General features: G+C 35.3%; 3 protein-coding genes across 5 annotated transcripts; 1 reads left to right on the top strand and 2 right to left on the bottom strand.

Annotated features, from left to right (window-relative positions):
* Positions 1 to 6632: 6632 nt before the first annotated feature.
* LOC123532620 (ras-related protein O-RAL) lies at positions 6633 to 17057 on the bottom strand. Of its 2 annotated transcripts, none has more exons than XM_053518777.1 (3): positions 16924 to 17057; positions 8521 to 8662; positions 6633 to 6860 (listed from the first exon to the last, which is right to left on the bottom strand). In XM_053518777.1, the coding sequence occupies exons 2-3, from the start codon at positions 8626 to 8628 to the stop codon at positions 6648 to 6650; spliced, it is 321 nt and encodes a 106-aa protein (XP_053374752.1). In that variant the 5' UTR covers positions 8629 to 8662; positions 16924 to 17057; the 3' UTR covers positions 6633 to 6647. The 2 variants fall into 2 exon arrangements, with proteins under 2 accessions (XP_053374752.1, XP_053374751.1); XM_053518776.1 differs by lacking the exon at positions 16924 to 17057 and adding an exon at positions 16688 to 16832.
* A 7088-nt stretch (positions 17058 to 24145) lies between these two features.
* On the top strand, positions 24146 to 25886 carry LOC128546863 (uncharacterized). The gene is made up of 2 exons (XM_053518256.1): positions 24146 to 24649; positions 25676 to 25886. The coding sequence occupies exons 1-2, from the start codon at positions 24343 to 24345 to the stop codon at positions 25855 to 25857; spliced, it is 489 nt and encodes a 162-aa protein (XP_053374231.1). The 5' UTR covers positions 24146 to 24342; the 3' UTR covers positions 25858 to 25886.
* A 1935-nt stretch (positions 25887 to 27821) lies between these two features.
* Positions 27822 to 50032, bottom strand: LOC123532212 (uncharacterized). Of its 2 annotated transcripts, none has more exons than XM_053518775.1 (4): positions 49874 to 50032; positions 44673 to 44761; positions 39550 to 39727; positions 27822 to 30333 (listed from the first exon to the last, which is right to left on the bottom strand). In XM_053518775.1, coding segments are annotated over exons 1-4 (327 nt in total). In that variant the 5' UTR covers positions 49933 to 50032; the 3' UTR covers positions 27822 to 30332. The 2 variants fall into 2 exon arrangements, with proteins under 2 accessions (XP_053374750.1, XP_053374749.1); XM_053518774.1 differs by lacking the exon at positions 27822 to 30333 and adding an exon at positions 35666 to 35928.
* Positions 50033 to 58197: the final 8165 nt, after the last annotated feature.

Below are 58197 nucleotides of genomic sequence, written 5' to 3'. Positions count from 1 at the left end.
ATATTCTTTCAAGCAAGACAGCCAATTCTTGCTTTACTTGTGTTTGTTCTATTTGTACTTCTGACAACGATCTTGCTCCTTAATGCATTAATTGCCCTCATGTCAAATTCGTGCACGGATTTGATAGATAGATAGATAGATAGATATCTTTATTGCCTCCAAAGACTGAAGAGTACATATTATAATATATAACATTTCAATTTACAAAGCATAATTACAAAACAATAGGTACAATATAAGTTCAATGTACAAATCACAATTGCATATTAAGATGAATATTGAATAACACATATGTATATTATATCTACATATAGTAGTAACAGAAACCTGTGTACATATGTGTGGAATAATAATTGCTCAAACGATTCGTAAAATCTGCATTTGTTAAGTTTTAAAAAGCTCCCCTATTCTTCGAATAGTCAAGCTAAAAAAATAAATTTTTTTTACGGCGCTATTTTGTTATAGTAGCGTATGAATTTACGCATTCATTCATAAATTATAGCACGTGAATCATCTTACACCTAGGGGTGTAAGATGAGTTTTTCTAGCACCGGAAAATCCTTTCCGGCATGCAAGAAAAATCAGGACAAAATATGCTTCACTTTCAGCAGCGACAGCAGCAAAATTATCCAACACTCATTTAGCCTGTGACGTACTCAGGAAGCCTTCCCTTCATTTCAAAAAGCAGTCTGCACTTAATACAGTTTGACAGACCTTTTGACCATTTTGCTCAATACTTGTAAAAGATGAAAGTTACAATGAAGGGGTTTTAATGATGACTTTCTGTTTCATTTTATTGCCATTTTTCTGCAATTTTAAAAAGCATAACGTTAACAATTTCATTGCTTAGGAAGTGATATTCATTTAAAATTTCCACCAATTTTCAACGCATACACTTTTTTTATCCAAATATGGGAAGACAAGCTGGGGAGGCATGCTTATTTTTAAGCTTTACATTTTACTTAAGCTTAAATATAGATGGAAAACAACAATACTCTTACTGGGCGTTTTATAAATCTTTCACTAATTTAGCAAAAAAAAAATTTTTTTTCGCTGAAACAGCTTTTTCCACAAAATCCTCCTGAGCTAAAAAATGTTTTGTTATGTTTAGAGAAATTTCAGGAATAAAACAGTTTGTCAGATACTGGCACACAAAATAGTTTCTATGTGTAAGGCCCTCAAGTGTAATTGCAACAATACAACAAGAGGGACATGATGGCCCTATATCGCTCACCGGTTATCATTGCACTTGAGGACAAGAAGGTCTGCAGAAAAAATATCTAAGTCCAAAGGACCGGAACAACAAAGGGAAGAAATTTAACCAAAAAGAAAAAAAAAATCTTACAAGGTACAGATATATGTCAAAATATACCTAAAAATTGGAGGTACCATCCATGTTGCACCACAGAAAAGTGGTCTCAGTTTTTCCCTACGGCCAATAATAAAAAAGTTACTAAAAATAAGCTATTTATAGTAACGTAAAAGGGAAGTAATTCAAAAAAAATTATTGTAAGTGAACAAAAGAAGGATCTGCCAAATAAATCTATTGACATAAATGAAATTTCAGATCAGTATCTTCATTAGTTACGGAGATATACCCATTTTAATTTGAAATAAAGGGAGGTAATTTGACATAAAATCAGTCCATAGTTATCTACCCTGATTGGCTCAGTCCAACTAATAACAATAATGAAATTTCAAGTAAGTCCTATAAGTACTTACTGATATAAATCCATTTTGATTACAATCAGGGGAGGTAATCAGATATAAAATAACTCTGGAACTTACGATAGGATCTGATTTGTCATGGAATCCAAGATTTATTGTTGTTGAAGATATTTTGGAAGTTTGTATCAAATAAAACTATAAATGAAGTCTCTATATGGCTGCAAAGGCCAAAATAGCCAATTTTGGACCTTTAATGGGCCATAACTCTGGAACCCATGAAGGAATATGGCCAGTTCAAGAAAGGAACCAAGATCTTGTAGTGATACAAGTTGTGTGCAAGGTTGATTAAATTCAAATCATAAATGAAGCTGCTATTGTGCAGACAAGGTCAAAATAGCTAATTCTGGCCCTTTCAGGGGCCATCACTCTGGAACCCATCATGGCATCTCGCCAGTTCAAGAAAGGAACCAAGATCTTATGGTGATACAAGTTGTGTGCAATATTGGTAAAAATCAAATCATAAATAAAGCTGCTATTTTGCAGACAAGGTCAAAATAGCTAATTTTGGCCCTTTCAGGGGCCATCACTCTGGAACCCATAATGGGATCTGGCCAGTTCAAGAAAGGAACCGAGATCTTATGGTGATACAAGTTGTGTGCAAGTTTGGTTAAAATAAAATCATAAATGAAACCACTATCATGCAGACAAGAAATTGTTGATGCACGCACGCACAGACGAAGGGTGATCACAAAAGCTCACCTTGTCACTATGTGACAGGTGAGCTAAAAACTAAAATAGTGCGTTCAAATTCAGGTCTAGAATCATTCTGCCCAAAAACTTTTGAAATAAATCTTGATTGCAAGCATGTTTATCTAGATGGAAATGATCAGAAAAATTGTTTAATTTAAGTATTAACAAGCATCTGTCTACAGAGAGTATCTAATAAAGATAACTGCAGCAAATTACCTGCAAACAGAAGCACCTAGGTAGAAACCGGGTGTATGTAATTCCAGGACGTCAGACCGACAAAGTGCTGTTGGGCAAAAGGGCACTATAATGTATTGTGCAGTTCCTGGGAGTAACAAGGGCTCTGCCAAGCAGGGCAATATATGCTTGAAGAGTTATATCAGGGAAGAACAGAAGCAAAATTGGAAGAAAAAGCAAAATGAAAGCTTTTTTATGAAAGGTCTATCTTCCAACACTGTCTGACCCTTTACGGGGACAAAGACATGTTCATCAAGTAACAAAGATTAGTAGAAAATAATAGAAAATCGGACCAAAATAAAAGGGAAAAGAAAACTGGTTAGTGATTAAAAAGATAAAAACAAGAAGCTGCGTTCAATAAACGCTTGATGCCCCCGGTGGCATCCTTGTCGATACAAAGCAACCCAAGTCCAAAATGAGGTCAAGTTCAAGGTCAAGGTCAAACTGAGGTCAGGTTATGTCTGAAGATGAGGAATGGTCACAAGTTACATCTGCATTAGTATCAAGTCATTCTAGTAAGGGGTATTGATGCTAGACGAAATGGTCCCATTTGGTTAACCTCGTACAGACGAACGAACGAACCAACGGACGGACAGGACAATCACTATATGCCTCCCACATCAGTAGATGCCGGGGGCATAACAATGGTTAAGAGCAAGATTATGGTGGTGTGTTCAATGTTGCAAACAGCGACACTGAACTGCTCAAAGGTTGGAAGGAAGGGAATGTCAGGTGGAAGTTTATTCCATAGGACTATACTTCTACGGAAAAAGGAGTATAATTATGTAGTAGTCCATGGTTGCAGAGATTAACCTGTAAGACAGTGGATGAACATTGTGTGATTGCCTTGTTAGGGGAATGAGATAATCTTCCATGGGGATTGCAACTAGTTGATTTGAGATTTTATACCTAAGAGAGAGTTGGGAGTCAGTGTGCCGGAGATCTAGCCTGTGCCATTTTAGACAGTATAGCATGTCAGTGACACTGGATGTGCAGCAAAAGTTGGACATAGCCCAATGCGCTGCCAGTCTTTGGACCGCTTCTATTTGGGTTTGTGTGTATGGAAACCTGACTTCAGAGCTATATGCCATCTGTGGTGTGACAAGGTGTATGTGTGCTGGGTGGGTGGGGGTGGGGGGGAGAGAGAAACCAGGGTGTGTTTGTTGGTGGGGGGGGGGGACAGAATACTATTAAAAGGGAAAGAAACTGATGTTTTTCTAGCGGAGGGGGTGTGTAATGTAGATTGTTGCAGTCTGCATATTGTCTCATCACCTGTGACCTCCCTATATACCAAGTTAAGTCAATACTTTTAAGTTATGCTCCGGACAAGAAATATGATAGGCAGATTTGACCTTTGACCTACCACCTTGTTTCATGCACTCTGCACATCATTTCATCACCATCCCAAGTTTGAAGTCAATACCTTGAATGGTTAGCAAGTTATGCTCGGGACAATAAATATGGTGGATAGATTTGATCTAAGGAGTTCAAATTGTGACCTTGATCTTAAACATACAGATCAGGTTCATGTTCTCTGCACAATGTCTCATCACTATCTACTTACGTGCTAAGATTGAAGTCAATATCTTGAATGGTAAATAAGTTATGTTCCGGACATGAAATATGATGGACAGATATGACCTTTTGAGTTCAATTTGTGACCTTGACCTTTCACCTACAGACCAGGTTCATGTACCACCAACCTACATGCCATGTCATTGCCTTGCATGGTTATTTAGTTATGCTCCGGACACAAAATATGATGGACAGTTTTGACTTTTTAGCTCAATTTGTGACCTTGACCTTTCACCTACAGAGCTGGTTTAAGCGCTCTGCACATCGTCTCGTCACCATCTACCTATATGCCAAGTTTATAGTCAATTTCTTTAATGACTATAAAGTTATGCTCCGGACACAAATTATGATGGACAGACTGTAAGATGGACACACAGGCCTTCTCATAATACATACATTTTTCAGTGTTGGCATAAAAAGGGCATCTGTATGCTTAAATATGCATTTCAAGTTGTCATCACTGTCAGCCATGTTTTTATTCAATAAATCACAGAAATCAATCAATCAGTTGTTAGTCCCTCATTTGGTCAGTCACATAAGTTGACAGATATACAGATAAGAGACAGTGGGGGAGAAAAAGCCCTGCCTGCCAAGCAATCACACAGTATATATACTTAGCAATACAATGCATTATGTGTTTCTATAAAATTCTACTATGACCACTATCAACCAGACAGTTTCCTCCATCCTAGAAAATGAACATTCCTGATAAGCTAATGAGTTTTCTACCTGTGCAGATTAAATATGATAACTCATTCTTTGATTTTTATTTCAGATATCAGTCTGCAATGTACAACAATAACTCTTACTTGGCTGCTGTTATCTCCTCATGCATCATTTTAACATCATTTCAAGATAATATAGCCAAAATTCTTATTCAAATAAAATAACACAAGTAGCTGGTATAACTGCCATAAAATGTTAACTGAACACAAGTTAAATTCACCTACCACAATAACCATGACCAACTACATGTATGCATCTTACATCTTATAATTATATTCCATTTCTCAAAAATTTCTGAACAGGTGATTTTTTTTTTAGTATTTGCCTTTATAACTTAGGATTCTTGTATAATTTCAATTACAAAGTTACAATTCGAACTGTGTGGAAGTCATCTCGAGCAACATATAAAACCCATTTTTCTGGATCAAATCAAGAAATTACAGTGATATCTTTTCTGAATTTGCGAGAAAAAATAGAATTAATTAGAGCTATTTTCAAAATATTAAAAGAGAATAAAGTACCAGAACAGTAAATAAAGACAGGGAGTTTTGTATAAACCCTGTATTTAGTGTCCTTCATATATATGTAATAGGAATTAGGTATGTAATGGTTCTAGGGCCGTATTTTAGCCCATGTCATTATTCGAAACGATTTGCTATTAATGTAGACACAATAAAAGAAAACTAATTATTTCTTCTGAGCTCAACATTTCACCAAATTTGGTAAAACTATTAACTTTTTGGGGTGAAATTCAGTGGTTCAAATTAGAAAATTTCACCTGTTTTTCGAATTTGGAAGAGGCCGTTTATCAGCCTCTCTTATATAAGGTAAAAAAGTCCTGCATGTACATTTTGTGTATATCAACCTCTAGAGTGGTACCAAGACTTGACCTAGATTTCATAAAGGCAAATTAATAGCCTCTACAAGTTTTGAGCAAATCATCTAGAAATGTAGCCTCAAAAGTGTTAATGAGGTTTTCCTAAGACATGACACTGCTACTTAGTGTTTGATCCAACATAACCCAGGAACTGTTTAGCATCTGACATAGATATCAAAGACACAAACATTCTGAGGATGTTTCATGTACGTTAGACAAAATGTGGCCACTGGGATGTTAACATAGTTTTTCTATTATTGCTTACTCCAGGTAACCTAGTTTTAAACTTGACCTAGATTTAAAAGAGTTTAACATTCTGACTAGGTTTAATAAAGATCAGACTGAAAGTGTAGCAGCTACTGTGCTAACAAGGCTTTTGAAGTTTCTATGATTTGACCTAGAGTCCTAGTCTTTGTCCTGTATCAAGCTCATCCTAGATTTTATTGTGGCAGATATTATGACTACTAGTACAAATTTAAGTTTCATTAAGATTTGGCCAAAAAAAAAACCTTTATGTACAGTAAACTTGTTGATGACACACAATTACGAAGGACAGAAAGGTGATCACAATAACTAATCTTAGGCACTTTGTGCTCAATTGAGCTAAAATTGATAGTGTAACACCTTAAATATTTACGTTGATATTTCAAAATAGATTTATTTCTACAGTTTTATTCCTTACATAATCAAGAGGGGGTTGGGAGAGGGGATGGAAGTCTCACTGGTCATATCAAGCAGGGGCTATTTTATACACATGGTTATTTGTCCAACATTCTTACTGCACAATATAGTAGAAAACTTTTTGTATGTTATCAACCTACCTAAATTCGGCAGTAGCCTGAAAAGATTCCTGTTCTGTGATTGAGAACACACAAAGAAATCCTTCTCCACTCCTGAAGTAATTATCTCTGATTGCAGCATAGTCCTCCTGTCCTGCTGTGTCCAGAATGTCTATCTGTACCTCCTCGCCATCTAAAACAACCTTCTTTCTGTAGGAGTCTGCCTTCGTTGGTTCATAATCCTCAACAAACTGCAAGAGAACAGGTCCATAGACACCTCATGCAAAATGGGAGTAATAACCACTTAAACAAACTTAAGACTTATATTATTATTATTATTATACCAGATTTATATAGCGCCCTTTTCATGATCAATTTCACGTTCAAAGGCGCTTTACATAGTTCAAATGCAGCCACACAGGGCGCATAATTCATCCTCTACTAGTACAGACACAGAGCGATCTGACCAGAGGGACAGAGTGAGACAAAGCCCCCACAACAGAGAGATCAGAAATCAGATACAGGCTTGTCTGGCTAACTTAGCCTAGCTCGTTGCAAATAGACAGCCTGGTTCTTTAACATGCCCAGTGTATGGCACTGATACACGCAAGGATTGCCTGGGTTCCTGACCAGTACACCTCTAGTTGGGTGGGAAACACTGAAAAGCGTTTCTGAAAATTCCCGAGTAGTTGCCGGGGATCGAATCCCCCGACCTCAGGATTGGAAGGCCGGTGTGCAAACCACTGAGCTATCCGTCCACCCAATATCCATGCAAGGATGCTACAAACAAAGTTTATTGAAGATACATCTAGTGCTTTGTCTCCTACTGGAAATCTGTACAAATTCTATTACATTTTCTTATAGTTTTAGAAATAATCAACTTCGATAATCATACCTAACCTTGTGTCTAGAACCGGGGTCAACCCCTGCTATCGATGTTTATAGTCATCCAGTGAGACAACGATGACAAAAATTTCACACTAATGGCCCAAATCCTAAAATCATTACTAACTAGAAATGTGTCCATGGGACACAGATGCCCCCACTACATGACAAAGGACACGAATTTTTTCCTAGGTCAGGGGCCATAACTCCTACAATACTGAATGAATCCGGACGCGAAACCCCAGGTGCACAACCGAAAATGCTGACCAACATTCCTTTAAACTTTGGTGACTCTAGGTCAAATACTTTTGGAGCTACGCGCGACACAACATTAAAATGATCAATTTTTAACTAAGTCAGGGGCTATAACTCCTACATGACTGAGTGAATCTGGATGCGAAACCCCAGGTGCACAAATGCACATGCTGACCAACATTCCTGTAAACTTTGGTGACTCTAGGTCAAATACTTTAGGAGCTACACACAACACAACATTAAAATGATCAATTTTTAACTAAGACTCTAGGTCAAATACTTTTGGAGCTACGCGCGACACAACATTAAATGATCATTTTAATAAGTAGGGCTATAACTCCTACTACTATGAATCCGGAGCAAACCAGTGCACAACTACACATGCTGACCACATTCTGTAAAGTTTGTGACTCTAGGTCAAATACTTTGAGCTAGGCGTGACACAACATTAAAATGACCAATTTTTACAAAGTCAGGGGCCATAACTCCTACATGACTGAGTGAATCCGGACGCGAAACCCCAGGTGCACAACTACACATGCTGAACAAATTTCCTGTAAAGTTTTGTGAAATTACGTCAAATACTTTTGGAGCTACGTGCGACACAACATTTTCGGAAGGAGGGACGGACAAGGGCAAATCTATTATGCTCCCCCCCAAAAGTGGGGGCATAAAAAGAGAGAGTTCTTTTAAGAACTCAAAAGAAATACTAAAACATTTGTTTATTTAGTGAGAACCCCAGTATATAGAGTAAGCACACTGAAAACTTACCTCATCATACATGAACTGTAATGTGAGAGCTGACTTCCCAACACCTCCACTCCCAACCATAATAACTTTGTGGATCACAGCCGGTTGCTGAGCTTTTGCCTTCGACATGACTGATGTGTTCTGACTTTTTGGTCTTATACAACTGAAAACAGACAAGAAATTAATGTACTTCTTATTTTGTTTAAAACAGATACCTGGTTTTCCCAATAGATAATGTTAGTCACATCTGTGGATCTATAAATAGCACAAAAATAGAAAAAGGTTTTCCCCACTAGTTAATTATTTTTCTATTTTTGTAACAGCCTGAACACTTTTTTATTTTGTTATCTGAATATTTTTGGTTAAATAAATATTATATGCATTTCACAGCATAAACAGATAATAAAGACAGCGCTTTTTTCACTATTAAACAGAGGTCTATATTCCACTACTTCACAATTCAAAAACGTCCTTTTCACAGTCAAACTAGATGTGTGTCTTTAGCACACAGGTGCCCTCCCCCTCCCCCCACCCCTCTCACCCCCTCCTGTCACTGTACATGGTTTCATGACTAGGTGAAATATTTTTAAAACATATGTAACACAAACTTTTAACACTTTATGTGAGTTTTCAATAAGTGAAGGACCATAACTCTGGCCTCTATCTGAGTGAAATCCCAGAGAGAACACCAGAGACACAACACTAATCCTAGATAATGTTTTATGACTCTAGGTAAAGTACATTTTGATATATACAAGGGACACAAACTTTCATTTTTTGACTAAGTCAAGGGCCATAACTCTGGTCTTGCAAAGTGAAACAATAAAAAAATTCCAAAAAGTACTTTCTTTATGGTCATCTGCACATCTAGCTTGTTCACCTGCGAAAATTCGAGGCAAATCGGGACAATAGAGTGGGAGGAGTTGGACACATAAGATTTCGGGACGTACAGACGTTCCATCATTTCAGGTTTATGTTGTATTTCTTTTGTTAGCTTATGGGCTACAAGCCTCTTAACCCTTTGTTCAAGCAATGAGCTTATTGTTTTCTTTTGTTGTCTGTACCGTTAGACAGCTCCTAAACCCTGAATGTTCGCTCAGACTGACATACTGTTGCACAGACAGCAGCAACGCTATATGCCAGACATAAACGTGTGCAGAGCTCCAGATAAGCTGCATATTTGCGTATTTACGCAATTAAAGTTGCAGAAATCCAAACTGAATTCATACAGTGTGCGTACTGAAACGCAATTAGAATTCCTAATACCCAATTCATTAAAAATCACTTGCGTATCTCATTTTCCATTTTATAGAACGGGTACAAGACTTTAACGCTAGACAACAGACTGGTTATACATTATGGCAAAACAGGTATCTATATATCGGAAAAAGCACAGGACCATTCAGTCTGATCAGTGTTATTTGGATGTTTTGTAAACAAAAAAATTATGCCGATTAACCTCGTTTGTTGCAGCACAAACAAACAAAATAGCAGGATATTTTGTTGTTCAGCAAAGACAGTTTATCTGTTTGTGATAATAAAGTGCCACCGATACTGGCCGACATCTTACGGGAGAGCACATATTACGGTGAACACATCATTTGGGATATTCATCATATTATGGATTAATTGATCTCTGACTGCATTTAAAGTGCCAAAAATACAATGGAACGAAAGTTTCCCAGAAAACATTAAATGACTGGAGAAAAAATATCATTGGTTAACATTACAAATGATTAGACCTATTAGTTAAAATACACATGTTTACCTTCCTTACAGTCAATCATGAAGAAAAATAGTCAAACCTGTCATCCATACAATTTAGCCACAAAAAAAAAAATACTCAATTGTTTGTGTGAGATTGGTGAAATACCCAATGGGGAACATTAGTTAGTTACTTCCCTGATTATGTCCAAGAAGTAGATTCCTCTGTTTTTATTGGTGACTTCTTTGTAATTTTCAAAAGCAATATCTATACTAAAGGACCTCCGACATTTTCTTATTCAGATTGCCTATCAAATTAAGTAAAAACTGACCTAGGGCTAGACTTCTGAAATAGCATAATAAAGATAGTTAAATACCCTTTCTTGATATATTCGAATGAATTTTACAAGTTTGTTAACAAAAAAGATGATTTTGTAGACATTTCGTATTTTCATTTCTATTGAAATATGAACATTAATCATTTTTATGTTTTAAACATCTTTCCCTCCAGTGACGCAACAAAATATTTCACATGCCTTTGTAAATGATTATCATGTACGTATGTTGCAAAAATGGTACTTGGTCACAGGGGGGAAAATGTTAAAAATTGAAAAAAAAAAATACAAATTAATTTTTCACAAGATATTTTGACTCTTATTGCATGTGTTTCCTAAATCTTAAATATCTACAGCCTTATTTGTTTTTGTCAATAGTTCAAGCATAGAAAAACACAATAGTAAATAAAAAGTGACATAGAACTTCCAGACTGAAAGCAGACTGATCCTGGTATGTACATCTTATGAATTTTTCAATCAGGTCTGCTGCCTCTTGACAGTCGAAGTCTGTCGATTGAGTGTCATGAGGAAACTGTTTTTTTCTTCTTTTTTTTTTGGATTTAACGTCGCACCGACACATGATAGGTCATATGGCGACTTTCCAGCTTTAATGGTGGAGAAAGACCCCAGGTGCCCCTCCGTGCATTATTTCATCACGGGCGGGCACCTGGGTAGAACCACCGACCTTCCGTAAGCCAGCTGGATGGCTTCCTCACATGAAGAATTCAACGCCCCGAGTGAGGCTCGAACCCACATCGATGAGGGGCAAGTGATTTGAAGTCAGCGACCTTAACCACTCGGCCACGGAGGCCCCATGGAAACTGAAAAACCAAACACACTAAAAATGCAATACTTAGGGACCTTGAAAAGAGCAAACAATGCATCTAGATTGTATCCAAATGTGTCATAAAATGCTAAAACCCAGGCACACCTGAACCCTCAGTGGCCTAGGCAGTCTCCTGGCCCTCCGCTATAACTGAAAAAGGCCAGCTACGCCAATGTATGTAAAACACTTTATGTATGCAATATATTAACCCTGCCTGTAATACCCGGTCAGTATTGTACATGTGTACTGCATGTGTCAATATACAGTATAGTACTAACAGTCAGGGGTGTAACTGTTTTAAGTTATGTAACCTATTTCAGTTACTTTTTCAAGCATTTTATAACCTGTATTAGTTATAAAATATTGTTAACTCGCGTAAGTTATTCAATAAAAGTCTTTTTGCTCTTCTCACAAAGTGACCTCTATAGTGAAATTAGTAGCTAACTGTGGTTAATCAAATTCTCGTTTAGTCTGATCATGACCTGATAAGCATAATGGGATGTTAAGAGTTTTATAGCTTTAAAACTCTTGCATAAAACTTTATCAGCCTTGCATAAATTTTTTTACTGCAGAGCTGGAAAGATAAAACGTCAAGGATTCAGGTAATAATAGCATTAGTCACATTCAAAATACGGAATTGGCACAGGAGGGCTTTATAATATTTTATGATAACTGAAACAAGTTATGAAAGTATAAGCAATAACTCAAATGGGTTATTAACTGCGATAACTTTAAACAGTTACACCCCTGACTGACTAATAAACTTTGATAATGTGGCAGTTGACCTCAATACAATGACACTGTTTATTTTCCAATACAGGTAAATCCAATACCTGCTTTATAATGGATCCATGACGGATTATCTTTGAACACCCCTGGACTTATTCGACTCCACTGCCACATTATCAAAGCTTATTAGTAATAGATGTATAGAAAACAAACAATAGGCTTTGATCAATGCATCAGTTATCATGAGCACTCGGGTGGAAAGAACTTATGTGTACACAGTTGTATTGCCAAAAGTTTTGTTCCACTTTTATTTTTTGCTTTTCAGTTATTTTTAAAAATGTTAATAAAACTGAAAATTTGCATAGTAAAGCTTTATTTTTTGTTCTAAAACACTTTATAATAGACATACCTTAAATGCATATGCTTATTTCACTAAAGATATACATTTTACATTTTTCAAAAAATATGACCCTCAGTCACAAACTGCTCAAATTTCAAGACAACGAATATGAAATAAAATTATTTTTTGTGACAGTTTGATAGGTATATACATGTAACTAATTTATGCGTAACTGAAGCCATTAAATAAAATTATCAGCTATTGAAGTCATGAAATGGCATTGAAATTTTGGCAAAATCCATAGCATAATGTCCGATGTCCTTTCATTGGATTGGAAAATGATTAAGGATAGTTTTCTTTTAGTGGCTCTCTGCTAAATAAAGGTTTGATTAATCATTTTTATTTAGAAACCTACACATAACAAGGGCTGTCGGAGGACAGCAACACTCGACTATTTAACAGCCTTGTCGAATGAATACAAAAGTCGAAAAAGGGGCATAATTTTGTAAAAATGGGAAAAAGGGTTATGGAACCTTCAAAGTCCTTATCAGCTCATAAAGTGAACAAGTGCGTGAAGTTTCAATCCTTTCCCATAAGTGGATAATGAAATACCAGCTTACATACAAAAACTTAACCAAAAACTTCTAAGTCGAAAAAGGGGCATAATTTTGAAAAATTTGCAAAGTTATGGGTCCTATACAGTGCATGTCAGATCATGACAGTGAACAAGTGTGTGAAGTTTCAATCCATTCTCATTAGTGTGTACTGAGATACCAGCTTACATACAAAACCTTAACCAAGAATTTCTAAGTCGAAAAGGGGGCATAATTTCATAAAAAAGCAAAATAAAGTTATGGAACCTGTGCAATGTAGGTCAGTTTATCACAGTGAATAAGTGTGTGAAGTTTCAATCCATTCCCACAAGTCGTTACTGAGATACCACCTTACATACAAAACCTTAACCAAGAATTTCTAAGTCGAAAAGGGGGCATAATTTTGTAAAAAAGCAAACTAGAGTTATGAAACCTGTGCAATGTAGGTCAGTTTATCACAGTGAATAAGTGTGTGAAGTTTCAATCCGTTCCTACAAGTGGTTACTGAGATACCAGCTTACATACAAAACCTTAACCAAGAATTTCTAAGTCGAAAAAGGGGCATAATTTTGTAAAAAAGCAAAACAGAGTTATGGAACCTATGCAACGTAGGTCAGTTTATCACAGTTAATAAGTGTGTGAAGTTTCAATCCATTCCAACAGTGGTTACTGAGATACCAGCTTACATATAAAACCTTAACCAAATTGGGATGCCGACGCAGACGCGGATGCCGACGCATGAGTGAGTCCAATAGCTCTACTATTCTATGAATAGTCGAGCTAAAAAGTATATTTATTTTGACCAACAGCAACATCTTGGATAAAGGTTATATATAACGAAAAAGTCAGAGGAATCCCATTAGTCTGTTACACTGATCTGTCTTATCGAATACAGAGTCAGTCACAAGCCGATTAAAAACCTACAGATTTCTGTACGAATACCATAATCCACCACGTGAATGCTAATCTAAAAATAGCCAGGCTTTCCCAAAGAGAAATGTGTAGCTTGGGATAAACCTTGGTATTGAATGCATATAGTACATGTACATTGTCTTATTAATCTTAAAAGGATTGTTCAATCACCTAACATAACAAGTTAACCTATAACTATGAAGGTTTAAACAATACACAAATGATAAGCGCTTCCAGTCAGCTATATTGTCCATGTTGTAGAATAGGTATAGAAATCTAGATCTACTGGTAACGTACTATAAATCATTCTCTTTCTACGAAGGTATCTAGTATTGATAATAGAATTGTAATTAGGTATAACTAATTGAAATCTTCTGCAAAACTTCATAAATTAATGACTTTCCATATCCACTGTATCTAGTACATGGGTCAAATTTCTAATGTATCTCAGTCATTTATTTTTTCTAACACATTCAACTTTTTGGGTTTAAGGATACTGAATGGTGTGTTACTTTCTTTATTTTTCTTTTTCTTTCTTTATTTATTTTTTTACAGAAATATCTAATGTTTTTGTAAATTCCATCTAACAGCCGACAAAAAAAATTCTAAAATAAAAGGAAGCTCTGCCTGCGTGACGTTTACATCGATATATACACTCAGCCAATCAGCGATAGCTATCTCTCACTAATTTTATACCTGGCGCGTCATAGTTCTTGGGTTGTAACAGTCGTTAATATGTAGTATTTAACCATGGAACAGTCTAAGGGACCAATGTAATATTTGGTTATCCTTGCGCTTTATCATACAACTTTTCAAGGGAAGTAACAAGCTAATGTTCCTCATTGGTTTTAGCAGATACCCAATTACTTTTGGAAAAGACTTGGTACTAATATTATTTTTACCCAATACAGACTCCCAATATTATCCAATTCAGACAAAAAGTGATGGGTAAATACCCAACTCCAACAAATGCTTATCTGGAGCTCTGGTGTGGGCCATAAAAACAGCTTCAAAACAAACAAAAAATTGCTCCACTGCATATGCCTGTATCTAAAACCAAAGAAAACTTCCATGCAGTATAATTCTGATATTAAGTATTTGCAATGAACAAAAAGTCCTCTCGTCTACACGCACTGGCGACAAGATACAACCTGAGAATGTGTGAAATTTTCTATTAAGTCGTCCAAGTTTTTTCCGATACAAATCAGTTATGCCATGACTGCACCAATTAATCAGGCCATCCTATTTAAACTGAAATAATCATGCGAGTGGATGTAAAGCCGTCATAATGTCAGTTTATCGGCTTTTTATTACTGATTCTGCATCTATCATGCATCAAAAATGAAACAGGAAGCCAGTTGATACTTGCTGGTGCACATGTGTTGCTATAACACATGATTTAAAACAGACTGTGCACCAGTTATTCACTTATAAATTATCAATATTCAGTAAACTGTACATCCTGCATTAGTGTTGTCTGCTAAAAATTTCGGATATATATGAAAATTACAGGCTAAATTAATGAATACATCACTTATCTTTTTATGTGGAATGAGAACAACTGATAAGTTAAAAATGTCCAAATGTTGGTAGTTTCCTTGGGGTATGAACCTAAACAGAGCACCAATCTATGACAGGACAATGTTTTTTATGCTTTGGGGGAATGGTAGCGGGAATGAAAAATTGGGCCATAACCACAAAAAAATGGGAAAAATTGCATTGTGATAAAAGCAATAAAAAATTATATTTTTCATAAGTAAGTTACAGTAAAAAGGAAAATGATTTATAAAAGCACATTGTCTCATGTTTTAAATGGTACAGTGTACATAATTATTAATTATCGTGTACATCTACACATCATCATCTAGAACAGGTTTTGTTGGTTGGGATATGTAAAAAGAAAAAAACATTTGGGGGAGGGGAATTGTTTTCAGAAATAGGGGAAAACAAATACTTTTTGGACAAGGGTATGGGACCAAAATTTGGCCCAAAAACGTCCCAAAAAAAAAAAAAAAACTGCAAGTGCAAGAGGTTAAATTTTTGTACTGTGTGAATAGTGTTAAAATTCTGCCTTGATGGCCTCTCTGGTTGATGTATAGGAGAGATCGTGTTTGTATACAAATTCTATTTTTAGAACTGATAAGACAGTGATCGGGTGGGCAGAAGCCGACCGTCCATGTTTTTTGTAAACAGTGATGTTTTTCTAACGGTCTAAACTTTCTTAAAACACAAATTACATAAATAATTTTTTGATCAATGGAAAGGTTATAAAACAAGCAATTTATTGATTACTTTTAATTGTTATTTCGAAATAAAATGGATTAATTATGAACGCTTAACTTACACTGTTTTTCTAAAGGTTGTGAAAATCACTACGCCGCCTTTAAAATTATATGTCATTTAAAACGGTTATTCATTGAAAAAAGATATTTGGATACAAAAATATGAAGATTGTTACTATTTCAAATCTTTTTGAATTTTGAAAATCCATAAATGAGCAAAAAAGTAATTAAAAATTAAAAATTCTGATTCAATACGCAAACAGTGTTAAAATCATTTGTTTTGCCAACCAACAGATAAACAGATGTTAACGCGTGACGTCACGGCGATCTCTCCTATTAGGGAGATGCTGTGGTTGCCAGATCCAAAGACCTGTAGCCAAAAGTAAGGTGTGGCAATATAAATTTCTACACTGCCACTGGTAAGCAATAATTTTGTCACATTCAAAAATATTACACTGAAATTTTACCTCTGCAAAAAGTCCATGAAGCTTGACTTTAAGACTATATTAAAGTCACTATAAATAATTTCTTCATTGAATATATCACTTTATTTTTTTTTTAAATAAAAAAGAAGATATAAACACTTCAAATTCAATTGTTAAAATTATTTGAAACTGTCACTGTCAGAATCTGTAGTAAGAATTTCTGAATAAACGCACTCTCGTGCCAGTTGGACGGTGATCTGCGCTATGACAAATAATACCTTTCAGTGAAAATCCAATATTTTGATCAGTCTATGCGTCAGAATGTGTTTTTGTCTAGAAATACCAGTTAATCATCATTTTCTCCAGAACCTGGAAGTAGGAAACTGTAGAATTGTGGGTAGTTAATTTTACCGACTTGTAGTAAACGAAAATTTAATTTTCAATAACTGTACCGATTGTCTCCCTTAAAGACACTGATTCTGGTATGCGAGGCGGCCTATGGTGATGATATGGTCTGCGTATTGACGGTAAGGGCCAATATATATACACGACTGGACCATTGATAGACTAGCTTCTCTTTATCAATAAGCTACTGTGCAGTACATAGATTGCATGTGATATTTCTCACCTTTATAGCAAACACATTAAATAAAAAGATCATAATAATTAAATAAAAAAAACCTTGTCATTTCTCTTTTTCAATTTTAAATAATTATTTTGTTTTCTATTAAATAAAGGTAAGAGTTTTCTAAAAGGGTGAGAATTGCTTTGCTGTAAGAGTTATAATAAATTGGTCAGGACATTACTCAACATGACTGAGCAATTACAATAATCAATAAAATGCAAAACATATAGTAAATAACCAATTATCTGTACATACCAATAAAATTTTTGACCGTCTGACATGGCCTACATGTCAAGTGTACAGGGGTTTTATGGACCTTTATCAGACTGGACCAGACAGAATCCTGTTTATTGGGGATTAAGATGTCTGGCATTTGGGGGGGGGGGGGGGGGGTGTCATTTATTTAGGAGATTGTCTTTGCCTTTAAACTCCAAAATGACTTACCGAATATAGATCTAGTCAAGAAAGGGTTACACGTTTGATTCTGGTACACGATTAGTTTTTTAAAATCATTTTTGTATTTCATGATGATATATTTGACAAAAATCAAAGAGTTACCTTGACCCAATACCATATACGACTATGATGTCTCCTCTTAATTATATAACGGCACAGTTCTCGCTGAAAGCTGCTTGATTCAGCAAGGTGATATGTTTTCAAAAATGTGATAACAAATAGAAAATAAAAATAACAAGAGGCCCAAATGGGCCTAAGTCGCTTACCTGAGGCAGACCTTGACCTAATTAGATCTTGCTTGTGACAATTTAAAGTATTAAATTTAAAAAACACCCCCCCCCCCCCCCCCCCCCAAAAAAAATGCATTATTGCAGTTTAGCTAGTTTTTTCTCTATTTTTAGCTCTAGCGGCTTCTATTTGTAAGATGACCATATAATGATGCCACAGAACCAAGCTTAATTACCGCCTCGATAGCCTAGTGGTAGATCGTCCGCTTCGAGTGCGGGAGGTCGTGGGTTCGATCCCCGGCCGCGTCATACCAAAGACGTAAAAAGTGGTACCAGTAGCTCCCTTGCTTGGCGCTCAGCGTTAAAGGGGTGTCGAGAGTGATTAATATAAGTGGTGGAACTTCATTCACAATCGACCCAAAAATCAATTTTCTATAAACTAATGAAGATCCATCATGCGGCAGTTCATGAGAAGAAGTCGTTTAAATTTCTATTTTTAGCTCTAAAAGGAGCCAATTGTTCCCATTTGAAATAACTTGGGAGAGGACTATATAATGATGCTACAGACCAAGTTTAATGAAGATCCATCAAGCGGTTCATGAGAAGATGTCGTTTAAAGGTATTTCTATTTTTAGCTTTAGCGGCCCCTAAATGGGGCCAATACATCCTTTGAACAAACTTGATAGAGGACCTCGCCAGGATGCTACAGGTGCGCTAAACACTGAATCGGGCGAAATTTATTGTAATCACACATCCGAACTTGTGTAAGATATCAATACGATACAAGATATCAGTCATACTTTTTGATGGCCTGTAGGTGTACTGGGGATAGACGAAGCAAACAAATTGCTGCACAGGGGATAGCTATTAAGTGGACTGAGGTTAGTAATGATGTATTTTGAACAATGTGACTGTGATGATGATTTTCCATTGCATATACGACGTTTTACCTCAAAGCAAAGTCGGAGGGATATATGGTATCGACGTTGTCCATACCGAGGGATGAGAGCGAAACTGTTCTAGGTGCTTCTTTATCGATATCTACTAAGAACACTTACGCTCATCTCGTCGGTCTTTTTCGTCCATGTCCTTCCACAGATTGGGCACAGATTGAGTTTATATCGCATACAAAGATACTTGGGGTTCTTATAGTCTAAGTTACTTCCTCCAGTTTCTAATTCCATGTAAACATAGACTGGTTTACATATTTTCCTTTAACACAAACGTAAGTATATTTATATTTCAAATTAATAGAAGTATGGCCAAACGATATTAAGTTCGCATAGAATTAGTTAACCTGGCACATTCAAATATAGTTCTGTCTGGCGCTCTTTTTATGCTTGATGATTAAAAAAAAAAACAGAACTATTTTTGGCGATTAAGCACATCCGTCTTTCCGTTCGTCTGAGCAAAAATCTAAGTTGCAAATATATCATATAAGAAATGTTAGCTTGTCAATGGAAGTTTAATTTATCGACAAACACAAAACGAGTTATGTGGTGTGTACCATATATGGTATTTCTTTGTAAAGCACATCGGCTTTGCATCTGTACATCATTGTTATTTTGAAAATAAAGTAATTTGGTAGGAAACTGAACAATAATCGAATAACTGGTACCGAAGATGACATAAAAGGTTGTTGCCTTTGTCCTATCCGCCTCCTCTGGTAAGTGGTTTAGAGTTGTCAAGTTTCCACTAGAATAAAAAAAATAACGGTTATCTTCTTGGGAGAAAAGATTTCAATCAGCTAATTTTCCAAAACAGTACGTACTTTATCTGCAATAAAATCATTTGTTTGAACTATTGTTAAATGTAATACGTCTTGCTACAACCCAAACGAAATTAACAGGGTTACAAACATAACTTGTACACCTTAACGGGAACCAGTGAGAGACGTACGTATGAGAAATATTTCAATAGACTAGAGTAAATGAAAAGGCTCGAAATAGACATACATTGTACACAAACAGTGTAACTATCAATCAGAACACTTTACTTTTGTCCCATTCTCACATACTATCCTCAGAACACATTTGTCAACTTGGAATCTATCCTCAGTACATAATACGGCTATCCCCAGTACAGTAGGGCAAACATTTCTAAGAGTATATCTTTAACAGTTTAAAGGTACATGGCTAGCCTTTTCAACAAAAATAGTTAGACTATACTGATTGTGAAATTGTACGATTCAGAAATTTTATTTATTCAAAATATCAAATATAAATAAAAATATTTGTCGAAATTCTGTTAGTTTCGAGGTGATCATCTCAGACTAGAAGTAATGTTTTTTCTTGCTCTGCTAACTCGTAGGCATTACACACAATACACCATAGTCCAACTGCACGTTAAAACACTGGTGTCATTTGTGGGCGTTAACACAGCAAGATCTTAAATCTGTTAAAGAAAAATGACGGGACATCTGTTTGTTTACTTATCACTTTCTGGACTATACCCGTCCGTTTCCCCACCATAGGAGTCACAATTCAGACAGATTGGTGGGGTCGCTTTCGAATACTTCAAAATTGTAAACCGCCATAATTTAAGCCAACACGCAGGTCAAAGTCACGACCAGGATATGCCATATATATGTAGGCCTAATGCAACGAAAATTCACTTTCCTTAAAGAGGAGTGAGCTTTCATTGCATTAGGGCTTAACGTTCACTGAAAAATCCAAAATATCAACGACCTACATCTACGTCAGGAGCGTAGCTAGTGCCCGAGAATATGTACGCAAATTATCTTAAGGGATCCGGGGGCATACTTCCCGGGATGTGTTTGTTTTCCAGAATCAAGAAGTATTTCAACAATACAACTGAGCAAATTTAAACAAACAAATATCCGTAAATTGTAGAAAATTTATTTCTAACACGTTGGTCACAGAAAAAATATCGCTATACATTGCAAACTCTTCCAAATGCTTAATTATAGATATAGAAGAATATAGTTAATTTCATCGGAATTTTTCTTTAATGACGGTACTTAGTTTTTAAGTTGATATTCAGAAATAAATTACTTTAATTACATGAAGATCTAGGCTACAATACTTAAGATATATAAGAATAAAATTTGCATTTTCGATTTTATGTTATACAATCACTCCAAGTGTCAAGCTATCCACAGGAATATAAAGGTCAGCTCAAAACCTCTTAAGTCCATGGCATATCAGACCCTCGTCAGGCCACAGCTGGAATATAACTCCGAAGTCTGGCCTCCACACTCACAAACCCAAATACATCAAACAGAAGAAGTCCAAAGACGGGCAGCACGTTGGACTATGTCGGACTTTGGTCGCACTTCCAGTGTCACTGACATGCTATATACAGCCTAAAGTGTTGCAGGTTAGATCTCCGGCGCATTGACTCCCGTATAAAATCTCAAATCAACTGCAATCCACATGGAAGATTACCTCATCCCCGTAACAAGGCAATCACGCCATTATCATCCGCTGTCTTACAGATTAATCTCTGCAACCACTGATTACTACAAATACTCCTTTTCCCCCAGGACTATAGTCCTATGGAATAATCGTCCACCAGACATTCCCTTTCTTTCAACCCTTGAGCATTTCAATTCCGCTGTTTGCAATATTGAACATACTCCACCATAACCTTGCTCTTCACCCCTGTTTTTATCTTTTAAATCATTATCACATTTTCCTTTCGCTTTTTTTTTGGCCCGATTTTCTATTATTTTCTATTAACAATATTTGTGGCTTAACGCGCACGAAAGTGTCTACATCACTGTAAAGGTTTAGACATGGATATAGATAGGTAGGTAGGTAGATAGATATTGCTTTCTGTAATTCTTTCAGCCGGAACTTACAGAATAAAAATTGACATGCATAAACAAAAATAGGTTTACTATACAATATACCTAAAGATGAATAGATTTTATGTGTCACCTCTGTGAAACCTTTAACAGGCTAATGTTACTAATAGAAAGAGCGCAAGTAGTTAGACGACAGGGCAGCATGCATTAAGCATCATTGAAGAAATGACTGTTTTAATTAAGATTCACTAAACCTAAAGGAAAATTTAATGTTCACCGGTATGGAGACAGTCAATCAAAGTACAGTGTTAAAAAGAGAAAGAACACGAAAACTGTATCCCACCCCTGTTTACATTGCATTTTAACACTTTTTCTACTTCCAACTTTTAGGACCACATGTACGCAGTTATGTATTTTGGGTACTTTTGATACAACATATAGCGCAGGCGTATCACGTGAGAACTGTAGAATAGAAAAATAATAACATGCTGCAGTGCTATGGCTATTAAAACAAAGTAAGTAGCTTTAATGAATAAAGCAGCCTGCCGCTCAGCAAATAGACCAAGACTGGTACATAACTTTGGAGGGTAAAGAACTTTGACTAATATATGAAATGAGCATGTTCGTATCTCTTGCATAGCCTGGCCTGATGAGCCCATTTTTGACAAAGCCGGGTCGGGCCAGATCATGCCAGAATTTCCGAAAAATTAGCTTGTATAAATATCCATATTTCATTCCACAAAAGAACTTTGTACTGAAATCTATAACTACTGTGAAATGCTTACACACAAGACATTTCAGGATAAAACTGCAACAATTTTGTTTGCATTTAAAAATTGCTATGTTAAGGGCTGTCAATGATTCAGGGCAATCATTATTTATATCAGCATTGATCTAATTTCGGTGAATCCGGTCACAACTGGCAAAAGGTGTAATTAAAGGATATAAGAGCTCGCACTGTTTCAAAATACCAATTTTATTTTTAAGACTTTTGTGTTTTTTCTTGACAATTATACAGATAAATGGCAATTATTTTTACATCTCTGTTGCCAGAGAACTCCTTTGACATCAAACATGGATTCAGTCAAAACTCTAATCAATCTGTATAAAACGGCAGAAATCAGCCACCAAAATATAAAATATCTTCACCATGAATCTGATTTACAGAGACCTTATCTTTAGGCTATGGGAGGCTATGGATATATTTCTGAATTATTTAATTCAGTGTGTTACTTGTGATAAATGGCATGGTACTTTTTTATGATTTTTTTATGTTTGGTATGAATACATATAAAAATGATGATACCTAAATAAATAAATAAATAATATTTTCCCTAGTTAAACACAACAATTAAAAACGACTTGTTATTTTGTTGATTATTTTAATGAGAGTAAAAGGAAGCATTTATGTAAACTAGGCTAATGCGCCACTTATTTGCGCAGAGCCGATGCAATTAAAGTCTAACACGTGACTTCGATAAATGGCTTCCTCTGTGAGTTGTGTTTATTATCAAAAATAGTCACATAAAATAATTGGACGCAGTTCTAAGAGTGATATTTAATTGAATTAATGGCAAAGGAATGCTAGCACCGTAGACATCCGACAGTCATGCTACGAACGGTAGGTCTGTTTCTTGATCAACCAGTCGTATTTGGGGGTTGGGGTGGGGGAGTGAGTGGAGAGGGAGGTGGTGGGTGTAGTTTTAGTTTGCTGTTGGTGGGGTGGAAATATGATTATAATTATCGTTTTTATGATGCTAGTATTTTCTGACAGGTTCATCTTCTTAATAGTAACACTTATAACATTGGAATTTGTTTATTTTCTTTGCGTTCGGATTACAGTTATATGAGGATTACTCAGTCACTACCCTGGGAAATCAGGCTTGAGATAAGATGTCGTGCGCTCGTGATTTGTCCATACACAACGTCTTACCGAAGTACACAATTCAATATCAAAAACATCATAAGAATTCTGTTTACATATACTTTGAGTTATAGCTTTTGACTAAATTTATCCATTTTATAGTTTCTTACATTGAAAAATATATTTAACATTTCTTACTGTGAAAATACCAGATGTATTTCACTCAAATATTTCGGTACGAACTTCCACTAAGAGAAACAAATATCCTCTATGTATTGGATCAATAATCACCTAAACCATCCAAAGTGCATCTGTGGCACTCCTACAAAAACACTGCTGTTTTAGAACCAAAATTAATAGTAGCTGCATTATCACCTATGATTCATGCAAAGTGTGATCTCAGAGCACCTCCTTTTCTAAACTGTATACATTTTGATTTTTTTTCTGTATTACTAACACCCGCCACTTCTTGTCGTATATATTGTTCTTTTCAATGTTTATAAAGACTGTTTTTCTTGTTACAGCAAAGAATGCAAATTAGCCAAGTTCTGATGCTTCTGTGTTTTTGCTGTAGAGTAAACATCATCTCTGGTTTGGACACTCGCCAGAATAAAACGTCAACTGCGGTTGTGGAAAGAACCTTTTTACCGGCGTCCGTACGTGCAACCATCACGTCGCCCCTTTGTGCACTATACACGGCGACCACTTTTGCAAACATCAAGTCGCACCTTCGTGCAAACATCACGTCTTCCCTTTATGCACAATACACGGCGGCCACGTTTGCAAACGTCAAGTCGCATCTTTCCTCAAACAACAAGTCACCCATTTGCGAGAACGTCAAGTCAACACCTGCAAGTGCGAAACTCTCAAAGCTCTCTGACAACTTTATTGACCTACTGCGATATGAAATCTTTTTGTGATATCAAATGGGATGTATTTGTACCATATTTGTTTTATTCTGGAAGTGTGATGCTACTAACCAACCAAATACCTTTGAACAACTTCAATTTTACAAGGTTAAACTATGAAATTACCAAGAAAGGAGAGGGTGCAATAATTGCAGGTAAATAACAACAATCAAACTACTATTAAGAAATGAAAAAAGTGACCTCTCATAACAAATCATATCGTACTCTTTGTAGAGAAAATTGTGACATTTCAAAGCGCATTGCATAGCTAGCAGGATGTATGGTTTAGTCCAAGTTTCAGAGGTGGACTGACAGCGTTACTATACTATGTTGACGTCAAGTCGACGTGATATTTAGAGCCATGTATGCGTTGAAAAATAGCGCTTTCAAATTTGATCAAGTATTCTACTTAAAATTACATGTTTAATACGAAATGTCATATAGCACAACTTTACACACACACCGAATTGGTTATTCAGTGTGCAGAATAATTCGCTATTAACTCCATAATGGAATTATTACGCAAGTCTATTACCATTTTCGGTCCTGGCGTGTATAAACAAAGGGGCGTGACGACTTACCCTTTGGTGCAATGCATGCGCAAAGAAACAGTTCTAGCAAATTTGATCTAAATTTTACAATAAAAGACATATAAGCATTGAAATAAATTATAGCAAAACCGTTCGTGTTTGCTAATTGTTTCTTAATTGAAGTACAATTTCCTTATCAGAATTTGCACAGTTACTGTAGAGTAACTGAACACGAGTGTATGTATCTGAAATGGCAAATAAATATTCAGTTTATTTATGGTAAAGGGTAAAGTTTTAGTCTTAATTCTGTTTCATTAGACGCTTATAATTTTACTAATTTTTTAATTATCCAAAGATACTGTTTGTCAATAATCCATTAGAAAAATGTATGCTTTGTAAAAATTATTTTTATCTATAATGCGACATAAAGTCCAATCTGCTTAACGCTTTATCATGAACTACCCGCCCTTGAAGTTTAATGTGTGTATGTGTGCGTAAATATTAATCAAATTTGAATACATATACAAAGGATGAACTTATTATTTGCAGAATATCATGATATATAATTAAAGTGGTCATTTTTCCCCTCATAACTTTGTGAAAAGGAGTTTTAACAATTAATTTCACATACATACATTTGTTTTGATAAAGGTTATGCTGTTATGCGGACTATGACGTTATTCGACAGGAGGTTCAGACTTGCAAGGGCAATGCATGACATCTTGAACAATGCAGGATTTATTGGAGATACTAGAAAGGGAAAAGCAAGAATAAACCATTTCGTTAAGAAAGGAAACTTTGAACTGACTTGGGAAAACTTCTCCTTGTTGTAGCCGAAGCACATACGCCGTACTAACAGAAAGGACAGGTAAGCCGTACTAACAGAAAAGGACAGGTAAGCCGTACTAACAGAAAAGGACAGGTAAGCCGTACTAACAGAAAAGGACAGGTAAAACCCTTTTAATAAAAGTTATTCACAGATCTAAATATTTATTTCAAATTAATTTCCGTTCATTTTATCCATATTCTTTTGTGAAATTCACCACAGTAATAGTCTGAAAATATAAGGGACACCGGCGCATTTTGGGACTTCAAGGTCTAGACATACAGTCTACGGACCAAAGTCTTGAGTCTGGCATGTTTTCATTTATGATAATTACATGCAATTACAAACTTCACTTTCATTAATGACAATTACTGTAATATAATCTGATTAAACCATTGTGCATCTAAGTCTTTATCTTCTGACCTTGGAGTTCAAGTCTTAGCTTATAAGCCCAACTGTAGCCATCAGATTATATTAAATTAGTACCAAATACTTCCAAAGTATCATGGGGTAGTCTTTATTAGAAGAAGGAACTATCGGCTGACACGCTCTCAAGTAATGGTGATATCTGAGCTGCACACTTGAATGAAGAAATCATATGTCATACTTATTTAGCAGGATAAAAAGACTGAATTGTAAATGTTAGTTCCATTTTTTTAAGAATTACGTTACATTTCAAGGAAAGGAACGACAGTCTCTTTAACTCGACATATGAAAATCCCCATTAATATTCCACAGTCGCTATAATATGTATTTCAATACTCAGAATGTAAAAGCTCTTAAAACGAAAGTTCCGATGGGAAAAGTGTGCGTTATTGATCTTGATGACACGAGAAATTGTATGGTACGAGATAATAACTCAGATATTCGTAGCTACGTGATAATAAATTCGCAGCTGTGAGCTAGTATCTTTTTACCACGATTTAGCTTCTCATTTATACTACTTTAGAGTATACCATGGTCACGTAATGAAAACAAATGGGGGCTTCGATTGTCTGTCTTATTTCATGAAATAAACAACATCAACAAAAAAAAACCCACACGTTTTTCCCCTATATAATTATTACCAATTGATTGCGACTACACCAGGATAGGCCAGGTGGCATTCGAAGTGACAGTTACAAATAACATTACACTTCTTTCTTACAAAATTAAGACACATGGTGTATTGAAAATTAAATTTTTATCTCATCTTGCAGAAAGCGACATGGAGAGGAACTATAGACATGGACAGTGGAGGACCCCTCATAAAGGTGACCGCACAAAATTCAATAAGACCAGCCTTTGTACTTCGAATGCAAGGAACTACAATAAAAATCAAATACGGTTAATCAAGGAAAGTGATAAAGGCCATTTCAAAAAATCCTTTTGGAAACTTTTCAAAACTGAGTCAGACTGGGAAAAACGTGTTTCATGACATCTATGGGTACTTTTCAATATTCTTTCTTCATGAAAATGATCTACCTAGTAAGAAATGTGTCTCAGAGAAACTCTTTGCCTTTGAAAAGTTAGAACATGAACATAAGCAAATGAGCCACCGAAACCAAAATCAATTGACGATATTGTTAAGATTTTGAAGTCAGTTGATGGTTTTGATCTTTTCGGAAAGCGGAACAAATTTTGTCAGACTTATCAAAGAACTACCGTCAGGATCTGGGGTCTAGCTGGTGGTATAGGGGCGTAGTGAACTGTCTTACAGCTACACGTGCAGGCAAACAAAAGCTTTATCGTGCAGTCATCTTTCATCACACTTGTTTGGTTGAAACAGTACTTTCTTCTTCTTGACAGTTTTGATATTACAAGTTACAGCATAAAGGATTTAGTACGAAACTCCGAGCTTAATACGAAACTCTCTTCTTATACACGTTTATTACACGTTTCCAGTTATCAAATATCATATATACCAATAAACATTGATATATATTCTGTAACTACACAGTGAAAAATATCACAATATATTTCGATGGTTGCGCTGGCCAAAAGGGTAAACTGGCTAAATCTTTAAACAGGAATGAATAAAAATGAAAATGCGTTTGTTTTACATATATTAGAACTTTATCATGTATTAAGCAAATTCTGGCCCATGTACATGCATCAATATAACATAATCACAGAAGAAATCACAGTGAAAATATACAAGATGTGTAAGCAAGGTGGCAATAAATATGTCAATAGATGTACAATTCGTAGCAAGTTTTCGACTCGCAAATATTTGGCACATTAAAATATAGGCTGGCGCTCTCTTCTTATACTTGATGACTAAAAAAAGCTATTCTTGGCGATTAAGCACATCCGTCTTTCTATGCGTCCTGATGCAAATATATCATGAAGAAATGTTAGTTTGTCGAGGGAAATGCGGTCCTTCAAGTTTAAATCTGATTTATCGACAAACACTAAACGTCTGACCCTTAGAAGTTGTTGTGTTTATTATGTATGGTATTTCTTTATAAATAACATCGGTTTTGCATGACATTTTGAAAATAAAGTAATATGATAGAAAATTGAACAATAATCAAATAACTGGTAACGAAGCTGACATAAAAAGTTGTTGCCTTTGTCCTATCCGCCTCTGGTAAGTGGTTTAGAGTTGTTTAGTTTCCACTGTCCACAAAATACCCATGAACTACCGGAAAACTATGCTTAAAGAAAGAACAATGTATCAGCCATTGGAATACGAGCAAACCTACAGACGCAGAAAACACCGCAGCAGGCAAATTCAGAATAAACGGTTATTTACTAGGGAGAAGATTTCAATCAGATAGTTTTCCAAAACAGTACGTACTTTATCTGCAATAAAATCATTTGTTTGAACTATTGTTAAATGTAATACGTTTTGCTACAACCCAAACGAAAACAATGGGGTTACAAACTTAACTTGTACACCTTAACGGGTACCAGTGAGAGACGTACGTATGAGAAATATTTCAAAATACTAGAGTGATGAAAAGGCTCGAAATAGACATACATCGTACATAAACAGTGTAACTATCAATCAGAACACTGGACTTTAGTCCTATTCTCACATGCTATTCTCAGAACACATTTTTCAACTTGGAAACTGTCCTCAGTACACAATACGGCTATCCCCGGTACAGATGGGCAAAACATTTGAAAGGGTATATCTTTAACAGTTTTAAAGTTACATAAGTTACATGGCCAGCTTTTTCAACAAAAATAGTTAGACTACTGATTGTGAAACCGTACGATTCAGAAGTTTTATTTATTCAAAATATCTCCTATCAATAAAAATATTTGTCGAAATTCTGTTAGTTTCGAGGTGATCATCTCAGACTAGAAGTAATGTTTTTCTTGCTCTGCTAACTCGTAGGCATTACACACAATACACCATAGTCCAACTGTACGTTAAAACAGTGTTGTCATTTATGGGTGTTAACACAGCAAGATCTTACATCTGGTAAAGAAAAATGACGGGACATCTGTTTGTTTACTTATCACTTTCTGGACTATACCTGGTGTCCGTTTCCCCACCATAGGAGTCACAATTCAGACAGATTGGTTGGGTCGCTTTCGAATACTTCAAAATTGCAAACCGCCATAATTTCATTTTGACTAAAAAATTGGGTTCTGGCGATATACTTTTATTGTTTAAGACGGATACTTACCTATTTGGTTAGTATTTTGTGAATAGAACATTCGGTTACTGTCTTCATAACTTTAAATTAATTAGATTTGTCGACGAGAAATGGAGCCTCGACTTCTATCTTCTATTCGCCAAAAAAATCTAAATTTATCAGACAGGAACCTAATATTCTTTATATACAACTATAGTTCTTCATATTCAGGCATTTCTAAGCTATTCTGAACATATGTGAGTACAGTCAAATTGTTCCTTATCAAGAACTTTTTGTACGAAAAAATCTTTTATACAAATTGAATGTTCTATTTTCAGTATATTTCATGTATTTCCATCACATCTTTGATAAGTTTCTTATGCTTTCATGGAAACAACATTTGTCCGACATTCAAACACGTCCCGCCGTGTGAGTAATCTAAATCATATTCCAAAAATGACTCGACGATGTATTTGTTCAATTAACTACATCTACTGCAAAAGCGCACACAAAACAGTTAAAATGACGCGCACACGAAAGGTCTTTGGCTGAAAATACAAATTAATTTTGTTGCAGTAACTTTAAATAATACATAATCTACATTTTTATCGAAGACAAAAAACGTTCAAGTGCTTTACAGCATGTACAGCTGCTGATCGTCGTGGTTTTCTGGTCGCCTAGCGTTGTCCGTTGCCGTCAGCAGCATTAAATTAATATTTTCTTGTAAGTCTTTATGTCAATTTTAACCTCATTCAATGTGAATATTTATCGGATGGTCCTCTTTCAACTTCATTTATTTAATTCTATTCCATTGTATTTCAGATAAAAAAGAAAACTTCTCCAACGACGTTTTTAAAATTATTTTATAAAAATGTTTCTTAGTTGACCCTTTACCAACTTTGTTTCAGTCTCTGAAACGAGAAAAAACATTGTCGTTAAAGTTAAAAAATATTGCGTAGTTCTACGTGACCGCTTATCTTATGTCAAAATAGTGTCACAGATATGTTCCTCGGGTGACGCTGTTCTCAAAAACTTGATGAGAATAACCGCCGCAGGGCGTGATGGTATTTTCTTGTAGTAAAGCAAAAAGAATAGAGTTTATTTATTAAAGTGTACGCCCCCTTTGAAAGAGTCAGACATTTTGACTTACTTTGAAAACATATACCTATTTCATGCCAGATACAAGACAGGAAGGTAATTGGTAATCGTTCTTTGTTAATTAGCTGGTGGTTCACTAACCAGCCACTGCGGAACAGACCGAAGTAGCGCTTAATTTGCTACAGTATCATCAAGTTAAACCTATTTGCATGTTTTACTTAATGTTAGAGCTTATCTCAGTGCGGATTTATATTATTTGCACTGTCTAACTAGTAGAAAGTGGGTAACTGTTTGATTGGCATATTCTAAATGCGTTGCGTTTAAACCCTCTTTCATTTATACTGGTTACTGACGTTCAAAGGGGATTTTTCTATTTCCTACTTGTTTTTTTTTCATTTTCGCTTCGTATTATATGTATTTAATCTTGTATTTTTGCAGGGTTTCTTCCCTTCACAGCCTCCTTTTTGCCACCTTCATTTTTATGCCTCCCCTGTTTTAACTTACCCGTCTCACCTCCCCATTTTTACCCCATCTCTATTCATATGAGTGAATGTACTTGTTGATGGTTATTTGAAGCAACCCATCCACTACAGTTTGTAATTGTGCTTGACCTGCCTTGCGATGTATGGCTCTGGCTGTGATAGTTGTGATCAATGCTTCCAGTCTGCTCTTACCTTTTAATATTCTATAGCTAGGGATAATCCTATAAACCCAACCATTTCTTGCTGGAGAGATCCGTGTCACAGATTTTTGATATGTTTCTTCAAATAAATTTAAGACACGTCAAAAAATATATTGAAAATCTGTGAAAAGGTTCGTAAAAAGAACCTTTGTTGTTGTTTTTTTTTTCAGAATTATATATTGGACCTTACAAAAATGTCTAGGCTCGTAAGCGCTATAATTTTATAATTATACGAGGGCGTAACAAACAGAAGGTCCACTGACAAGCATACAAAATTCTGACATGAGAGTTGCAAAAAAGTATAACATGAGATGATTTTCAGAATGGGTGTACGAGAATTTTCTGGCGAACATTTATATCTTATACGTATTTAAGCCATTGAGAGATGGGTTATTTTAAAAACTAGCTTAGACAAATTTTACCTCAGTCGTATGATAAGTGTCTGCATCGGAATATACAATGATGAAGACAAAACTGTTACACAGGCGCGTAATAGTTGGGGGAGGGATAGGTGTTCCACACCCCAAATGACTGTTAGGGAATCCGTTGTCATGCTCCCTTTGGATTTTTTTCGGGGAACGATATGATAAATGTGCAATATGGCGTAAATCTGGAGCATACGATATATCTTTACATAAGTAGCCTAAACTATACACTTTAAATGCAAAAGATTAAGATTTATAAAAGTATTTTGGAAAAAAAGACATATAACCGGTGGATTTTTCTGTTGCGCTTTTTTCCTTGTTTTTTTAACCTACAATCACCGGGTTGACTGGCCGACAGCATAATCATTTGACCAACGCGTCACTCTTACTTCTCGGACTGTGCATCCGCGCAGATTGGTCAGGATCCATGCTGTTCGCATTCAAAGCCTATTGCAATTAGAGAAACTGTTAGCGAAGATCATGGATCCTGACCTGATTGCGCGGATGCGAGGCTGGTCTGGATCCATGCTGGTCGCAAAGCCACTATGTTGGTTTTCTCATGGCACGGCTCAAATTAGTTATTATTTATACTAATTTGTTTTAGCTCGACTGTGATGAAAGCTTCAAGCTTTTTGGAACCACTCTCGAGTCCGCTTCCTGGAAAACCAGTACTGGTGTCATATGAGAAGTCATGGTCGGGACCCCATTGGGGCTCGAATCCACGGTCCCTGGATTGAGCGGCCGACACTTTAATCACTAGACTACCGCTCAACCAAATTCTAAACATATACGAAAGCTTAATAAGTTATGTGTATACTGTTGGTTAACCCTTACCATGCTGGACACGACTGATTCAGCCTTTGCGACCAGTGTATATCATGATTAGTCAGCACACCCATGCAGTCTGATCAAGATCTGCATTGTTCGCCATTCAGTCAATATATTTTTGGTAAGCACTCCTTTTAACAGTAAATGATATTGTTCGAATTGAAAGATGGACACGTTCATTATAGAAATTTAGCAGGGAAAGGGTTAAGGACAAAACTGTTTCTTTTATACTTTTAGAATGAGTGATTTATCAAGAAATTGTCATGAACGATGTCGTGATTGACCTCCTTAATGATACATATTTACTAGACAGCACAGACTGATTTATCAGTACACACTTAACATTTTAAAAATGTTGCCTCTAGCATTATATTGAAAGAATTCATTCTCATATTAAGAATACAGTATTCAAAGATTATGGGCATGAATTAAAGTAGTGTATTTTTAATTTGGTATAGCATTTTAGCGCGACGTTGATATTTTTGATAAATGGTTTCAAAGTTAGATGCAAAACCTTCTAGGATACACAATACAGATACATCAATACTTTTGAACCTATGCAATTATTGCTAAAGTATTTGCATTCCTCTTAATGGATAAATGAAATTATGTTAAAATTGTTCGTTGCGAAATTGAACAAAAGGAATGAAAACAATAAATAAGGGTCTGATAAAATACATATGCAGTGCAGAAATGAATTTCGATATCTAACACTTCATTCCAATTTTGTTATAATCACAGCAGTCCTTTCTTATTCTTCCTTGCAAAGCATGCTTTTTATATGACATTAATAAACTCCTAAAAATTCACAGAAGACAAAATTGCATCCATTTTGCAAGTTTATGTTCATTGCAAATGCCTTTTATTTTAATTCTGGGACATAATCGTGTGGTATTTTCTTATCTGCTGTATCTTTTAAGTAGTAAGTAAATAGACCAGTGTACAGTATTTTCTTGAGGTCACACTTGTTATCAGAAATATGTATAATGCAGAAGAAAATAGCAAGCATGTGTGTTTTAGGAAGAAAATAAAAGTGACGAAAACAGATACAGTTTCAAGTTATTTTGCCAATGCCATGCAATGAAGTGTGTATGATGTTTTATGATTCCTTCAAATAAAAAAGTGTTTGAAGCTATATTATTGGTTTTTATTATATACCTATTTAAATTCTGTCAAAAATACAGCTTGCATTTCACAAGGAAATACGAACAGGCTGAAAAAATCACGTATTGTACCTTCCAAAAATCCCGTATTGTACCTCCGTATTTTATGTTGCCGGACTACTTTCATTGAATATGCATGAGCTGACACAGTTATATAAATAGCGCACACAAAACATCACTCATTTCATTTTAACATCAACAGACATTTAAGATTTCGTTGGATTACAAATAAACAAACAAAAGGTGGAGGTATATAATAAAAGGGTTATTACAACAGTAGCTAGATCTGGGATTTTGTATTCGGCTCTCGTTGATTTTGCAAGGACGGATCACACTCGGCGCATGCGCGCCTCGTGAGATCCGATCTAGCAAAATCAACTCGAGCCGAATACAGCATCCCAGAGCGAGCTACTGTTATAATAACCCTATTTTATGTCTTAAAGCTTGACAATACAACTCTGTGCTCCTTATCATTAGATACTGATTTTCACTACGCTTTTTTTGAAAAATGACTAAATCTAATTTTAAAAGATGGCAAGTACTTTTGAAATAATTGCAAATGTACACAATTTTTGAAACATACCTCTTCTAATAAAATTAGTTTCTTAAGAAATTAAAATAAAATAATGAATGTTAACTGATAGTCTTTCTTAATGATTTTGTTTAACATGGATTGTTAAAGCTACAGGCCTCCAGATTTTTGTCAACTTTTTCGAAATTTAGAAAATGCTTTCACTACTTAGTAGAGTGGTGGAACCTATGCTCGCGGTATTTTGTAGATATATAATCTTTTTAAGAAGCAAGAAAAAATTATTATTTCGATTTGCCTATGCAAAAACATAAAGTTATCCTCCTTTTATCGAAACATATTGTTGATGTGCGTCATCACGTGACTTAGTCGTCTAGTGAGCTATCGACACGGCATACGTGAAAAGGTGAAAATTCGTCCTGAAGGGAACCTATGCTGGCGATATGTAATATCGATTAAAATAAGGACGAAAAAAAAATCAGCAGACTAAAAATGAACAAACAAGCATATGCGAATATAATATTTAGAACATTACTCATTTATTATGTGAAAAAACAAAATAAATGGGGATAAAATTTAGTATGTGCCTCTATGTGTATATTTCCCTTTCCGAAATGGAGTCACTATTAGAACAAAGCTTAAAAACTTATCATAATGTTGTTTAAAAACAGAATGTTCAAGTATTAAAGATTCAAACAACGACAGTGATTAACTCGCTAATGTTTTCTACGCTTCTTTTGTGTGTAGGAAATTTACTCCTCCCTATATCTCAGAAAGAACCATTTGGACTTTGTCAAAATACTAAGATCAACATCGATCTTTTCATGGTTCGAAAGGCACTCGTAGTGTAGCCAGGCGTCACATTCATCACATCTTGCTCTTAAATCTATCTTATATCTGAATGTAATGCATGATTTCTAAAAAACTATCTTTAGTTTAGTGATTTTGACATATATGTGTGAGATTTGTGCGACGGATACAGATTGCGTAAAATGTATCGGCTGCTGTATCCGTCACGTGAGCGGCACGCGCGGCTATCGCTACGTTTGTTGTAAAGGCATTTCACCACTGGTCGGTGTTGAACATAGCATGATGAAATATTTTTATTAGTACTTCTGCAGAGAACATATTTATCGAAATACCGCGAGCATAGGAATACCGCGAGCATAGGTTCCACCACTCTAATCACAATAAAAAGAAAATATGAAGTGATTCTATGCATTTTAGAAACTGTTTATCAAAATAAAAAAAGCTCTTTTAAGCAATAAAATTTGTAGAAATCTCTCAAACGTGTTAGTAACGCTAATGAAACTTGATGCAAATATAGATGGGATGTAGTTGTATTTTATATGCTACGCATCAAAATATCCACTAAAACAATACTGGTTTATCATTTTCTAATATTTTCTATCTGTTTAAATTACTTAAAGACAGTTAAAAATATCAATCAAGAAAGGGCGAGAAAACTCGGGCGATTAAGGGATGTGGCTTAACAAAATAACCGAAAGAATACTCCTGTAGAGTGCAATTTTATTCAAGGTTGGAAACTTTCTATTAGTAGAGTAGTTCGGTCACTTCAAATTTTACTTGAAACTTTTTCAGAGAAAGCTAACTCTAAAAATAAGAAAAATTGATAAAAATCTATATTTTCACTATATGTGTAGTTACTTCTTCATGTAAATCCTTGGTTCCTATGTTTTAAGGTAGATATATCCATCATTTTATTTAGTTGCATTTTATATGTCCACAGGATCGGATCTTCTTATAGATTTAATTGTATTCTGAAAAAGACAAAAAAAAAAAACAACAAAAAAACAATTGATATTACCTCAAGCTGATAACCTGACCCAACAAACTTGAGAATGTTGTAACAGACCAGGTTTGATTAGTATCCACCAAGAGGTTCATCTGATAAAAAAGGCAACCAGTCAGAGCACTTATTCATCCTCTACCACTGGAGATGCAGAACTATCTGACCCGAGAGACAGAGCAAAAAAAAAAGTCCCGAAAACAAGGAGGGAGAGACATCGTCTAGATAAAGGTATGTCCGGCTAACTAAGCCTAGCTCTTAGCGAACAGACAGTATGGTTCTTTTTAATTTGGCACGTGTGTGCAGTCATGTTAAAACATACAAATAAAATGAAGAAATACTTTTTACAAAGTTTTGATTTAGCGTGTAGTATCTATTTATAAATACACGACCTTAAAATGTTTCTTTTCATGTCTTCGCACTAAGATTCGGATAAAACCGGATATTTACTTTTCAATGGATGTTCCTAAGAAGAGAGCTTAATCAATTTCAAGAAGGGATTCGTTAGTCAGAAAGATGGACTCCCCATTAAAATTCCCAACAAGGGAAGCACTGAAGGGGTGTTGATGATGTTATGCTTCTCGTTATAGTGTTCTTAATGGTAATCATTCAAAACCTATTACGAGCGCTGCTAATAAATATGCTGCACATATACAAATATACAGATCCGTCAGCGATTTGTCTCATAATTTGTCGCATACCTCTACGACAATTCATTTATAATTACACGAATATGCATATAGATATCTTTCGCATGCTTATATGTTTCAAGATCTTTTATCAACAAAAAATTAGATATATTTATTCATCTGATTTCCTTCACCAAGAACTTAAGAATGAGTTCATACAGTTTAGGTTTTGCTAATTTACACATAGATATGAAATAAAATAAATCACATATACTCTAAATTGCCGCTAAGAATTAATTTGTTCATTATGGTGGCATATTTCTGTCATGAGATAGCATAGCTAGGTAGCCATCGCGATACTTAAAAAAATTATCTTGATAAAGCGAAGTTTTCTGGAAGGATTTTCTCAATAGTGGAAGGTTTCCTGGAAATATTATTGCGATAATTTACATCGTTTTTCTCGATACATTTTGTGTAAGTGCCTACAACTACCATTTATTAGCTAGGTAAGCTTTCTCATACTTTCAGAAATTATCTTGATATTTCGAACTTTTCTGAAAAGTTTATCACAATAGCCTAAAGTTTCCTGGAAATAAAAAAGCATATCGAGAACAAAATAATTTATTGCGATAATGTTTTCAGAAAAACGCACAACTTTGCTGGAAAGTTTAAAATATTATTGTGATAGTTACCGAGCATTTCGTGGCAGTTCCAAGCATTAACGTGAAAATTTGCGCTAAAACATTTTCAGGAAATAAATAAAAATATCTAGAAAATATTATTTATTGCTGAAATGTTTTCAGAAAAAATACACACATTTCCTGGAAAGTTTACAAATGATCCTGATAGTATCTAGCTATCTCGTGGCAGAAATATGCCACCATAGTCCATGATACGTTATTTTGATTCATGTATTTCACTTCACTGTCTATTTTACGTACTTAGAATGAATTTTTACATTATTATGTTACAGGACCATATTTTAGAATGGCTATAACCAAATATGTTATCCTCTTTAAATAAAGATATTTTTATTATTATTACAACTTATTTCTTTTTATACAATTATGAAAATGAAAAATGGCTAAATCCACTTAGTTTATAACCAGCACAACGATTATATATGGTTCTAAACTTGGTTAATTATAGGGTCTAATTTAATTCGGAAAGCCAACAGTTGGGTCCGAAGTCGATTGTCGGGCCACGAGGTGAAAAAGTGAGTCTTTTGGCAGCCAACTATGTTTTACCACTTCCCCAATAGTCTAAGGGGGTTACCCTTATGAAACTAGCCTAATGTGTTAGGAACCGATAATTGGGTCTCTTTGATTATAACTGATCGGTGGGTCAAAATTTTATATACAAATTTAATAGTGACCCTTTAATTTACCAAATATGAGTATATATATAAAATAATAATTTCTCTGAAATTTACCTCTATTTTTATTTTTTAAATCGCTATGTAGTTAAATTCTTAGACAGACCTGTGCTCTCGGTGCAATACGTCTCAAATAACGGAAGTGCGAAATGGAATGGCAACATTTATTCGAAATTGTCATCTTTGTTTTTTTTTTTTTTTTTTTTTTTTGCTTTTATCTTTAGTGGCATATTTCTGCCACGAGATAGCTACGAAGCTATCACTATAATAATGAAGATTTTCAACGAAATGTGTGCAATTTCCTGAAAACATTTCAGCAATAGCTAGTATTTTCTGGATAATTCATTTATTTCCTAAGAATATTTTAGAACAAAATTTCGCGTTTTAATGTTTGAACCTGCCGCGAGATGCTTGGTAGCTATCCCGATATTAAAGTTGTGCATTATTTTCTGAAAACAGTATCACAGTAAATCATTTTTTTTTTCTGTTTTTTTATTTCCATGAAACGTTATAAGCTATTGAGATAAACTTTTCATAACATTTGGAATATCAAGACAGTTTCTATAAGTATCGAGCCAGCTATTTAGATAATAAATGGCAGCACAAAACATATCAGGATAATGTAAATATCGCAATATTATTTTATGGTAACTAATGAAATACTGTATTTTATCAGTTAAATATTTTCATATCTCATCACTCACAATGTGAAAATATGAAATCTATATTTTCACACTGTGAGAGATATAGCTCCGCCCCCTCATTACATTGTGTATGGATTTTAAATTATTTGCTTAAAACAGGATGAAAGATGTAGTCGCACTTTGTTCTTTATAGTATATTTCTCGATTCAAATTATTTTACTTAAAGATAATTTCATACCGTTATGCAGCAAAAAATAAAACAAAATGGAACTTTATGTTGTATGCGTCTTTATAACGTCACAGCACGTCTGACGTCATGTCAGTTTACGCGCGTGTGTTTCCCGCGCTGAGATTAAAACAGTTGCAAAATGCATATCTCAACGTAATTGAGCATAAAATAAAAAGAAAATTTGTTTGTTTTTCGTGAATATGGAATATATCTCACCTCGAAGTGAGAAAATTTTCACATTTTCACTCGCGATACGCGCTCGTGAAAATATTTGAAATTTTCTCACTTCTCAGTGAGATATATTCCATATTCACTCAAAACAAACAAATATCCTCTATATATTTTCAGGAAACCTCGACTAGTGAGATAATCTTTTCAAAAAAACTTCGCTTTACCAAGATAAGCACGCGATAGCTACCTAGCTATTTTATGGCAGAAATATGCCACACTATATAACCTATTCAATCCTTGGTGGTTTTAATTGATAAAGTTTAATATAAAAACAAAACCAATTCACGTTATGGTATATATTTTGTTGAGGGGATTTATTTCTTACTAACAGACGCAAACTAAGCTTGCTATGATTTTTCTTGGTTGCGTTTTATGCTTCCAAAGGATCTTCTTCAAAATTGGCTAGATATTATTTAATTATCTCATTCCTTTTCTAGTCATATATGTACTTCCCTTCACTATTTAGAATAAACATTATTTATACCATTTTCCATATTGATTTCCAACCTCCGTGACGAGATTAGCAACCCATTCTGGACCAGCTTCGCTCATTAACTGCACTGCTTGAGAGAGCGCAAATGTAAAACCTTCTAAGTCGGCCTTCTGATATTGACCGTTGTGGTAACTGCTTTCGCATTTCCATGTCTGGTTAATAACTTTACCTGAAATATAGATGTCACATGATGCATTTACACTTGAAAGAAATACGGTTGTGCCTTATGTGACAAAAGTAGAAGTGAGAATTGATCAAATTAAATTTGTAAAGTTTTGTGCAAAATTGTTCTTGATAAGTCCCTGTATAAGAATGTTAGGTAAACTTGAGTATGCAAGAATAGCGATAACACCCGTTTGTTTCGTTTAACAACATCTGCAAATTCCTAGGGATTTGTTGGCGCACGAGCCCATAGGGCAATTATACAACCACGGCACAAGGATTCTGCAGAATTTGTTACACGAAACAAACGAGTGTTATCGCTATTCTCGCATAAAGCATAAGAAAAGTGCTTGAAATAATAGAAATATAGATAAAAAGCTATTTAACCGAGTCGCCTGCATCACGTTGTTGTGTCTTTACAGGTATTGTTAGGGATGACAGACCATAATTCTGGCCTTAAATGGCATACGCTATTCTAAATGTAAACAAATGGATAAACACATTCTTCATATTCTTAACGCAAGTTCTGCAAAGCGGGACAATATCCACGCGAAGTTCTAGATCAAAGGAGGTGGAAGTAATATTTAAAGATATGTTTTGGGTGTCGGAGGGGGAGGGAAGTTGTATTTTTGCAGATGAATAGGATTAAGGTAGAACACTTTGACGTCTCGTTTACAAAAACTAGTGGGCTCTATTGGTATAAGATAAACTGAATCTTGTTTGACATATGGTCAATTTTACACGTGTTCTACCTTAAAGGCGTTGTGCTGCGGAAGTAATGGAAAACTAGGGTTTTCTTAAGGGATGCGGGGGGGGGGGGTGTAATGTGTGTGTGTGTGTGTCTGTCTGTCTGTCTGTCTGTATGCTTTGTGAGGATCGGACGTGGATGGTTGAACTCATCATTATCACTCCCATATATTCCAAATAAAAAGTCAATACCTTAAATAGTTTGCTCTGGGTACACAATACACAGGGCAGATTTGACATTCGAACTCGATTAGGAAACTTTTATCCAGAAATAAGGTTTGCTGCGGACACAACATTTAACCTACCTACCTGGTTCATGCATTAGCATACTTAGGTACACGAATAAAGGGGGCGGGGGTTATGTTGGGGTCGAGTGGTCTGGAAATTTAAGGGGTCGTTTTGGGGCGTTTTGAGGAGTAATGTGGATAATGCACTCAGCAAATCATCTCATCACCACAAGTCTTTATTCAAAGTTTAAAATCAATATCTTGAATAGTTTTGAAAGTGTGCTCTGGACACAAAATACAAAGTACAGCTTGACTTTTGACCTGCGCTCTGCATAGTGTCTCATCCCAATCCACCTATATGCAAAGATTAAAGCCAATATCTTGAGTAGTTATTTAGTTATTATCTGGACACACAATATGACGAACAGATCTGACATTGCTGTGACCTTGACCTTTGAACTGCAGACCTGGTTCAAACACTCTGCACATGGTCTTGTCGCTACCTACTGAAGTCTATGCCTTGGATAGTTACTAAGGTATGCTCGGACACGAAATATGATGGACAAAGTTGAGCTTTGAGCTCCATTTGTGACCTTGACATTTGATCTACAGATCTTGTTCAAGAGGTATGCACATAGTCGTATCACCACCTACCTATATGTCAAGTTTAAAGTCACAATATTGAATGGTTATTGCGTTATGCTCCGGAAATATGATGGACATACAGACGGACTGATATATTCGCAGACGCACGCGCCATCACATAATGCATCCGTTTTTTTCAAAACAGCGCATTAAAATGATTTTCTTTTTTAAATTTATTTTGTAACTCATTTTAGAACAATTTGCTTGGACAGAGTGTGATAAACACAAACATTTGAATGTTCCGAAATTAGAATGATCAGCTCAGACTGATATTTATAAACTCACACATAGCTTATGTGATCAACAAATAAACGGACAAATACCAGATAAATACAAACTGTTTATCTAATGTTCAACGGCCTATGAAAACTCTATAAAATTTGAAGTTTACAACTAGCACGTCATGTTTATGTTTGACGTTACACATCAACAGGCTGCATAGATAGGTTGAGTTGAGAGAAACATAGTGCGATTTATTATAAGATTTAGATCCATTTAATGTTATTTGTCTCGTATTTTCATGGATTGAATCCCGACGTGTAACTTTTCTTTAGTGCAAGACACGCGTAATAATACGGAACGTATCAAAAGAGTAAACATGAGTTGCAAGTTAAAGTACCTCTATACGATATATTTTAATGCAAATGCAGAAGAAAAGATTTCACAAGTCATGGACCTTCCGGCTTCTGCCAAAACTGGCTCACGGTCAGTTTTTTATTTTCCCGGAAGAGCATATCAAAAACGTTCACCGACAGCGCGCTCTCGAGAAACTTCTTGCACTTGTAAATATTGAGTTCTGCTCAACCTGGTGTAGAGGATGTGGACGGTAGCTTGCAGTTCCACAGCCGTCGACGAACAGGCTCAATCAAACAGAACCTGCAACAAATTTATTTATGTTGTGTTGCGTGACCTGTAGTTTTCTGATTTTTTTTTCTATTTTATTTTCGACTTGCAACTGTGTCAGGGCATTTTTGCTAGTAGTACTGTTAAGCTTTACAAAGTTAAACTTATGCAATGGTTTGTAAGACATTTTCCTCTTTATCAGACGACCACAATTGCAATCCTATTTAAAATATAGCAATAACCAAATTTTATTTTTTGCCCAAATAGGCACCCTATGTAACAAATAAAAGATCAATTAGAAGGTCTATACTCATATGCTTTTGTGGTATATCAAATATAACATTCTTTAATGATTTAAATGATTTTTTTTTATTTATTTTGTAACTCATTTTAGAACATATTACTTGAACAAAATTTGATTAACACAAACATTTTAATGTTCCGAAATTAGGAAAATAAGATCAGACTGATATTTATAAACTCACACACGGCTTATGGGATCTACAAATAAACTGACATATACCAAATAAATACATACTGTTATCAAAGTTCAACGGCCAGTGAAAATTTGAAATTTACAACTAGCGCGTCAGGTTTATGTTTAATGTTGCACATCAACTGGCTGCATAGATGTGTTGAGTTGAGAGAAACATGTTTATAAAGATTTATTATAAGATTTAGATTCATTTAAATCGCGAAATAACATTTTTCTAAGTGTTGTTTGTCTCGTATTTTCATGGATTGAATCGCGACGTGTAAACTTTCTTTTGTGCCATACGAAACGTCAGGCGCGTGCCAAAAGAGTAAGCATGAATTGCAAGTTAAAGTACCTCTATATCATATATTTTAATGCAAATGCAGAAGAAAAGATTTCGTAAGTCATTGACCTTCCGGCTTCTGCCAAAACTGGTTCATGGTCAGTTTTAATTTCCGTTGGACCCCGGAAAAGCATATCAAAAACGTTCGCCGACAGCGCGCTCTCGAGAAACTTCTTGTTTGTACACGTTTTATACCCTGTTTTTGAATGCGGCAATAAACAAAGGTTTTACTTTTAACATCCTTTCTCACAATGAGAAAAATATTGTGATAAATTGTAAGAGAATTCTGGAATAAATCTATTCTGTTTGGTTAAGAAAAGTGGGGCCGTACTTAACAAAATTCATTTCAAGAACTACCAAATTGTTTCTATTAGTACACATGATTTCTCCATTTCATATACTTTTCTATATCATCATCGTATTTAAGGAAATCTGCTCTTATCGCAAAACAATTTGCTTGTGAGAAATGCTTATATCCGTAACCTCAAATCCCCTCTCCTAATTCCACTTTGTTTTGGCCTACCCATTGTTGTCTCTTTTAGGGTAAACCAATTATTTTAACTTTGAACCATACGCCACTTTTCATGGAATTGCACTCGTGTATAAATGAAGATTCAATGAACTACGCAGCGGGTGCCTCTAAATTTTATTTTGGTACTTGTAACATGTGTAAATGCTGAGTTCAACCCGGGGCTAGAGGGCGTGGACGTCATCTTGCAGTTCCACTACCGTCCATGAACACGCTCAATCAAACCGAACCTGCAACATTTTCATTTATGTCGTGTTGTGTGACCTGTAGTTTTCTATTTTTTCTATTTATTTTCGACGTGTAACTGTGTCAGGGCATTTTTACTAGTAGTATTGTTACGCTTTACAAAGTTAAACATATGAAATTGTTTGTAATGCATTTTCCTCTTTATCAGACAACAATTGCAATCCTATTAAAATATAGCGAGTGCTGCTACTCTAAGATGTTATATAAAAGACGTGATAGAGATTGTCATCTATGAATAACCAAAATGTATTTTTGCCCAAACAGGCACCCTATGTAACCAATAAAAGATTAATTAGAAGGTCTATAGCCATACGATTTTTGTGGTATATCAGATATAACATTCTTTAAATGTATTTGATACTTTTTATTCTGAACTTTTGTATTGCACACTTCATACTTGATCCTGTCGCTGTCTTTCTAGAACCTGCAAATTCTAGAACCTGCAAACATGACACAAGGGTATGTAACATTGTACTAAATCTGTTTAGACTATGGTATTTACTGATTTTAGTCTAAACAGCTACGAACATCTGTAATATCAATTAGGTCCCACCCTGCTTTTACATAAGGTAAAGTTTAAATGGAGAATGATATAAGACAAACACTTATATTCCTGGACGTCATTTGATCCAGCAACTAATTAGCTATCCAACTGTTTTGAAAAGAATCACATGCACATATTAAAGCAATTATAACCTTATTTAAACAAGGTCGAATATCGAAAATAACTCTTATGTAATGATAAGTGTTCAATAATTTGCATGTATTTCTATTACAAATTTTATATCCTCTCGGTACTTTCCAAAAAAAAACCAACATAATTTCTCCAACATCAAAACGTCACATCAGAAGACCTGAACAATATTCCAAATAACCTACGCGTCTAATACAACAAACCTGAGTGTTTCCCGCTCTGACATTCCACAACACCTAATTCGTTCAGATACAGCGGTTCACCGTCTGTGCACGTCCAGTCCGAGCTTATCCTGAGTCGAAACAGAAAAAGAGTTCAGATTTAGCTGCAAGTTAAAGCACTTGTAAACATTTACAGTATTTCAAAGAATAATGTATAAGACAAATAACTGCTTACATAATGAGCCAGCTAAAGCAGTTTGAAGACAGAGGTAAACATTTATAATCTATAAACATATTTTTGCGCATTGACAATAACGTATAATGCATGCCGTCCCGAAAATATATGACTATTTACAACTTCATGAACAGTTACTCTCCAATGACGTTTACGGTCACCCGAAACATTATTATTGGAGGCCGCGATCATATTGAATAGGTGAAGTATATGCGCGCTGGGGAAAATATTTCGAGATGGACCTATGAATTCTTTACTTATGGGTGAAACAGGTCTCATAAGCGTAAATACGACTAGCTTCTACTGATTATAAAACATACCGTACGATTTGTTGTGAACTAACTGTTGTTGTACTTTTTGTAGTTCAACCGCCACTCTTGTTTAAGAGCAACATTTAAAAAAAAACACGTTTTTTCATCCTCAAGTAATAAGTAAGTAGACTCGCCCAGTGTAATCAATAACCTACAATTGACCGACCCCTCTGGTACAGTATCAAGACGCATAATCTAACTCTATACATAGAGCGCCTACTTCACCCGGTTTACATTCGGAACATTTTCACGCGTTTCGGGCTTTATCGTACGTTTAACATGGGATTTTTGAACCGTCCAAAGATGTTGGAAATGTTTGTCTCATTGTTTATTTTTTTTAATAAAAATGTTACTGCTTTCATTGTCTACCACTTTTTTCCACCCTTGCCTGAAAAAACAGTAATGAGTTTGTACACTGTTCAGACAATTGTGCTCTGTTGAAATTTAACCAAACACAAGTTTACCTGCTTAAACAGAAAGCATGATATCTTAAACGTATGTCACTATACCTGTCCAGTACTGGACATTATGGTAAACGCTTCTTTCCTGCACAAATGACAATTTCGCAACTTCTGTCCGGTTTGTACAAATTTCTGGCCGCGATAAACCATTTGACTTGTTCCTTCTCTTGAGAAGGAATATTATAGTTCAATAAGTCACACTTGACTGAGCTACTGATACCGAAAGCTGTTGTCATTACAAGCCGGCCAATAAAACTCCGTGACCTTAGAAATAACCTCTGACGTTAAACTATTCTTTCTCAATTGGGGGTAAACCATGGGTTACACAATACTAAACCCGAGGATGATTAATTGATTCTTTTATTTCCTCCTGAACATAACATATGTACATTCACCAGATAGACATATATCAGCAAATTTAAATGTAAACAACCAAATATTATCGTTACCTTCAAATGCATGGTTAATATATGAAAACAAACCCCATTGCGACCCTCTAATTATGTGTAACAAATTTTCCCACATCGAATACCAGGTCAATGTTTTATTGCCGTATTTACTCTACTGAAAGAGGTAACATATTTAATTTGTTGTTGGATTTAACAATTTATGTTAAATAACTAGCGTAAATACTTACCTGATAATTTTAGGCAGTATAAAACAGACATTGTAACCAAAATTTTACAAGATGGTCATTTTATATTTATATAGATGTGCCCTAGAAGGAACTTTTGGTATGCTCTAACTTGTTTTCAATATCATCCAACACTCAGAATGATCATGATGTTTTGGATCTGGGTTTTTCCTACGCCCATTTCTTCATCAATTTTACGAGCACTTTTGTTATTACTTAATTCCAACAAAAGTTAACACTTGTCGTTAGATCGATCAATTACACGGTGACATAGGATAGCTGATGATATCGTGTACGAAAGCATGTACGTATAGCACGATATGCGATTTTCCTTATTTATCAAGGTCAAGTTATTATTGGGGGGAAAAAAATAGGCGGATCTTAACAACGACTGTCAATTTGATTTGTCATATGGTATCTCGCTTATAATTATGCAGTGATTGTGGGGATTCCATCAGATGTTAACTGTGCAATCGAGTAAAAAGTAAAAGTAAAAGTGTTTGTTTATTATAATAGTGAAAGGGCCTGCCAAGTTGGCTTATGAGACACCTGCATACATTAAACAGCATTACTTCCTGATTCCTATTTTTAATGCCAGGCACCAGAGAGGTAGGCAATCGGTAACTATTATTTAACTAGCTGGCGGCTCAACAACCGGTCTCTTCATGCCTGACATTAAATTTAAAAAACAAATTTAATTACATCGAGGTATTTAATTCATATCGGACAAGTCAAAGCAGTGGACGTGGAATGCTTTTAATTAATAGACATGGGCCTCCGTGGTTAAAGTCTCTAACTTCAAATCACTTACCCCTCATCATTGTAGGTTCGAGCCTCACTCAAGGCGTTAAATTCTTCATGTTTGGAAGTCATCCAGCTGATGAAATAATGCACGGAGGGTTACCTGGGACCTTCCTCGCGATATGACAATAACTGGGTCGGTGTGACATTAAACCCAAAAGATATGAAAAATAGACATTTGTATGACATAATTGAGTTTGAACTTTATGTAAATGGAAGAATTGTATTCATTAACATTACACTTAATCTCAGGGTATGAAAATTCTGGGAGGCACATGAACGAAAACAAATTGATAGGGTGAACCAAAATAGTTATATGAATAAAACACCGCCGGTTATACGTCTTCTATCACTATAAAAGCACACAAGTGAAATGACATATGGCGCGAACTGAATATAGACAAACGGCAATAATATAATTTAGGGATGGGAACGAATACTGAAATCAGTATTCGAATATTCGGTTTGCCATATTCGAATATATTCGAATATTCGGTTTGTTTTAATGGAAGCTTTAAATTCTTATTAAGTGATTGGTATATACACAATGTATTCATTTGTTTTAAGCGTGGATCATCGTACGTAACAATGTCAAAAACTGTTTGTTTCGGGTAACCTGATCCTAACTAGCAAAACCTGCCGATCCTAGCGTTTTATTTCACGATTCTGTCAGTATAATCATGAACATATTTAACTAGTTCAGTGTTTTAGCTTCAAAATGATATAAAAACTCAAAACGATTATAATTTAGACCGTCGCAATTTTATCTAGGTCGTCCAATTCAAACACGTGACGCGCTGTTGTATTACCGCCGCCATTTTGAAAATTTTCAATCGGCGTGTAAAAATCGTCGTGTAAAAAGCAAGTAAACCTCCTTCAACATGAACTTATACATCAATCATATGTTATTTCTTGATTTTATTATAAAGTACTTCGAATTTAATTCGAATACGACCGATTGCCGATGAAAACCGATTCTGTGGATGGTCTGAAACGTCGTACAAAATATTGTGAAAAGATCGACAATGTCTACAAGTTTGGTATATTGTTTTCGAAAAAAAAATCTACAACTTGTTGCATAAAACAGGCGCCAATAAAAATGAACAAAAGATAAAAAGATATCACATTTACGCCTGATACAAACTGTTAATCCGTAGCGATGACCCCAGGTAATTATGCATTGCAATTTTCTTGTTAATTGGACATCTTTTGACATGCATCTGACACATTGACGCCTGTTGCAAACTGTTAAACCTTAACGATGGCCCCTGCCAAATATGCATTGCTATTTTCTTGTTAATTGGACATCTTTTGATACACGATAAACCAACATGAAATGGTTTTATTCTGTAGAATTAGCATGCTCATATTGCCCAAAACCAATGATACTTATTTTGAAATTTTTTTACGAATATTCGAATTTGATTTTCATATTCGAATATTCGACCGATTTTCGAATATTCGAATATTCGAATATTCGTTCCCATCCCTAGGCAATATACATGGCGGTGAAAAAATGGAACTAAGGAAAGTAGAATAGACATTTGGTTATTTGAAAGCAATTTAACTATATTACATCAAAAAGATATAAGGCTTACATACCACCTAGCAATATCTATAACGATAATGAAACTCGATAAAAGAGGATATTGGAAATTTAATAAAAATATTCTTAGATGATGAAAATTACGTTGAAAACATGTCTTAAATGTATACCTCTACAATTATCACAGAAAGTTTGTAGATTTAAGAGAACATAAACACACTAAAGAATAAATTACAAAAATGCAATGCCAAAATTGAAATCGAAAGTCTAGGAAAAGAGATCCAATAATTATAATATCCAATAATTATAATATGAAATTTAAGCAAAGAGAAGCATAGATAAGGTCGGGAGTAGACAACATAGATGGCGGAAGAAACACAAAATATTAACTGAATCTTGAAAATTCAAAGTAACACGAAAACTCTGCCCGCCCGCTTAGCTCAGTAGGGAGAGTGCAGATCTTAGGATCACGGGGTCGCGAGTTCGATCCCCGGGCGGGACATATGTTCTCTGTGACGATTCGATAAAAGACGTTGTGTCTGACATCATTCGTCCTTCACCTAAGATTCATATGGAGAAGTTGGCAGTTACTTGCGGAGAACGGGTTTGTACTTGTACAGAATCCAGTAACACCGGATAGGTTAACTTAACTGAAATACTGTTGAAAAACAGCGTTAAACCCAAAATAAAATTAAAAAAAACTAAATCAATTAGTAGGCCTAGATGATAAAAATACCACAGGTATCTCAAACATACCGAAAGAGAAAATAAAGATTTATAAAATACTTTACAAATCTGAAGGAACAAATATAGCAAGTGTTTCGAGATTACCTGGGTAGAACTGCCGACCTTTCGTAAGCCAGCTTGATGCATGTTTCCACACATGAAGAATTATACGCCCCAAGTGAGGCTCGAACATACATCGGTGAGGGCAAGTTATTTGAAAACAGCGGATAAGCAGTAAAAAATATGAACGTAAATAAAATCCCTGGTTTGGATTACCTTACTTGTGAATTTTAATTAACAGTTTGGACTGAGATATGTTCCGCATTAATGGCTCACTAAATGTATTTCCATAAAATGAATAAATTGAAAAACATATTATAACCTGTTTTGTGTGCGTGTAGAAATCTTTGTTTATTATCTATATGTAAACCTAATCTATAGTTCTAGACAAAGATACTTTACTTTCATGTTTCCTGTTTGTTAGTCACTATAGCTGTACATATGTAAAATTGAGTTACAAGTAACTTACCTCTGATTAGCGCACGCAGGACATGGAAAATCCTTTCTCAGTTTTATCCGCTTTACCATTTCTGTTTTGTTATCATTCAACCCGGCAGTAATTTGATCACTAAACGATCAATATAGTTTGATTTTGACGTTTGAGAGGTTCAATTTATAGACTCGTCTGCCAATAAGGGAAATCAGCATGATTTACATTGCCTTATTTAGGTAAGAACTATTATCGTACTTAATAACACTACCTAAATAACGGACCATTCCATTATTAAAAGTACAAAAACATCGCAGACCTAGAAATCGAACTATAGTTATATTTAGTGTTTACATAATATGTTTTAAAATAGCATAACAGTCAATAGACATAAACATTAGCTAGTAAGCGGTAAAGATTATAAGATTCTTTCACTGGTGGTAGGTGCAGATAGGAATATCCGGCTCGAGAGTAACTGTTTTTTGCGATAACGAGGCCGAGTTACCGCTTAAAATAGTTACCCGAGAGCCGGATATTTCCATCTGCACCTACACCAGTGATAGAATATTTTCTTGCATGCCATGTTCAACAAATAATAGTAAAAATAAATTCAAACAAATGATTTTCTTATAGCACTTTTTCTTACAGAAGCGTATTATCAAAGCGCGGGAACTTTACGTCCGTAAACAGGAAGTACGTCATGACGTTATAAAGACGAAAACAACGTAATAGTTCCGGTTTTGTTTTATCATCTGCAGTGAAACGTTATGTTTTTTCCCGTTAAATGACGTTTTTTTGAATCGAGAAATATTTTATAAGGAACAAAGAGAAACTGTCAAGGTATTTGATTTTTATCCCGTTTTATGTAAAACATAATTTTACTACACAAATCTACTATACTGTAGTTTGTTATACGTCATTTTGTGCACGAGAGTCATCTTACATCCCGGGGTGTAAGATGGAGTTTTCCAGCACCTGTGAAGTCACCAGAAATCCCAGTCTGGTGTGCAAGAAAATATTTTATAATTCAAAGATTATAATGTTTATATGTAACGGCGTTTTGAGCAAAACTATCGCTGATTACTAAGCACGGGCTAAGTCCAAATGCTATTTCTTCGATGACATAATATACAGTAATAATGTTACACCTCCTAATAATTGTATTAAATTTAAACCGGAACTCAACCTAGGTCATAATGGTCGACAGGCTACGTTTGTTTGAGGCTGCCAATTGTATAGAAACTAAACACACCCAAGATACGAACTATCTACAATCTGCAACTGCAGTCTTAATCTTCAAGAAAATCAAAACATGAACAAGTTTACATGATCCGTGAACTAGTTTTAAAACGTCTATCAAGGTTGTCAATACACTTCAAGATCATTAGTAACTGTTCGCCCACTTAGCTCAATAGGGAGAGGGCAGATCTACGGATCGCGGGCGGGGTTGCGAGATCGCTTATCTTGCGGGGCTTATGTTCTGCGTGTGTTTATCGAACTCTGCATATACATGTACGTTGATACACAGATGAACGCCAAAAAATACATTAGTGTTACTTGAACACGTTTAGGTTTTCAGTTGATTTTATATGTCAAATATGTTATCAAAAACTACTTAAAGATTTTGCCGCGCATGGGAAAAATCTCTAGATTTAAATATTCCTCCATTCCGTCTTCCGTTATTTTAGTATTTTCAAACAGGTTTGCGCGTAATATCCGGAAATGACGTTCCGTCAACGTTGCAGACGATATGTGTGCAATTTCCCGCCTTAAACGGAAACACAGACGTATCTTCACAGAGGGCTGGATGCAAAAGTAACATGGGACATTGAAATTTTGACCGATCAATACGAATAATGACGACTCTTTTTAATCACCTTTTTAATATTTTTGAAATATTAATGCATCATGACATTTGACAATCTTAGACGTTTATTTTGATATGTAACAATAGTATGATTAAATCGTTTGTTTTCTATGAAATGCAAAATGAACAGTCATGTGAGCATATTTTAAGGGGGTGGGGTGAGCTTTTGACGTTACGTCTATATATATTCCGTATCTCCCTGATAGGTCTTACCAAAATGTTTCCGAGTATATTTGACAACGCTCCTTTAACGCGCGCAACAAAATGACAGTTTATTTGTATTGTCGCTTGCTGTCCGATAATTTCATGTAAAACGTTAGTGGTTAGTGTATCTCGGCTTTTTGCATTCCGCTGTTTAAAATAAGTTTTGATTAATATTCCTCCTGAACACATTCCTGTAAAGACAGGACAGAGATCGGTCAAAACTCGTGCCGTGTTTTCCACGGAAGCTTCAAACTCCCATCCGTTAAACACTTCTAGCCAGACTATCCCTCGTATAATATCAATAGCTAAATCTTAATTGAGACAAAATACACATTTCCAACAATGCCAGGATAGCTTTATGTTGGTGATTTTTATTGCATATAACAAATTTGCACTGAATTTAAACGTATATGAGCAGTATGAGGCCGATATCAGAGGTCATGTGAGTTGGTGTGCCTGATATCGAAATTTGGCACACTTCCGCTGATATCATGCACACTTACAGGTGCGCAAATCATCCAACTTTTATACTTCCACTGACAGGATGACAAATGTCTACAGACTAACATTTATTTTACGAACGAAAACGTGGTAAATTAACACAATTTCACTAGTTTCTTCTTCTAGCGTGATTCAAATGGAATGACACAAAAAACTACGGTCCTAGAATGAATAAATTTACAACAAATATTTGGAAGGAAATGACTGATGTCTGCTGACGTTGACGTTCCCGTGCATAACATGAACATTTAACGCTGTACAAGATATTTTAATCTTGTTTTGAATAATACAATAGTGTGGAATATATTCAATGAAAAGGTTATGAAACAGGACTGGTGTGCCCAAAGGCGATATTAACATACTAGACCGGTTTTCTGCCTTTGCGACCAGTGCAGACCAAGATCAGCCAGCACATCCGTGGTATTGCTTAAATTGAACGCTGGACCAGTCCATTTTAGAAATATAGCAGGGTAAAGGTTAAAAATGATCTTATCCACCATGATACCTGAGGTCGGACTACAATTAGTCACGTTTATAAATAAGTTTACTGGGATAAACCTACTCGAATGTTCTAAATCAATAACAATAATGTCAGTTCGTTTTCCACTTTCAAGGTTGTCAAAACATGAAGGTGATAAGTTAAGCCATGCTGGTACTGGTTAAGCAGATTGTTAGTATTGTAATATGTCATAAAATTGGAAACTTAAATGTACTCCATAAGTTTGGAAGCAATGCAGGTGATTGATTGGCACGTAATCACTGGCCTTGGAAGTTGGACCTTTCTAAATACGAAAGGGACGACTTTTCAAATCTGAGGGAATAATACCTGTTTATAGGGATAGATTTATAGATTATAGAAAGAATAGGATGATGCTTTTTAAGTATTTTTGGTGATATTTCATCAGGACAACAAGTAATTTTAGTTGTAGCCTAAGCATTAATTTCTCCACACCTTCGATAGTTTATCTTAGGTGTTTCTGTGGGGCAAGAAATTTACTTACACAACTTGTTTAGTCTGAGAGATTGAGATTTGAAATGTCGATTCGAACTGCATTTTTAACATATTAATTTTGTTGACAGAGTCAGTGTATTTGAGACCTTAAAGTTTGTCCTTCGGAGTTGCTACACTACAGTTTTAAGTCTTCTTTTGTTTAATGTTTTAATAAAAAATGTGTTACTGCCGGACTTAGAATCGCCGTTTGTAAGATCCCAAATATGACCAATAAGCAAGTCTTGCTGTTTCCTTCAAATAGGCAGGTATTGAAATAATCTGTAACAAAACATAGAGTTACCAAGAGCTCAGCAAAGCGTGGCAATATACGCCCGAAGAGTTGTAGAAGTAAAATTTAAAGAACAATTTTTATGGCGGGGATTGGGTGGTTTTGCAGTGAAGGAATAAAAAGGCACAACTTATGTGGTGGAGAAGACGGGGCGGAGTAATTTGGATTTTTTGCACTCCTCAAATCGTCTTTTTACATTACCGCCCACCTAAACTTCATGTTTATAGTCAATGTCTTGAGTAGTTTCAAGTTTTGCTGCGGAACAAAATACATGGGACAGATTTGATATTTGAACTCCATTTGAACTGAGGCCTTTGAGCTATCATTCAAGTTCGTGTGCTCGAATTCTAGGACACAGGTAAATAAAAGTATTTTTAGGGGAGGGTGAGTTTTGTGGATTGTTGTACTTCCTAAATCACTTGGTCACCAGACACTTATATTCTAAGTTTAAAAGCAATACTCTGAAATGGTGCTCCCGGTGCACAATACGAAGGACATATCTCAATTTGTTATCTTGATCTTTGAATTACCAAGGTTCTGCGCTCTATATATTGTTTTATCGCCACCTACCTATATGCCAAGTTTAAAGTCAATATCTTGTACGGTTATTGAATTATTTTCCGGGCACAAAATATGACGGAGAGAAGGATAGAATCAAGCGCCATAACATAATGCGTTCGTCTTTAAAAACAGGCGGCGAATAAACACGTTCAACAGCTGACAAAATTATTCTTCATTTTGGTTCGGCAGCAGGGCAGGAAAAATGAGTGTTTTCAAGGCAAGTGCTGTGTGTGGTGCAGATAAGTGAAATCCCCCGACCCTGATTCTAAAGTTTTTTATTCTTTGTCTACCTTTGTTATCAAAAATTTCTTACCATGCACATCTTGCACAGCCTTTGTGAATTATTTTTATAATGATGACAACAATAAGAAGCAAACACAGCTTTCAAGTGTAATTGACATTTTGATTTTATTTCACATAAATTTCATTGCTAATTGATTGTTCACTCCTCCGAACAAGTTATATTCTGGACAAGGTGGAAATTTGACGTTTTGAGGAATGGGCTTTCGCAGGACGTTTGTATAGGTAACAAGTATGTAACTGACCGAACAAACGTCCGAGGTAGGACTGCTTTCGCCATGAACACCATATTTTACCTTCGTTCCAGGCTACACTTTTCGTAAAATAGTGCAGCTTACAAGTATTCAAAGAGTAAAAAGATATTACGATCTTACTCTGGAACAAACAAAATCATCTGTATATGTGTAAGACGTTTTTCAGATTAACGTAAGATCTTTCATTCCTTCTGCTTTCTGAGAATAAAAATACACATGAAAGAAAAGGACTGCTAATGCTGCAGTCACCATAAATTGACAAGACAACAAAAGTTTTTGTAAACTAATAAAGTATGCATAGATATTGTTTCGTGTTAATGAAAAATGACTACTGAATTGTACTTATTTTGTAACAGATATTAATATATTTGTCGTGTAAAATATATAACATATTTTACTTGACTAGACATGCAAGACCCAAGTTCTTAACTCAGACTTCAAGGTTACACTTAGTAATCAAAGCTTTAAGGTCTACATTTATGCTTGGTACACATATTTGTTTTAGTAAGAAGATTTCGTGTGGGCAAGACCTCTAGCTCAAAAGTCCAGGCCAAGAGGTCAAATTTACTTGCATGGTCTACTACCTTTGTATCAGTCCTAGTTATTTTAATACTGGTAACTTTGCACAGAGATTCACAATGGTTATACACTGTGTCGCCTGATAGTCCCAACTGCTTAGCTTAGAAGTCACTGTTACTCTTAGAGTTAAAAGATATGATGTAACTTATGATGTGCATTCTATAACTGTTTTATGCACTGGAGGATATTAAAATACTGTATCTAATCATGCGAAGAAATTTATGTACTAACTATAAGGAATAATTGGACAATGGTGTCAACTACAACGAACAAAAGCACTATAAGGCTGTTCAATGTGTGTGTGTTGTTATTCAATTCGTCTTTTTTGTTTGTGTTTACTTGTGCACTGGCCGTGTGCACGTATGTGCATTTTCGTGTTGATTATTTTATTGATGGCCGTGTTTTTTTTTTAATGCGGCATTACCTAATTGACTTTTGGTCTTGTTTTATACCTTAAACTTGTTTTCATATTATAATTTTTATCCCTTTACACGTCGATCCAAATTATTTACACATTGCTTTCATTCATTATTTTCAAAGGGAAATATACGTCTTTCTTAACCGTAAACTAATAAAAACAAGAGGGTCATGATGACCCTGGATCGCTCACCTGAGTAATATGAGCTATATGTTTCAAATGTCAAACTGATGATTTTTAGAAATGTTTTGGAAGATTTTTCGATGTAAAATCAACCCCTGGGGCGGGGCCAATTTTAACCCGGGTTCATGATTTGAACAAAGTTTGTAGAAGTCTACTAGGCAATTTTACATATCAAATATCTAAGATCTAGGCCTTCTGGTTTATTTTTAGCAAATTTATGAAGATTTCCCTATGTACACTTTCGGTTGCCATGGCAACCAGAGTTTTGCATGGAATTCAATTTTTTGAACAATTTTGAAAGGGGGGGGGGGGGGGCCCATTCCAGGGAAGTTTGGTGTAATTCTGCCCAGTGGTTTTCAAGAAGAAGTTTTTTTTAGAAATTGTTGACGGACGACGCACGACTGACGACGGACGACGCCCTACGCACGACGCACGACTGACGACGGACATCAAGCGGTCACAATAGCTCACCTTGTCACTTTGTGACAGGTGAGCTAAAAATACAAGACAGAAAAACAAATTCTGAGAAAATTTTCTTCTGTTGGTAAACTGGTACTTACTCTTTTCACAATCATGTTCTATAACAATGTAAAACGGTATGAAATTTTCCCAATTGCAGGGCGAATGATTCGAACTGTTCAGAAAACCAACATATTAAAAATTATTTTTGAACATCTAAACAAGCGTCAAACCTTCCTCATTCATATCGCTACCAAAACAGTTGTTGACAGATATGTATGGCAACATGGCCAACCATACAATGTTATTTTTCGTTTCTTCTGCACAGTGTACTATCATGCCTAAATGAAACAAAAGTTTCTCAAGTATCCAATAAAATATTACAATTAGTGTTTCTTTTCAGATAAACAAGCTGCAAGTAGTCTAGTCACTAATTTTATTGCCGAAGCATCACGTATTAAGCATTTCTATCAATAGGTCCAAGCAATAATGTGTATACCTGCTGAGAAGACATTTTGCACGGCGCTATACTAGTATATATCATTGAACAAGGTTAAAACTCTTTGATAACGACTGGGGAAAATGTTGATTGTGTTTTCAAAAAATTTATGTAATATCTTAACAAAATGACTACTTTGGCTCATGAATAAGTTAAATGTGACTAAACTAAGTATTATAGTATCAAGAATATAATTTTTCTGTATACAGCAATCAGATGAAATGCCAATCATTTTACAGTTTACGGATAAATGTGGGATGTTTTAAAACAGAACTTGATTTTGGATTTACATCCCTATGTCTAATACATACTTAAATGCATGATAAGAAATAGTGTTATGAATTTTCCTCATCTGGATTTGGATGTACCCCAAACAACATTTTATTGGGACTATACTCCTCGATCTATCAGATTTTCTAGAGCGTGCAGTCCTGTTGAATATGAAGGAAATCAATATATTCCCAAGTACTCACGTTTCCATAGACTGCGTAGCTATTTTACTTAAGTTTTCTTTTGGATTTCAGGTTTGACTGTAAAGTGTATATATGAGCCGTGCCATGAGAAAACCAACATAGTGGCTTTGCGACCAGCATGGATCCAGACCAGCCTGCGCATCCACGCAGTCTGGTCAGGATCCATGCTGTTCGCTAACGGTTTTTCTAATTACAATAGGCATTGAAAGCGAACAGCATGGATCCTGAGCAGACTGCGCGGATGCGCAGGCTGGTCTGGATCCATGCTGGTCGCAAAGCCACTATGTTGGTTTTCTTATGGCACGGGTCATATATGAAGACACCTTTGCGACAAGGTAAGATTTAGAGCCATTAAAATGTTTCATTTGTTTTTGAGAAGCTTAATTAAAAGATATTATGTCAGTCGGACATAGACGTCAAGTACAAGGTTTGACTTAGTTAATTATCATGACTAATCTACGCCACTGAGAGGCAGAAAATAAACAACCAGACCGATGCAATGTTTCCATTCTGCCTAAAAACTTTGGTGTTGGTGATATATGGTGATAGCGGTGTATTAATTTGTAGACTATTATCTAAGACGGGCAGGTACTTATTTGGTTAGCATTCTGTAGGTGAGTGTGATTAAATGAGAATGTATGATGAATAGAACATTCGGTTACCGTTTTCACAAATTTAAATTAATTAGTATTGTCGGAGAAAAAGAACTCCGACTTCTATTCGATTCGCCCAAAAAATTTGAATTTATCAGACAGAAACCTAATATTCTTTATATATATGCTTTT

The sequence above is a fragment of the Mercenaria mercenaria genome, chromosome 11 (assembly GCF_021730395.1).
Source record: "Mercenaria mercenaria strain notata chromosome 11, MADL_Memer_1, whole genome shotgun sequence".
Taxonomy (NCBI): Eukaryota; Metazoa; Mollusca; class Bivalvia; order Venerida; family Veneridae; genus Mercenaria; species Mercenaria mercenaria.
Note: the sequence above shows the minus strand (reverse complement) of the source record. Positions and strands in the feature narration are given on the sequence as shown.

Excerpts from the sequence above, each read along its gene's own strand:
- LOC123532620 (XM_053518776.1), bottom strand. Across the intron at positions 6,861-8,520 it reads TACAGTTCATGTATGATGAG|TTTGTTGAGGATTATGAACC; the intron begins GTAAGTTTTCAG and ends GTTCTCTTGCAG.
- LOC128546863 (XM_053518256.1), top strand. The coding sequence starts at position 24,343 with ATGCACAATACACGGCGGCCACGTTTGCAAACGTCAAGTCGCATCTTT. Across the intron at positions 24,650-25,675 it reads AGAGGGTGCAATAATTGCAG|GTTATGCTGTTATGCGGACT; the intron begins GTAAATAACAAC and ends GTTTTGATAAAG.
- LOC123532212 (XM_053518775.1), bottom strand. The coding sequence starts at position 49,932 with ATGGTAAAGCGGATAAAACTGAGAAAGGATTTTCCATGTCCTGCGTGC. Across the intron at positions 44,762-49,873 it reads CCTGCGTGCGCTAATCAGAG|GATAAGCTCGGACTGGACGT; the intron begins GTAAGTTACTTG and ends GTTTCGACTCAG. Across the intron at positions 39,728-44,672 it reads TCAGAGCGGGAAACACTCAG|GTAAAGTTATTAACCAGACA; the intron begins GTTTGTTGTATT and ends TCTATATTTCAG.